At 36.5% G+C, this 72,089-nt stretch overlaps 1 protein-coding gene across 1 annotated transcript; it reads right to left on the bottom strand.

Moving 5' to 3' along the window:
• Positions 1 to 47,536: 47,536 nt before the first annotated feature.
• LOC133775059 (replication protein A 14 kDa subunit-like) lies at positions 47,537 to 47,947 on the bottom strand. The gene has a single exon (XM_062213151.1). It carries the CDS (start codon positions 47,945 to 47,947, stop codon positions 47,537 to 47,539), a length of 411 nt encoding a protein of 136 aa, XP_062069135.1.
• Positions 47,948 to 72,089: the final 24,142 nt, after the last annotated feature.

Below are 72,089 nucleotides of genomic sequence, written 5' to 3'. Positions count from 1 at the left end.
ACATTTATTAAAAAGACTATCAGTTTCAAAAGCATTTTCTTCACACCTTTGTCAAAGATGAGTTGGTTGTAGATGTGTGGATTCACTTTTATGGTATCTATTCTGTTCCATTGGCCAATAATCTGTTTTCATTCAAATACCATAATATTAATGTAAATTTATATTATATTTTCAAATCAGATAGTATGATGCCACCTGCTTTGGTATTAGACACTCAAGTCCCTTTGACTATTCAGGGTCTTCTATGGTTCCATACAAATTCTACTAGTGATTTTTCCAGTGCTATGAAAAATTCCATTGGGATTGTAATATGGATTGTATTAAAGCTATAAAGCACTTGTGTAATATCCACATTTTAATTAATTGGTTATTAAAATCCATGAATATGTTTTGTCTTTCAATTCGTTGTCTTTCATTTAATTGTAGAGATATTTACCTCCCTGGTTAAATTTATTCTCAGTAATTTATTTTCTGTCTCTATTCTAAATGGGGTAAGTTTTTTTTTTTTGACAGGCAGAGTGGACAGTGAGAGAGAGACAGAGAGAAAAGTCTTCCTTTTGCCATTGGTTCACCCTACAATGGCTGCCGCAGTAGGCGCGCTGCAGCCGGCACACCACGCTGATCGGATGGCAGGAGCCAGGTGCTTCCTCCTGGTCTCCCTTGGGGTGCAGGGCCCAAGCACTTGGGCCATCCTCCACTGCACTCCCTGGCCACAGCAGAGAGATGGCCTGGAAGAGGGCAACCGGGACAGGATCGGTGCCCCCACAGGGACTAGAACCGCCGCAAGACGGAGGATTAGCCTAGTGAGCCGCGGTGCCGACTCTGGGGTAAGTTTTTTAAATTTCTTTTTCAGATGATTCACTATCAGTGTATAATGATAGCACTGATTTTTTTTTTACATTGGCTTTTTTTCCCACAAGTTTTCTGAATTTGTTTATGAGTTTTAAGAGTTTTTGGTTGAGTCTTTGGGATTTTCTGTATAGAAGATCATGACATTTGCAAACACAGATGGTTTTACTTCCTCCTTTCCTAATTTTGATGCCCTTTATTTATATCTCTTGCCTAATTGCTCTAGCTAGGACTTCTAGTACCATGTTGAATAAATGGTAAAATTGGGAATCCTTGTGTTGTTCCAGATATTAGAAAGTCTGAAGCTTCCCATTCTACTTGATGTTAGCTGTTGGCTTGTACGTCCTTTATTATGTTGAAATACATTCGTTCCCTATCTAAATTGGTCAGATTTTATCATGAAGGGAGTTGAACTTTATCAAGTGTCTTTTCTGAATCTATTAAGATGATCATGATTTTTGTCCTGCATTCTGTTGATGTAGTAATGAATCACATTTATTGATTTATATGTGTTGAACCATCCCTGCATCCCTGGGTGAAATCCCACTTGATCATGATGAATGGTCTTTTAATGTGCTATTAGATTAGATTTCCTAATAATCTGTTAAGGATTCTTTGTTCTATGTTCTTCAAAGATATTTATCTGCAGCATTCTTTTTGTATTGTGAGCTGGCTTTGATATCAAGGTAATACTAGTCTAATAGAATGAATTTGGAAGGATTCTTCTGTTTTATGAATTAATTTAAGGTTTGGTATTAATGCTTTACATGGTTGTGTAAGCCATCTGGTTCTGTGCTATTCTTATTACTGATCCGATCTCACTACTCATTATTGATCTGTTGTATTATGTACAATTCTTTAATATTGTCTGGCAACTGTAACTTCTCTTCTTCCAATTTTACTACAAAAATAAAGTCAAAAAGGAAAGAAAATATGTGATCCCATCCACTTCTCTCACTCTCCTTGACACTATAGCCATCTGCTTTCACTCCTGTTTTGAGGGATGAATCATCTCTTCTTATCTATGGCCACCCCCTTCCTTGTACACTGTATTCTATTACTTTGTATATAATCAATGCCATGGCTCCAGAAATGTACCCCAACTCTGCCTAATGATGTTTTCTCTATGCAGGATCATTTCCTTCAACATCCAAACATTCCATACTATCCTTTACCTTAAAGAAACAACTCTTCATTGATCATGAATTCAGCTCTTGCTATCTTTTTTGTTTGTTTGTTTCTCTTAAACATATTTTCCAAAAATGTTGTTGGAGTTTGCTATGTCCTTATTGTCTCTTCTCATATTCTCTTGAATACATTTCAATTAAAAATTTATGACTCCCTGTGCCATTAGAACAGCTCTTGTCAGTAATCTCTAAATTATCAAAATCAGTGATCATGGATCTTAATTCACTTAAACCTTAATTCACTTGAAACTTAAGACAATCACACTGTCATTTTTGAAATATTTCTATTAATGGACAGGTTGAGTGAGGATTGGGTAGGAAATGGAGTTTTGTGGAAGTGAGATGGATAATCTTGCTTTAAATATTTTCATCAGATTAAAATTTCAGTTATATCATATTATTCTTAGTATTACATAAAGATCACAAGATGAGTCCTTGATTAATCGGAGTGAAGTTTAACTTGTATTTTTATCCCTTTTGTGGGTAAAGCAAGTTATCATCTCAGTAACCAAGTTATTTTTATTTTGTGCCAAATATAGTATTTACTTTAAAATAATAAGTTGAGAACAGCCCTAGAAGTAGAAAATATTCATTGTGCATTTTCCCATAATTCTTAAAGTGTAGCTCATTGGGTGCCAAATGCCAATTTACAGGACACTGAACTCCAGATTTGTGTCCTACTGTCCAATATCCAAGAATTTCATTTAAGGTCACAATCTCTCAGTCGTCTTCTCCAGAACCAACATGTATCCCCTGGATAAGAGATGGCTATTAGCTTGCTCTTATCATTTGGAGTTCCTTTCTCATCTCAAATCATGATTCAGTACTTTTTAAAAAAATATTAAGACATTCAGAATTAAAAAGAAGAATACAATGAGACTGCACTATCTGTTACCTATGCCTGGAATGCTCTTCTCTCAATATATAGAAGTGCTACCTTTGGATTTGTGTGCTGAAATATTGCATTATAATACAGGACTCCCCTGTCCAGGCTGACTAGATCCATAGCCCCATCATTATATTCAATTGCCCTTTGCAGATCTAAATCTTTCTATAGCACTGGGTCACCATCTGACCTATTTTACATATTCTAAAATGATAGAGTCTTTTTTTCACTACTATATCTTCTGAACTTTCAACAGTGTTTTTATAGAGAAATCATTTAAACATTCTTTGAATGCTTAAATGAGTGGATAACCAATTTACTTAGCTATTTAATAATGAGTTTCTTATGTAGCACAAAGCAGAAGAAGTGCAGCATTTTACTGACCACTTTCTGTAATGGAATAAATGGGAGCAGGGCCAGGATGAGAGAAACATTATGATGAAGAATGGACTGACCTTAGCTTTGTCATCAGTGAGCTGTTACATTGGCTAATTAAATTTAACCTTGAGTATCCATTTTCTTTTCTATAAAATGTTGTATTAAAAGAAGTCCTTATTTAGGGTCACAATAAATTATAAAATAAAGCAGAATTGATATGGGCATGGACACTAGTGGTAGAAAAATGGGCATATTAATTTGGTATAGAGCATTAGGTTCTAAAGTAGGGAGTTTTTTTTGTACACAGTCTCATTGCTAAAGAACTTTTGACCATGTCTGGAGATATTTTTGGTTATCCCAACTCCAGGGGTAATGTGGGTGTCACTGGCATGTACTAAGGAATGTACTAAGTAGAGGCCAGGGATGCTGCTAAATATCCCACAGTGCACAACATGAACATTACTACTTCTAGGTAAGGATGATACAGTTCAAAATGTTCAAAATTCTGTTTGGGAAGTCCAAACATACAACAAAGGATCTGCTCTTATGTCTGGTTGCGGCTAAGAGTGAAAAGTACAGCTACAAAAGAAAAAGCTTGGTCCTACGGCTGTGGTTTAGTGGATAAATCTGCCACCTGCAGTGCCAGCATCCCAACTGGGTTGTGGTTTGAATTCTGGCTTCTCCGCTTCTGATCCTTCTCCCTGCTAATGTGCATGGGAAAGCAGCAGAAGATGGCCCAAGTCCCTGGGCCCCTGCACCCATGTAGGAGACTTGGAAGGAGCTCCTGCATCCTGACTTCTGATCAGCTCAGCTCAGGCCATTGCTTCTATCTGGGGAATGAACCAGCAGATGGACCTCTCTCTCTGTCTCTCTGTAGCTCTGCCTTTCAAATAAATAAATATATCTTTAAAAAAATTGAAGAGCTACCAACATGAAATAGAAAAAAAAGTCACCTTTATACAGTGGAACAAAGATTACTATCATCAGGAACACAAGGATATTAACAGGTGGTGGGTGGCATCATGTGTGAACTTGGAAGACGATGAACACAGATGGACATGAGCTTATCGCCACTTGCCTCATACTGGCGTCCCCAGGGCATTTTGTGATTACGCACATCCCAGCCCATTCGTTGCTAATTTCAGTAAATAATATGCTCTGTTACATCACTGAAATGAAATATCATCAAGTTTTAGAGGAAATAAATCAACAAGATGCTTCGTAAAAGTAATCTCTATTTTTTGGCACCCAAATCTATTAAACATTGATGAGGCAAGCAGGAAACCCAATGAAAATAATAGAAGGAAATCTTTTCATCAACACCCATCCCTAATGTCTCAGCTATCAGATCATTGTTTCTGCTTTTTCTAGGTGGAATCTGCATCTGCAGCCAACATAGGAAGCTCTGATTTTAAACAAGACAAGTAGTTAAGTTTTATCACATGACCCAGATCATCTTGGTAGTGCCAACTCTACCTCAATTAAGATGCAGTGGTTTTTCAAGTATGTTTATATCATACCCAGTCTCTCATGTAGAAACACACACACACACACACATTCACTTGTAGACATTAGAACTTTAGTCTTTGCAATGTAACCATATTTTTTCCAAAGCAATATGTATAGGATTTTTTCCAAAGTAATATGTATAGGAATCATTATAAATCTTTATTTTATTTGAAAGAAGAGTAATGGTATTAACCTGAATTTTTGTTTTTTGTCTTGACTACCTTTTTCTCCTGGCTTGGATAAAAATGATCATTTTACAACATTAAAATTATCTTATTTGTTCTATTAAGAGAGTTAAATATGAGAATATATTTCTACTATGTGCCCTCTAAAATTTCCTGGTTGGTTAATAGGCCCCTGTGATAAAGAATTGATCTAAATAATAAGCCCCACCAGGGTACATTTATTGAGGTAAGCAGATTGCGTGATGGGCGTCTAAGGGCAGAGATGGGGATAGGTCAGGGCAGGGTAGGGCAGGGCAGGGCAGGGCAGGATATCCTCTTCATCAAACATTATACATTGCTTTCCTCATTATTAACGTGGCAGAGTCACACAAATTGTCCTGGCTCAAACATTTAGAGGACCATAAACTGAAGTCACTCTATCATTTAGGTTCAAAGTAGAATGATCATACAAGGAAACTTGTAATGTCCTGTGTAGATATTGTGGCCAGATAATGAAGATTTTAAAATGACCTGGTGGCATTGTAAATAAGGCAAATACTTCTACAAGGTGCAAAGGAAACATTAATGATTTGCAAGGTGCAAAGGAAACATGAATGATCCAAACACTGAAAAGAAATATGGCTTGGTAGCAGAATTGTTTACATTATAACACGTTCTTTCTTTTCTAACTTTTAGGTAGCATTTCCTCTGACTGCTTGAGAAGAAAATTAAGAGTAGACAGAGATAAACTAAAAATGTAAACAGGCATTTTACAGGTATTTTGCTGCTTGGTAGGAGTACTATAACCATTTTAAAACAATCACTTAGTAAGCACTGAAGAAGAGATATAAAAATACAAAGAAAGTAAAGACATGGTTTCTAAACTCCAGGAATTTAAAATGGAAGTTGAGGTAAGAAATAAACTAACAATAGCTAACAATTATTTGCGTACTGTGATCTACGGGCCAAATCTAGCCCACCGCTTGTTCTTGTAAAACAAAGTTTCATTGGAACATAATTGTGACCATTCATTTGTCTATGGCTTCTTTCACACTGGAGCAGCAGACTTATGTTGGAACAGAAGCCATATGGCTCTCATTGTCTTAAATCTTTACCGTTTGGCACTTTGAATAAAAACATTAATGACCTTTAACTTGCAATGATGTCATATACTTGGAAATAAACACTGCATAATATTCTTACAGTTAATCATCAGTAGTGTCCAATGAGGCAACTACCATTTTATCCACATTCTCTAGATAAAAGCATGTAGTTCCATCCTTGTTGCTGATCCCATTCTTTTTCATTGTTTCTTAATGCAATCTTTTGAATAGTACATCACCTAATCTGGGCCCTGGGCATCATCACCCTCCATGCTGGAGTTTAGAAATGTGAGTGGGTAGTCAAATTACACAAATACATTGAAGTGCTGGAAAAGCAGAATGGTAACCATTGAGGAGTGAAGTAATGAGCTAGAACATTAAGTCTACATTGTATCACAAAAATTGTATTAAAAACAAGGATATAAAAAGTAGGAAAAGAGGTTAATAAAAGCTGAAGCACAAAAGTTATATATAATTCTTAGGAAGCCCCCAACAAATGAGAAAAATTTATCCAAGAATTGAAAAGCGAAAGAAATTGTCAATTTAAAAGGACTCACAGAGTGTCAAGAAACATGAATACTTTTAGGAATAATCATACTACACAAATTTTTGAGAAAATGGAATAAAACAGATCATTACTAATTCATTTTGTGAACCAAAAATAACTCTTACATTGAAACTTAACTAAGGTGTTATAAGAAATCTACCAATATTTTTTGGTGGATATGCATTTGCAAACATCCTTAAGAGAAAATAAATTGGATCCTACTTTGATTATGGTTATAAAATAGAAATGAGTTTTTAAAAATATTCATATAGGTATGGACATTATAAAAATCCAAGTGAACTTTTGATCATCAACATTTTTAAAAATGTGATTCCAAATTACAATAAATCCCTGACAAAAAGCAATTATCCACTGGGCATTGTGATGCACAGTCTTACCAGTGAGGCTGTATCTCCAGGACAGGTCCAAATACAGTGTTCTACCCCCACATTTGATTAACTCTTACCTGGTGCTATTACAGGATCTGATTTTGTGATACTTACTCTGTAGATAGTATTGGAGTTTAAATACATCTTCATCTGATGATCAATTATATCTGTATACCACTTTGCTATAGTGATAATGAAGTATCTTCTGTAGAGTGATTTTTAACATTCATGTTAAATGTTTAATATTTACTAAATTGTTGGTTTTGATTTTCAAAAGTGTAAGCTGTTTTAATTGCCTGATCCTTTATTTGTGTTTGATCATAAGATTACAGATTGACTACAAGCAGTGAGAAGAGGTGAAATGGGAGATGTACTTAATCTTGTCTCCTAATACACCATTCATATGCACTCAACCCAGTTCCATAATCAAAAAAAGATATATAAAGAAAATGTGGAATTTGAGGAATGTAACATACTTATCTTCTGAAGTTCTGTGCATGCAGATTAAAATTTTTCTCCAGAAGAAAAGGAGGAAATGACTGCATCTTCCTTGTGATTCCTGAATAACCAGATGGTATTTTACAGGTGCCCACAGGGCTCCAGGAAGTGACTGAAGGACAGAAAGAGATGATGAAGGTCGGGGAGTACATTTATGTCAGAGCTTTCCTATTCCTATGAATTTCCTATCATCTGAAATTGTATCCTGAATTACATACAATTCAGCATTCATTTGTTAAATGAATTCATTACAAAGTAAATAGAACTTCATTTCTGTCATTCGTTTCTGGAGTCATATGAAGTCTATCTTTTCCCAAAAGATTTCTTTGATTAAATATTTCTGTCTCTGTTTTGCTTTCAACACTGCTTATGGAATTGATTCACTATGATGTCAGTATATTTCTAGGGATTATTTGTATCTAAATCTTGTCTTTCAACTAGATTAGAAACTCTCTGAGTTCTTGAATCAATTTACCCCTTTAATTAAATTCTCAAAGAGCATGTATCATTAATTTTACATACAAATTTAAAATACTAGATACAATAAATTTTATCAGTCACTAGCAAATTTCCTTTGCTATTATACATTTTTCTCCCTCTCTCATTGAAACATCATACATTTTCCTTTGGTTTCATTCTATTCTCCTTGTCTGTTTGCCTTTTCTTTTTCAGAAGAGATTACTTGAGGAATTTTGTCTTGCTTCCTGCTTCTTTTCTTATTCTGGTGCCTGTCCAATTGTGAGACCTGATTTGAGACACTGACACATTCCCAGCACTTTTCCTCTGTGGAAGGAAAAGAAAGAAGGGAAAGAAAGACAGAAGGATTGTCTTAGATTCAGAATAGGCAAGGAAAAGAATATAGATTATTTTAGTTTTAGGATAGGTGATAAGAAGGACATGAGCTATAATAAATAAAAGCTGATCTGTCAAAATGAATAGGGGTTGCTGATGAAGCCTTCACATGAGAAACAAAGGAAACTTTTTACTGAAGGGCAGTGGTGAGTGAAATAGAGACTTCCTGTGTATGTATGTGTTTACATTTGTGCATACTACAAATTAGCCTCAAGAAGAGGCCAATGATGATACACAGTTAGTTCCGAGGGTTTCCCTATACATTTCAAAGACAAAGTTTCTCCCCTATGTTCATAGGAGACTGGCTTTGTATCACTAATAAGCCTCTTTCAAGATATATATAAAGGGATAGTACCACAAAATGTATACCACTTTTCCATTTCCTTACCCTGTTGGGCAGGGTAAAGCCTAAAATAGAGTCCTTGCTCTAGTTTGGGGATAAATTCTTCCACTGTAATCTTTGGGAAAAAAAGAAGAAAAGGCCAAAATAAGATATATTTTGCTTGGTTTTCCATATCACATGAAATTTAGTTAAATTGGACTTTATCAACATTAAAGTCACCCCTATATCTGATAGAGGATTTTTATTTAGAGTATATAAAGAACACTTCCTACAGAAGCATAAAACATGACCCAACTAAAAAACTCAAATGCATTCTAAGAATTTGAATGGATATTTTTTCCAAATGAGATATGTAAATGGATAATTAGCATATGCAAAATTACTCAAAATCGTTGCTCTTCAGGGAAAGGAAAATCAAAGTAATGACACACTACTGCTTATCTATTAAGATGGCCACCATAAAAAAATTTAGATAATTTCAAGTTTGGTGAGGATATAGGAAAATCAGAACCCTCATACACTACTGCTGGGAATGTATAAATGGTGCAGCCACATCAGAAAACAATCAGGTAGTTCCTCAAATGTTAGAGCTACCCAAAAAAATTCCACACCTGAATACATATCCAAAAGAATTGAAAACAAATACCCAGATACTTGTATGTCACTGTTCATCAAAGCATTGTTCAAAATGCCGCATAAATCCAAAGGTAAAAACAACCCAAGTGTTCATCAAAAGATGAATGGAGAAGTAAAATGTGTTAAATATACCTACAATAGAATATTATTCAACCACAAAAGAGTGAAGGGCTCATACATGCCAAAATATGGATGAACTTTAAAACATTAAGCTTACTGAATTAAGCCAGTCTTGAAAATATAATGTGAGCTCCCCAATATAGATGAATAAATATACATAGAGAGTGCACTGGTGGTTTCTTAGGGATACAAAAGAATGTTTAAGGCTATTTTTAGTTTTTCTATGACTTTGACTTTTATTGTAGACTATATAATATATCAATCCTGTGAGTTCAACATGAATTCTATACTTTCATATCACAGTTAAACCATGGTTGACAGAAGAATTTCTGTAATGATCTAACAATAGATTTGATGTAAAAACATTTTCTTTTTTCTTTTTTTATTTATTTGACAGAGTTAGACAATGAGAGAGAGAGAGATGGACAGAAATGTCTTCCTTTCTTTGGTTCACACCCCAAATGGCTGCTATGGCCGGACCTACGCCCATCCAAAGCCAGGAGTCAGGTAATTCTTCCTGATCTCCCATGCGGGTGCATGGGCCCAAGCACTTGGGCCATCCTCCACTGCCTTCCTGGGCCACAGCAGAGAGCTGGACTGGAAGAGGAGCAACTGGGACTAGAACCCGGTGCCCATATGGGTTGTAGGCACCGCAGGTGGAGGATTAACCAAGTGAACCATGGTGCCTGCCCTAATGTAAAAACATTTTCAAAAGTGTCATTCCTCCATTTTATGAGCTTATATTAATATTTAGGAAATTTAAATATATTTTAAATTAATATCATTGACCATGATGTATATATATTTATATACATTTATATATATATATATATATATACATTTATATATATATATATATACAGAGAGAGAGAGAGATCTTCCATCCTCTGGTTCACTCCTCAAATGGACACAAGTGGGCCAGCTGAAACCAGAAGCCAGGAACTCCATCCTGGTCTCCCACGTGGGTCACAGGAGCCCAAGCACTTGCACCATCTTGCTCTGCCTTCCCAGGTGCATTAGCAGGAAACTGTAGTAGAAATGGAACAATCAGAACTTGAACCAGTTGTTGGTGTTACAAGAAGCAGCTTAATTTGCTTTGTCACAGTGCTGGCCACTCATTTTTTTTTTTTTTCACAATGCTGGCCACTCATTTTTTTTTTTTAATCATCACAAACCCAAATAGGTCACAAAATAAAATAAAATATTTCAATATTAATCGTTTTATAACTCTAATCAATAATTTCTTAAACATTTTCCAGAAGTTAATTTGTTGCTACCTAGCCATTTATCAAACAATTGTGGAGGCTGGTGTTGTAGCTTAGCAGGTAAAGCCTTTGCTTATGATGCCTGTACCCCTGTATGGGCGAGGGTTCGTGATTCATGACCCAGCCACTTCAGTTCTAATCCAGCTCCCTGCTAATGGCCTGAAAAAGCAGATAAATTTGGCCTAAGTGTTTGTGCCCCTGCCACCCACGTGGGAAACACAGATGGAGCTCTTGGATCCTGGCTTTGGCCTAGTACACTGTTGGCTAATGGGACAATCTTAAGAGTGAACTAACTGATGGAAAAATCTCTCCTTCTCTCTCTGACTGTTCCTCTCTGTAACTCCGACTTTCAAAGTAAGTAAATAAATCTTTTGTTAAAGAAATAAACGTTTGGCGAAAGAATGGACAAACTATGTATATTTTATCTCATTGATCTTTGAATCTAGAAAAGAAAATGACACATAAACTTGATAGTATCACCAGAGCTTTGACACCAACAGGATAAATATCCTAAATGCATTGATATGAAAATACACAATAGAAAATTTTAAGTTAGTCATGGAAGGGAGTATGTAGGGAGATAGCAGGAAAGATATGACCAGAGAATATTTAACTTGGAATTTTTGTTGTTGCTAAGTAATTAGGGCAGTTTTATTTATATTCTCTGTTACCCAAGGTACAGATTTATAATTTGTAGCTAGGAATAGTTTGGGTTATCTTCTTGGTGAAACATATAGAAGATTCTGTAGGATGTTATCTCTCTCTCTAAATACACTGTTTTGTTCTACACAATCTCTTAAGGAAATGTCTAATTTTATCTTTTTTTTTTTAATTTTATCTTTAGACATCTCCATGTGCCTACTGTATTATGAATCAGTGCTGCTTCTATGATGTTATGTTGAAAACTATGAGTTTATAGTTGAGTCCAACAATTTCTGTAGTCATATGGGCCTACGCTTATTAATACCTTAGATATCAAAACAGTTTATTGAGTACTTAGCATGTGCCAAGAACAAATGCTTCAAATGTTAGCTCATTTAATTATAATAGAAATCATGAGATAGCTATTACTATTATTTTTATTTTACAAATTAGGAAACAAATACCAAGATGTTAAGTAATTTGTTAAATACTACTCAAACTAAATTGAATCATCTCCACCTTGTACCCTCAACCACTAATTTACAGAGCCCCAACTCATAGCTTTTCTACTGTACTGATTCATTGAAATTACGGACAGAATGACTCATCTATAAATTGAACTTAATCTCCCTATGCTTTTTTGACAACTCCTCAGCTTGCATGTTCTCTTGGCATTTTAATAAGAGCATATTCTGCAAAAGGACAAGCCTATGACTAACTATAAAGAACACAGGATGATGCAGGGGAGAGAACAATTCATTGGATCTTCTAAAGCTTTTTAAAACATAGCTATTGAATGTCATCAAGTATTTTAAATTCTCTGCCCTTCAATGCAAATAAGTCTAGAGTTGAACTCAAAATTTTATGCTTAACAGAATCATCAACATCATCTAGGTTTGGGTTATTTTATGTCAGTCACTATTTGATATGGCAGTGAACACAAATAAATTATGATGACAAATGGATCTTCTAAAAAATCAGTTTTAAAAATCATCAGAAACTTCTCTACACATATTCTCAGTAGAGTTTGGATTACATAAGAGAAATCAAAGTTTGACTTCCCAATTGTTGCTGGGAGGTGAATAATAAAACAATCATAATGTAATATAGCTTTCCAGCATCTGTGTTGTTGTAATTATTGTTTAATGCTCATTAGCTCTCCAGAGTGTTCAGCCTGCTGTCAATGGCACATCTTTGAGAAAGTTATTATCCTGTTAGGAAAATCATGCGGTGTCTTGGTTACCTTCCTGCACTTAATTCACTTTTTATATTTTTCTCATGCAGGATAGGCCCTTTGAGGCTTGGATCTCGAAAAGTTTCAGCTAGGTAAAGGAGATCATCCAGTTAGTCAAATGAAAACAATCATACAAATAACATGTGAATTATGGCTATTTGAAATAAATAGATTAGAAGTGGCATAAAATTAATAAAAAGGTTTTGTAAAAGTTATTTCTCACAATATTTTTTGTAGCAGCAAACCTAAGAAACAATCTAATTATCCAAATGATGAGATGAGTAGCTTAAACTATGATGCATCCACACAATGCTGTTTTATGCATCTGTAAAATGGAATAAAGAGTATCTATTGCTATTTTTAGTTGCAGGATGCATTATTAAGTGAAAAATTCTGGGGTCATAGTACTGTTGATATAAGCCATTTTTGTGTCTGTGAATGCACATGTTTTTATGTGGATATATGTTTTCTCCTTCATACATTATCAAATATAAACAATGAAAAGATAAGTCAAAGGTAATAAAATTTCATCCATGTGGGGTGAAAGAGAGTTGGAAGAAGGAGGCAGTAATGACAAAGCTTGCTATATATTTTTACTTTTCATCTTGACTTTGGAACAATGCAATGTCTTACAAAATAGCAAAGCCAAAAAAGAAATAAAGTATACAAAAAGCTATTACCCACCTCAAGAAAATCTAAAACTAAAACAAATGTTGGTTGGTTGGAAACAAATCTTAATCATAATATTGTGATAAAGTGCTAAATAATGCAGACAGATGAATCAATTTATTTTCATTGAAAAGAATTATCACAAAGACAAACTTAGCCTTTTCTCCATATGTCATTAGATTCTCAATCAATTATCAAGGTTTTGATATTTGCCACGAACAGGATTTAATATTGTGAAATGTCTTCTTGTCCTTTGGGCATAGAAAGAAATTAAACAGCCTATGAAAATTAGATCAGAATATTTGCAGGATGATTAAAGTGGAAGAGAGCATGATCCTTACTCTTATTTGCTTTCCTTCCAATGACTTGTCAAGTTCCTGGATTGTCAGTGCTATAAAACCTCTTGTTATCAGATTTCATGGGTTTGTAGCAAGGATGACCACAGCAAGTTTCTCCTTGGTCTGATGGCCTATACAGTCATTCATGGCTGTCAAGCACTCATAGGTAGAAGTTCCTGTTAACTTCCAGATGTGCTAATAAATATTCCTTTGTGTGTTGATTTTCTTGGGATTTGGAGTTGCTTCTGTTGGCTCCAAATTTTCATCCAGACTTTGCTGCCTTGTAGAAATAATTATTAGTACTAATATTTTTGATTCTGCTTCTGTTTTGAATACTGTAAATAATTCAATTGGGTAGGAAAATAAAAATGGTACAAGGTGAAAATACTATAAATGAAACAAAAGGCAATTATTATTAAAATTATGTAGATTATGGCTGACAAACAGCAGATGAACTGCTGATAATTTAGAGAAGACCAGCTATAATAAAGAATTCTGTCAAAAACAATGGTGTGTAATTTGATCTAACACAAGGTTAGAACTTGGAGAATCAATCAATCACCTTGGTATATAAATCTATCTTCCTTATATTTGTTTCACCATAGTGGAATAAGATACAAAATGTTTTCTTGGAAGATTTTTGAATAAATTAACTAGAATTTGGACTGTTCATTTTGAAAATGGATCTGCTGCCATATTTCCAGAATTTTACTTGATGCTTTTTCCTGGATGTTTTCTACAAATTATCTTTCATATAATGAAAAAGAACTTTGATTCCTATTCAGACCTAGGAAATGGTCACAAAGGTAACATACTGCATTGCTATTCTTTTCTGAATTATGGAAACTTAAAAACTTTCTCATTTTATTAAAACATCAGAGAATTGGTGATTTCATTATGTTCTTTGGTCTAAAAGAGAGAATAAGTTTAAAAAACTGACTGAAGAAAACATACTTTCAAAAAGTACTGACTTGAAAACCGCTGGCACTCTCATGATGTTTACACATTTCATTATCAGAATGAAGAAATAGATTACGGATCATGGATTTCTCAAATATTAAACCTTTTCATCAGTATACTGCAAGTACTGTGATCAAGGAAGAAAATTTGTAAATTTCATTAGTTTTAATGTATATCTGATTACTGGAGAATAACTTTATGTATGCTACTGGTTACAGACCATTTATATATGCAAAAGTTCAACAACTTTTTACATCATGCTAATTCTTATTGTATTGTGTCAATTATTTTCCTCTGTGGGGAACATAACATTCATCATTTCTCATGAATCCTCGAAATCACTTCTAATCCTGGGGATTTATCCATGAGAACTAAATAGCAACTTGGTAAATATTCTACCCTCTTATTATCTCAATGAAATGGGCAATATCAGCACTATGCATTCCAAGAGCACTTAAAATAGTGGAAGAGGACTCTCATTCTTTCATTAATTTTTCTTATCAAAGAACAGACAGATCTAGTATGTAATTTTTTTAAAAAAAGTCAACTGAAAGTGATTGTATGTTGACAACCTTGACAAATATAAAGAGAATGTAGATCAAAAGGACCAAGAGAGAGGGCAATTGCTGTGCACCAAGCTGCACAGACGTAATCCGTGACAAGGCTAACTTTGAGCAGCACAAACACAGGTACAGGTCTCTGTAGAAAGGCTAAATTCCAGCACTGCAGTGTAACACGAACAAGAAGAACAGTAATAAGAAAGAATAAGAATCCCACAAGAATACTTGATATGAAGAAGAGAGCTCAAAATTTATAGTGTTGTGTATACTGCTGTTGCTAATATAGTCCAGAGGTTATGATTATGGCTCTGACACCAATCTGTCCAGGTGGATGTAAGACCAGGTACAAGTGAATAAGCCCCTCAGTTCCCGGTTTTCCTCATCTGTGAACTAGGCTTAATATTAATGCATATTTGACAGAATCATTGTGGTGATTGAGTGATTTAAATAATTTATGCACTTAATATAATGCCTGGAACATAATTATCTTTAAATAAATATTATCTATAATATTCATTTATCAGGAAAGGAGATATATTTTAAATATATTACCAAAAGTTATAAAAACAAATGCAGTTATATGATTTTAAATGTGTTTCACTAAAGAATGAGGACAGGTTTTATAACAATCTGCAAGTATAGTATATAAAGAAATGTGTATACTTCTATTGATAAAGATTAAAAATTAAGCTTTTATAGTTTTTCAAAAATACAAAAAATATAAAATATATCATTGAGTGAGGCAGCAGATGATGACTCAAGTAATGGAGCCCCTGCCACTGGTGTTGGAGATCTAAATGGAGTCCTAGTCTCCTGGCTTCAGCCTAGTCCAGCTCTGGCTGTTGTGGGAATTTAGGAAGTGAACTAGTAGTTGGAAGATATCTCTCTATATGGCCTCCCTCTCCAATATTTTTTCCAAAAAGGACTTAAGTGACATTTTTAGAGAGATATTCTCCTGGTAAAGATTGCCAGTCAAATATAATAACTTTTTTAAAAAGATTTTTTTTATTTATTTGAAAGACAGAGTTACGTAGAGAGGTAAAGCCAGAGAGAGAGAAAGAGAGAGAGATCGATCTTATATCCACTGGTTCATTCCCCAAATGGCTGCAATGGCTAGAACGGAGCTGATCCAAAACCAGGAGCCAGGAGCTACTTCTGGGTCTCCCATGTGGGTGCAGGGGCCCATGCACTTAGTCCATCTTCTGCTTTCCCAGGCCATAGCAGAGAGCTAAACATAACTTTTAAGAAAAGGTGTTTTGTATGTTTCTTCCTCTCCTGTGGGGTGAATCAGTTCTATGCATTTTTAGACTGTTTTTGAGAAACCCAAAAAATAATCTGCTCACATACATTCTTTGTATTTGTGTTTTCCCTTTTTCTGTCTCACTTTTCCATGATCTACCATTACTTCTTGGATTTCTCTATCCAAATCAACAATTTGCTTTTTATTACATTTTCAGCATCTGTTTCCAGCAGAGTCCAAATCTAAACTGTTCTCCTCTTCTGAACAACTCTAAAGAAACTTAGAGTTCGGGCCTGGAGCTGCAGCTCACTAGGCTAATCCTCTGCCTCCAGCGTCGGCACTCAGGGTTCTAGTCCCAGTTGGGGCACTGGATTCTGTCCCGGTTGCTCCTCTTCCAGTCCAGCTCTCTGCTGTGGCCCGGGAGTGCAGTGGAGGATGGCCCAGGTCCTTGGGCCCTGCACCCACATGGGAGACCAGGAGGAAGCACCTGGCTCTTGGCTTCAGATTGGCGCAGCACACCGGCTGTAGTGGCCATTTCGGGAGTGAACCAATGGAAAGAAGACCTTTCTCTCTCTCTCTCTCTCTCTCTCCCCATCTAACTCTGCCTGTCCGGAGGGAAAAAAAAAAGAAAGAAAGAAACTTAGAGTTCTAATGTATAGGGGCTGCCAGGGCTGGCCAAGACAGGAATCATGGAGTTTGCATATTCTTGAAGGCCTCATAGCAACAGGGACCCCATATAAGATCAATTTTTTGATGTGACCCTCATCTGTATAAATGACAGTGTGTGGGGATCTAGACTAAAAGTAGGTTTTGCTGATTCCTTTTTCATCTACGGCTGCATCTAAATTTTAGGCCACTCATATCATAAAAGGCAAATGAAAATAAACTGAATGGAATTACAATAAGGAAAAGAGAGTATTTTATATTCCAAAATTCAAGAATAACAGATATTCACTAAGGCGATAGATCCCTACACATTTCTGTGTGCAACACGAATAGAATTTCCAAGTAATAATTTTTGTCAGAAACTCCATGCTTATTTGTTGATACTATTGAACACTAGGAATACCACAGTGAAAAAATGATAAAGTCAGTGCCCACCTAACCTAACTGGATGAAGTAGCAAAATAGCAAAAATAAAGAACCAAAATAATAACAGAATAAAGAATCCACATAAAAAAAAGAGACAGCAATTTTTTTGCAGAGTGTTGTTTCAAATACAAAACATTATGTTTATACAGCATCCACAATTGTAAGCACACATTTAAGGATTTAATTTATTTACATGGCAAAAAGACAGGAGGAAAGTCAGCTGGGGGTAGGCACTGTGGCTTAGAGGGTGAGGCTGCCACCTGCAGTGCTGGCTTCCCATATGGGTGCCAGTTCCAGTCCTGGCTGCTCCACTTCTAATTCAGCTCTCTGGTATGGCCTGGGAAAGCAGTGGAAGATGGCCCAAGTCCTTGAGCCCCTGCACCTGCATGGGAGACCCAGAAGAATCTCCTGGCTCCTGCCTTCAGATCGGCATAGCTCTAGCCATAGTGGCCATTTGGGGAATGAACCAGCGGGTAGAAGACCTCTTTCTCTCTGCCTCTTTGTGTAGCTCCGACTTTTAAATAACTAAATAAATCTTTTTAAAAAAAAGTCTGCTGGAGGCTTCTGCTCAAGTTTTCCCCAGCTCTTAACCAACAATTTGAGTTGCATTTACTGCTACTCATGTCCTTTTTAAAGCCTCAAGAAAAAGCAGCTTTAGGATGAACCCAACACTGTCTAAAACAGAGAAGGAACAGAAATAATCTGAGACTTGGTTTGCATTCCTGCTTTGTGGAAAAAAAAATGAATCTGAACCCTATATTCTTTAAGGATTTAGTTTTATATCTGAACTAGTGTGTAGGGGTTTCTGTTTTTTCCAGGCACACATATTTTAACAGACTATAAATCAATATTAGTAGTTGCAATCCAAAGACTCCAGGGAAGCAGGAGTTACTCTAGATCGATTATTAGGACATCTGGCATTGAAGACAATGGCAAACAGATAGGATCAAAGAGTATGAATGTTGCTGTCCATGGAATGCAAGAGTAAACAGCTAAATCAAATATCACCTGAGGCATCCATCAAACTGAAGTTTCAAGAGACTGAGTTGCTACTGCCAAGGAGGAACACAAAGGTCATGAACTACTTCCATTTAGATAAAATAGATTAAATGAAGAAAGTAATAAGCTCATTATTTTTAAAATTCTTAACTGTAAGTAAAACTAAATTTCTGAAGTTTCCTAGGACTTCTAAATAGATCTCTGATTTTCTTCAGTTGCAAGACTGAAATAGCTGAAAAGCAAATGTAATTTATGCTTCTGCAGGTGGTGGATTTCCATATCAGTTGACTTTATAATCTTAACAGAAATCTTATGGGTAATTTAGGGTAGTGGTGCTTACATATAGGACTCCTAGAATTGAAATGGAGTTATCTAGGATAACTAAAAATAACCCAGAAATCCAAATCCAATGAACTTTCTGTAACAGCTGAAGGAACCTCTTTTCACTAAAAGAATCTTTAGGCTTTCCTTAAAAATTGAAAATTTCACTGGCTGGAGGGAATTAGCCAGTTAATCCCATAACATTGTGCTACATCCAAACCTACAACAATATTAGATCCCATCACACTCTGGGTGTAGAAATGAGAATGGAAGAGGGACATTAGAAATCAAGACTAATTGAGTATGACTTACCCACCAAAAGAATTAGGCAATTTTCTAATTCATATTAGTAAAAGTCTGGGGAATATATAAAATTTCAAGAGCAAATAGAGAAAACATAATTTCAGATTGGGTTGAATTTATCTATCTGATTGGCAGATTTCTGGATTTGATGTGACTTCAACAGCTGGAAGTAATGATAATTATTTGCTTGAATAACCAAAATGTGGTCTCAGGTAGCTCTTGCTAAATCAAATTAAGAAGAAAATTTGTGGAATTGTATCAGTCAAGGAGTCTAAAGATATTGATAGATACAACATGTTGGAGTAAATTCAACACTTGTGATTGACTTCTCCCTGCTTCATTTGAATCCAAAGAGGCCTATGAAGATAAAACATTCATCAATGCCTGGGTAGCCATTCTACTAAGAGCAGTGCCATCATATCAGAGATCTTTCCTGACGTTTTGTTGCTAGAAAAGATGTTTCAGTTTAAATGTCTGTCTAATTTCAATGGATAAGGGAAGTTCTTGGAGTCACAAAAGCCAAGTAATCACACTCAATCACCAAAACCAAGATGGATGTGATTACTATAATTGGTCCCAGGAACCGTGTGGTAACCAGAGTATTTTGGACTGCAAGATCATTGGTGGTATCTAGATAACATGGGATTTCTAGGAAGAAAACAGATGGTTAGCTCTTTAAGATCCGACTGATTTGTATATCTGGGTGAGGATAGGTCAGGTGAACAAAGGTTTCTCTTGGACACAATATTAGTAGCAACTCTTTATTCAATTCCCAGAGGCTTACGGTGAAGGAGAGTTCATGCATAAGAAAAACCATTGCAATAACAAACCCAATAACATTTTTTGAATCTTCCTGTTAGAATTCCTCAATGGAATATATGGTTATTTTTAAGAATAACCAAAAGTAATGGGAGACATGCCTAAGACTGATTCCCTGTAGGCTAGCCTACTGTAAATAACAATATAAATTACTATAATCAAATGTTTGTAGTAATCAACGTTGGTAGAGTATCGAGGTTGTGGACTCAGTCTACAGGTACTAGGTTCCAGGTCTGTCATCATATTACAGGAGGATATCCTTGAGGATAAGGTGGATGGTAATACTATCTCTTAGGGTTGTTATAAGTTAGGGGAAGAATTTGGGGGACAATGGTCCACCTTGTGACACTGCAAGATGAAATGAACCACAGCATTTGGTCAAGTCAGGAGAGGTGTTGCTACTTCTCTAATCATGCAGCTTTAGGAGTTCTAAAGTCTTAAAAGTGTGCTAATGCAGATTCGGATGTTGAGTTCTGTAAGGTATATCTGTGCTGTTCCAGAACTCAACGGGGCACAGAATGTGTTGTGCACTCGCTTTCATTTAGTAGTTGTGTGTTTTCCAATAAATTATGTCTCAGAAAACCCAGTGTGTACACTATTAGGTATTGTACTTGTTTGACAATGCTATTATTCAATACTTAACTAACTCCTGAGGTACAGGATTCCAGTGACTGTAAGTCTACTAAAAGTGGGATAACGAGCATCATATGATAATGGATTGACAGGTGAGCCCATGGTTATTTCCCCAGGTATTGAATGAAAAATAAAAACGCAATGCTCTTTGTTATCCACAGATTCATATTTGTGATTTTTTTCTGTTTGAAAGAATTTATTTGTAACTTGAAAATCAATACTGGTAATGTTTTTGCAGTCATTCATGGGCTTTTCAGAGTAGCAAATTCTTTTGGTTTCTATCACACATGTTCTTAGGTCCAACAAGGTGATGCTATGCCTCATTGTTTAAACTATCATATAAAGCAGACCAGATGATATAGCCAATCAGAGACAGTGTAGTATATTACAGTGTAAGAAGCTGTGGCTCTGGGGTGAGTTGGACAGACTTTGAATCCAAACTCTATAACTGATTAGTAGGTGTCTTTAGACAAGTCACTGAAAAATGTTTGAATCTTATTTTAGTTTTGAAAAATTAAAAAAATAGAATTTACTAATATGACTAGTTTTTAGGATTTAAGATTATAATCTATGTGAAATACATACGTATATGTGTGTATATTCCCTATGTAACAGTGGTTTTGTATTCACTAGTTCAGTGCTGGGGAAATGTTATAGAACATAGCTACCATAAATAGAATCAACTGTAGCTGTTTCCATCAACAGAAAGAAACCTGTATTGACTCCTTGATGATAAGGTGGATGATAATACTATCTCTCAAGGTTGTTATAAGTTAGGGGAGTCAATGCTGTACATTGTAAAGTGCATATAATATTGTCTGGGCAGTAGTCAAATCCATATAAATTTTTGCTGTCATTATCATTGTTAGGAATGGATCAAAAGCGATACCATATACCTGAGAAAAATAGAAAACAATATAATATTATTAAAGACTTGAACGATGTAAGCAAGGAGAATTCTATCAATTCCATTGTTAATTGTCTAATATTGCAATTGAAAAAGACAGGTTGATTGAGAAGAATGAAAATAGATTATCAGCAGTATAATCAAGTGGAAATTAAATATTTTAATTTTGTACAAGATGTAGTCTCTTCATTGAAAAAGATCAATATAGCCCTTGGTAAGTGTCCATTGATTTGACAAATACTTTTTTCTCTGCTCACCAAAGCTAGAAAGAGCAGAGATTTGTTTTTCATGACAGAGATAATAGTGCATGTTCACTTTCTTACCAGAGGGTTACATAAGCTCTCCAGTACTTTGTCTCTTGTTATTTTGCAGAAACAACTAATTAGTTTATGAATGCATAGTGGTACCTACTCTAATAATATCATGTACTATAACAAAGACTTGGCTACTTTGATGAGACACGTAAGTGCCACAGCATAGAAGATAGCTGTGCAGGGACCTAATGCTTCCATGAAGCTAACTAGAGTGCTAGAGTTTAAGGAACCTCCACTTCAATGAAAAAAGTAAGGAGCTGTTGGTTTTTGAAAAGTCAGAAAGCCCCGTAGATCTGTGATCTACACTGAACCATAAACAGGATTCCCTAAACAATTTTCAGTTTGACGAAAAGAAAAAAGGATGATTTCCAATTGTGCAAATTTCGATGCAAGTCATGCTTACATTGGACTCTCGTGGCTCACAGGACCCTATGGATGCTGTATAGATGTTGTTCTGAGAAAAATACAGGAGCCTTGATGATTTTGTAGGAAATTCATGCCTTCTATCAAGAAATAGCTCTTTGCTTGTCACTAGATCATTGTAAATGGTGAAAGTCTTACAGAAAGATGTCAAATGACCATGAAATCTTAACTGTCCAGTATTAGTTGTGTATTATCTGACCCAATATGTTATAAATATTGGAATTCATAGTGTTGAGTCTTACATGTAGTAAATATGTATACTTGGATAAATTCCCTTTCTGTGTTTTGGTTTTTACATCAACCAGAACTTAATGACAGTAAAAACTCCACTATGTTTTCAAGGGGTTAAGTGGAGTATAAAAATAGAGTACTTTGGTATCTGACTCATAGTTGGGCTCATCAAATGTTAGTTGTTAGGTTTATTTTCTCTTATGGGGAACAGCACCTACAATCATAGAGAGTCCAGAGTCACAGAGACAGGAATCAAAACTCCCCTCATGGATCATTAAGAATGATGAATATTAACCTCTTCGTCTACCTCACTGAACTGATGCATTCTTCATACTGAGGCCCATAATGCCATATAATGTTTTCTAATTCAGTGCATATAATGAATTCTGGGAGATAGATCCCATCTTCATAAAGTGTGATTCTTGAGCTGGTGCCTCATTTTTTATTTCAGTTGTTAATTCTAGTGCCTACACAGAAAGTTTCCAATGGAGACCTCAATTTAATTCTTTGCATAGGAGGTATTTTGGATGGGTCTGAGCAGTATTCATAGAGTGGAATATGCTGCCTCCAGAAATTTAAGAGAAATACCAAGAGTCATACTTTCCTCTTTGTGGTAGGGAAAACAAGATGCAAATATTTGCCTTTGGAAATGTTTCAGAATATCCTTCACTAGTGCTCCCTAGACAGGACTTTACTGAAGTGATACTTCTCTGAGTCTTCACGTAATTTCTCTCTTATCTTCTGGAGCACAAAGGTCTTCAGAGACTTTCTTGTTAATTTTACCAAATTAACATGATGCTACTGATAAAGTGGGCCTATATAGTTTGTGGAGTGCAAAGGCAATCCAGATATCTTCAGACTATATTATATACAGAATGAGAAAACTCTTGGGCAAAACTGGGACCATGTATTCATTTCCTTCCCAAGTAAAGGCTAATAGTTTCTGATAATCTTTGTTGAAGCTAATGATTTACCTAATGTATACTTCTCGTTCCCAATCAACAAAAATGATCATTAACTCTTAGCCTTACTTGGGAAGATATCATTATATATTACATTTTGAAAAAGTTTTAATCATGGTTTATAAATGGACTTTTATAAATGAATCCATTGGTAAATAGGCATTGGGAATATACTACGTGAAAATATTTTTTTCTTAGTAATTCAAATGTCTTTTCTTTCTTCTTCTACCTCTTCTGCTTTTTTAAGAGACCAAAGATATGGGATTAAATTCTATTATAATGTAGTCCTTCTCTGTAAGACTTTGGCATTCTTTTTGACCTTTCAGCCTCAACACAAAAATAGAAGACTTTATCATAGCTTTAGCCTGTAGAACTATTTTTAGAAATAGAACGTCATGACCTAAACTTAATAAAAATCAAACACAAAGAGATGAAAGTGGGAACTTCTTTGCTAAAATTCCTTTAGGGCTATATCCTGCCTTCATTTTACATGAAGAATTCCCACAGAAATCAATAGGAGATTAAAATAAATATCAATGGCAGGATGCTGTTCAAATTATGAATGAAAGCCTTAAATTCAACAGGTTAATTGTTTTTCAGATCACTGGAATTTGGGATAGTATTTCCAAGGGGGAAAGCCAAAATTTTGTCTGTAAATAAATTAGTATACAGCCTTTTGTGTATCAGAGCCTTATCTCTGGGTATTATGTGCACGCTTTGTTTTAACACATTGGTTTCTACTATTTTGAAGGAAATATTACAGAACAAGCATCAGGATTTGCTATTAGTGGTCAGATTTCCACTTTGCTCTTATGTTAAATACATTATAAAATATATTTATATATATATAGTGGATGAAATTCATTTATAAGACTCTTTACTTAGCCATATTCTTAAAAAATAGTGAGAAATAAAATATAACAGGATTGCAAATTAAAGAATCAAAGGTGTGAATGACATAGAAACCAGTATGAGGTTCATTGCCCACAAAATGCTACAAATGGTGGAAATGTATATGTTGTATTGATAGCCAAAATCATCTATAATTCTTGAATTCAGTTTTGAATTTATAATAAAGTTTTGCCACTATACCAATATAACAAATGTGTGGTCTTGGCCCCATTAGCCTCTTAGTCACATTTTCTTTTACAGAAAATAAATGTAATAGGGGCCGGCACTGTGGCAAAGTGGGTAAACTGCCACCTTTGGCACTGGCATCCCATATGAACTTTGGTTTGAGTCCAGCTTTTCTACATCCAATCAAGCTCTCTGATATGGCCTGGGGAAGCAGTAGAAGATGGCCCAAGTCCTTGGGACCCTGCACCCATGTGGGAGACCAGAGGAAGCTACTGGCTCTTGGCTTCATATTGGCCCAGTTCTGGCAGTTGTGGCCATTGAGGAGAATGAACCAGCGGATGCAAGATCTCTCTCTCTCTCTCTCTCTCTCTCTCTCTCTCTCTCTCCTGCCCTGCCCTTGTAACTCTGTCTTACAAATAAATAAAAAATAAAATCTTCCTGTGAAATAGGAGTGGGATTGAAGAAAGAGTAGCATAAACTTAAAATGGTTTTGTTTTTTTTTCAATTTTATTTAAGTTATACAAGTTTCATGTATTTCATGTACATAGATTTAGGACCATAGTGATACTTCCAAGCCTACCCTCCCTCCCACCCATATTCCAATGGTTTGGTTTCTAACATAACTGGAAGTTATGGAATTGCACAGCCATGGGCAATGGTTCAACACTCCAGTGATGGCAGGGGCAGCTGCCTTTGGAATTTTGTCCCCTTTCCCCACCGATATAAAACACCCATCACAACTCACTCAAAGCAAGCAATGGAGTATAGTAATGGTGCCATTGAGGTATGTACTTTTTATTTAAAAAAATTACAGACAATTCCTTACACTTTTCAACTTATGTTTTTTTGCCTAGAATGATACCATATTATTAATTCTAGCCACAATGGAGGCTGTGAAATAGAATGGAATGCTTTTGCAGAAGGAAAATTGAATTATATAGCCTCTGATCTAATTTCTTGGAATAATTTCATGGTACTTATCAAAGTTGCAATATTTTGGGTAAAGACAGATGCCGAGGAGAAACTCACTATGAGGCCTATAACCTGCTTCTTTATTACTGTAACCCCACTCTTAGATATAAAGCACCATTTCTATCTGGCAGAGTGGTTAGCACATAAGAAATGTAAGTGGATGAATTACTAATACATCAAATATATTATTCAACTGCATTAATATTATATAAATATCAGTGTGATCTAACTTGGTGCTAGAGCTTCGAGAAATATAACAGTGATTTTAACCATGCTCAGACTCTTAAGAATAGTATAGTCTGATGCACAAGCAAACTGGAACCCATCCATCTATAATTCCAGGTCATTTGTATTAAAAGCATGGTTAATAGGCCATTGTAGTCATATGGGGAGTGAACCAGTGGTTGAAATATCTCTTCCTTTCTCTCTCTCTCTCTCTCTCTCTCTCTCTCTCTCCTCTAACTCTGACTTTCAAATAAATGAATCAGTCTTCAAAAAGGATAAAAAATAGATAGTGATAATCCTTCACAAAGTCATTTCTAGTTAGTTAGAAGTGTGAGGAAAGGTAAGTGAATGAATCTTCTGGAAGTGATGACAATAATGGTAGATTTTGAGTATTTAACAATTAGGGGAAAGTATGAAAGTAAAGGATTCCTATATGAAGATAAGAGAGAGACTGAAATTAAAAGGAGATGTTTAGTCCACAGAAAATAAATCATAGGTTATAATGAAACTTGAAAGGTTTTCCCCTACCATGGCACCTAAGATCTTAAGCAGTAACTATAGTAGAAAAAATTAATAATAATACTAATAATTTTTAAAGTACTAGTAAAGAATTAAATTTGTATATTTCCAAATTTATATTAGTTCAAAAACAGTCTGATCAAAAAATCTATCTCATACTTTGTGGAATGAAAACCTTAATGTCTAATATAGGTTAATGTTACTACTTTAGGTTCATTTAATACTAGTTTCAGCTAATAATTTGAGGTGACTGAGACATGAAAAAAATCTGCCTGAGGTTTTGAATTGGCTGTGTAGCTCAAGAAATATAATAATAAATGAAATGTCAAGAAGAATTCAAAGTACATGTTTGAGCTTGTAGAATAAACTGTTCAATGAAAATTAAACTGAGAAAAAAATCTGTTTTAATATAGACAATACATGACTAAATTAGACAGTTCTGTAAAATCTCTTGTGCACTGTGTACATCAGATACTTGCTAAATAAGCTAAGTAAGTTTTTCATTCGTTTTCTGATGATAAAAGTGATGATTCACTGAGAATTTACTAGATCGTATGATAATTACACAATTTTTAACTTAATTTTTACAATAAACCAGATGAGGTCAAAACAATTTAAATTTTATTTAGCAAAGAGAAAACACAGATTTTTTTTTTTTGTCACACTGCAGGTAGGAGGTAAGATTTGGCCCTGGAGTCTTTGTCAATCTTAATCACACTCTATAAACAACCTACTGTTCCTGCTGCTTGGATTATCAGGCATGCCTAAAGAAACAGCACTTAACATCCACGACTATACCTTATTCTAGCTATTAAATGAAATTTAAAGTGCAAATATTCTCAGTTCTGCTAAGGAAAGCCTCCTATAAACATTAGACAGAGCCTTGTTCCTGAATATCCAGTTGCCACCATGACTATGTTTATCTCTTGCAAAAGGTTGTCCTCAGTGTTTGAAAAATATATTGCCTACTTTGCTAAGGAAATATGAAATTTGTTCTATGTAATAGTGAATCAAAGAGTTTAAAAAGTTGTTTCTAATTAATATATTCTGTTTAATGTTTAATAAGGAAATCTCATGTGTGATTTTTATTTTTCAAATGAATAATGTTCATTTCCAGAGCGATAATTTTCACTTTTATTATGTTTCCTGTCACAATGGTTTAAGAATTTTTTTAAAAAATAAGTCACAAACTGTTTTCATTAAAACAGAGTCTATGCTTGAATACTATTATTTGTCATTTTCATGGTATTATACTGAAGCTATCTTTTTAGAAACACAATCTTCTTTCACTGAATAACTGCTTGCAGGGTTTCTACAAGCAATTCTTTGTCTACATTGAGCATGATCCTGGGAACCATATCAAAGGGCCTAGACTTGGCAGTTATCTGTATTTCCTGAGGATTTGGAGCCCATAACAAAAGGAAATGGAGATCTGAAGGAAGAAGAAATACAGGTTGCAAGCTAGGAAATTTCTGAAAATTTGAGTGTACACAGACCGCAAACACAGGAGGTCAGTGAAGTTTCTCACAGAGTGTCTGTGAGCCAGTTGGGAAATTCGAGCCTAAAGGAATCCTCCTAGGCACATGATACGGGGTCAAGATTAATTTATAGCTTGGTAGTCATTGATCAAAATGTTGGAAGAGAGATCAATTTTAGACACTTAAAGTTTAATTTTCAAGCTGGGTCTCTCTATTTTGGACAGTTTAGTTAAAGGAATCATTTAACCAAGAAAAAATATCCGGAAAATTTCCTTAAGTTCAGCTGTAAGGAAATATTTTCTAAGGCAACAAACTACAAAGTGTTGAATTGTACCATGGACATTCTACAAGCAAATCTAATATTAAAAGTATTAAAAGTTTTTTACAGCAATATCCACAGGGACTTTTATTTCTTGACCTCATCTTGCCCTAGATGTAAAACTTAGACAAATTAAATTTTGAAAGCTGACAAAATGTTTGGAGATCGAGAGAGAGAGCTGAATTACCTTTAAATGGCACATTATGAATTTAAAATAGAGAAGATGACAAGACACTGGCCTGAAGTAACATCATTAATTGTAAACAATAAAAATTGTTCATAAGAATAAAAATATCTTAAAGAAATTATAGTTTCAGGAAACTTATGAGTTAAAACTCCTCTGAGTAAAAGGTGCGAGATTTTGCACCTAGTGAGTTAGGTGGTAAAACAACATGGAACTTAGGATCTGATAATAACAGTGCCTGTTTGTTGGGTGACTACTGATATCAGACACTCTGCTGGACTTTGTAAATATTTTCCTATTTGTTCCCCACTCCTCATTACTCAGACATAGACGAAAAAACAAATGAGGAAGCAGGTCTCAATGAGGTTAAGTCTTTTGCTAGACCTAGGATTAGAAGCCACATCTCCCCAAATTTAAAACACAATTTCTGAACCCAGAATAGATATTTTTATTATTTATACTTTTCCCCATGTTATATGCTATTTTATAAACAAGGAAAATACATATTACAAAGTCATATCCTACCAATGTTCGAATCACGTATCAAATTGATCATGATAAAAAGCATACAATAAAAGGAAATTTTGTATTATCACTTCTGACCATTTCAGACTAAAATACTTAAGTTATTTAAATTTTTATGGAAGTGCCAGTTTTCCAAGAAGATGGGAAATCCTCTTCCTTTTCTAGGAAATAAACAAACAGAATAAGATGAACAGTAAGTTATATGGGATTTCAAAATATTGCTTTTTAAAAGACTGATAAAAGCTAAACTTTAAGGGCCAAATAGCTTTGGTAAATGAACCATAGAATGAGTCTGTTACCAACCTACTCAAGGCATATGGGTCAATCTTACTGGGGGAGAGCCTGCCCCAGGAGCAATAGTGAAATTCTATAACAAGTGTCAAGAACTCTCAGGAGGGTAAATAGTACAAATTCTTTTGAAAATTTTCCATCAGATAAATCCCCTCACCCCAGAGGGCAGAGTAAAGATGAGAAAGTGTTGGTTTTATAGTAATGGTTTGCCTTCAGAGGAAGAAAATTTCAGTCCTTCCTTCTTACTTTCTCTGTTGCCTCACTGGGCATGGCTTCTAAGCCCTGTGGTCTCCCTGTCTGAGATGTGAGAGTCTAGCACAGCTGGCTATATTCACAAGGTGATCTTTAGACCTGTTTCAAAGTCATATCGATGCTCCTTTATGATCTCATAGGACCACTCATGGGAGAAGCATGTTTTGCCTTGAGAACATTCTAAAATGAATCTTTCGTTTCATCAGTTAAATCCACTCCAGAGTAACAGTATTTAAGGTTGAAAGTTTACTCTCTGTTCTCTTTCTCATTCCAAATTGTGGCTAACCTTGCTTTCCCAATGTAACATTTCACTGGTTCTGCAATGAGATTTAATAACACGATTAAGAAATGTAATAAAACATATCAGTGCTACAATAATAAAGTACCAGGAATTTCAATTGAATCTGTCTTCTTTCATATTCACAGGAGAAATTAAAGGATATATCTACTAAGTGATTTAATGGTTAAAATTTAATTTTTTTGATTATATGAGCTAAAAACTAGAAATGAAATCAATCCTTATTTTCTTTATTCGGCTCAATCTATAATAAAGGTTTTTTCCATTATCTAGATACATGAGAATAGGTTTTATTCATTAGAATCTCTTACATTTTATTATTTTAACACAAGTATCTATTATCTCTTTTTAAAAAGAAATCCAAGAGATAATAGAGCTCAAAAATTATATCTATACTGCCCCAAGTACACAAATTTTTTAAGAAAGAAAATTCTCAGATAGACAATTTCCAAAATAAGAATCTGTGAATCTAATTCCACATTAGCTAAAACTGTGGTATAAAACTTGGTCTTTTTTAAGTGAAGGGGGGAATATTCATTCTCTATTGCTGTCTGACTTAGCATCTTCCATCAATAAGCATATGTTATGTCACAGTCTCTGTGTTTCAGAATTCTAAGAGCCCATTTTTTTGATTGGTTCTGGCTCAGGATCTCTCATGATGTTGCTGAAGGTATATGAATAGTGGGAGACTCATTTCCAAATTTATTTACATAGTAAGCAGGCTACAGTTTTTGATCACTGTCCAAAATGTCAATTTTTCACCTCATAAACTAGCTGTAGGCAACTTAATTGTCCTAATGACATGGCAGTTGGCCTTTCAGGAGAACAGTGATTTGAGATATGTTGAGTGATGTTAGTGTCATGGATGTTGCAGTTTCTGAGTCACTCACTGTTTCTCCTTTTTCTATTTGTGAAGAACGCATCACTAAGCCCAGTAGCACTTTCAATGGAGAGTATTACATGAGGATTTCAAAACCAAGAGGTAGGGACCATTTGGAACTATCTTGGGACCTTGCTTCCAAAAAAAGTGAGGGTATAAAGAATTCTTAATTTTTATTTTCACCAGAATGCCTCTGAGTAGTCTACACAAGTAAGTAGAATCTGTGATATTTAAAATTTCAATTTAATAGAGAGAATTCACCAACAGAATGTTTATTACAATTCACTATATCTAGGTGAGAAGTGTGCTTCTTAATTTCCATGCAGTCTGTGAGTTCTGCATTCATGGCACATCAATAATGTATAGGCAACAAGGTCTGGTTGATCCTGTAGCTATCATGTATCTTGTAAAAAGACATTTTTTGCCTAATGCCTCTTCTTATTATTATAGAATTAATGAGGTATAAGAAATGTGATTTTTATTGATGATTTTCATCTTGTTCCCATACTTATTTCAACAAGGAAAACATTTGCAACATATTCCTGTGATAAAAATCATCCGTATGATTCTGAATCCTTTGATCCGTGGGCTGTAGTGAGGCCCCAGATTTCTTCCATGTGCTCCTCAAGACATCGTCTCTCCTCTGCTTGTGGATTCTACAGGTTTCAGTCATGTTGTCTCATAACATAAGACACTATTGAAAGTCCTCTTACATACAGGCTCCTGGCTTTCTCCTGGCCCAGTGCTGGCCATTTTGGCTTTCTGGGGAGTGAACCAGTGGATGGAAGATCTCTGTCTCTCCTTCTATCTCTCTGTAACTCTGCCTTTCAAATAAAAATAAAATAAGTTGTAAAAAAAGTCCCCCTACAATAACAGTATCATTTTTAATTTATCCACTATTTCTTTGAGGCTGCATTCAAGTCTCATAAACCTCCAACCTTTTTCTTTGCTCTAATAGAGAAAACAATTTGGGACAATTGATTATTGATCCATTGCTGCCTGGTGCTAGCAATTTCAACTTAGAATGCCATAAGGGCTACACAGCACACATGAAACCCAGCTGCCTTGTAGTCTATATCAAGATCTACAAATGTGCAGAAAAAATTCCATTTCTCATTATAACAATTCTTGCCTCAGCTCCACAGCTGCTGGCATTGGATTTGGTTTTCACTGTCCATGTATCATAGACATGTGCATTATAGGCCAAGAAGGAACCAGTTCTGAACTATTTTTGCCTACTGAAGGTCTTAACTATTTCAAGCATTTTTATGAAGGCCCATCTAAACTTACCTCCACAGAAAGCACCTTTCCTATAGATAGTTACACCATATTCTGCATTCAGAGACCTCAGTTAAAACACCATGAACCCTAGCTAAGTCTTAGGGTAGCCTGCTCATACTAGGACAATTACAAGCTGGTCCAATGTAAGCCTTCACAAACCTCAAAGTATTCTGCCATTAAATTTATGCTGAAGCCTCCAAATTACAGCTCTTAGCCCCAAATGAAGTCTTTCTAAGTGTTATTTCTTTTTATCTGCAGCATTGCTCTTTTACATTTAATTTAGCAATCCAACATAAAAAAGTTGGTGTCTTTAAAATTGTTCCTCAAAATCGCAGGTCACTCATAATAGTGGGAAGAGAAAAGAAGTTGTCATTGTGCTCTTCCTGTCCAGAGGCTGGTTCCTAAACAGATAAATGGAAAAAGTCAACCTGAGCACACCCAATATATCTCCCCTAAGGTACCAACTGGATAAGACACTCCATGTGGGTTGTATTTGGGTTAAAGAAAGAAACAAGCTAGGAGTACTTACACTGATTGCATGTCCCCCCCCTCCCCCATCATCAGGGGTGCATCAAAAGCTATCTCTGAACTGCCTGAATGAGAGGCCCTCTTAGTCTTCTAACACAGGAGAAAAACAGCTTTTATCTCAGAAGAATGTTGAGCATTCTTCTGAACTGGAGCTGTTCATTTGTAATATTACAAAATTTTCACTACGAGATTTGGAAATGAACACATTCACCAGAAAGAATCAATTTTATCAAAGAAATCTGTTCTTCTCCCTGACCTGCCCTTTATGGTATATATCATAGTGATCTGGTTGTTCAAATTTCTTGTTTTTTTCTGAACCGTCTTTCTTAAATGTCAACAATAATCTCTTGAAGGCCAAACTCAACAAACATTTCTGTGTTCTCTTCCAACGTGACCTGCCCTTGTTATCAGAAACTATGCTTTCTGAAAAGGTCTTTCTTTCCACTTTTGACACTGCCTTTTAAAAATTTTTCTCCCTTGGTTTCCTTAACTCTGCATCCCTCAGATTCTTTGTTGTGACCTCTGAAAACTTTTCTTTCTCCTTCTCAGAGACATCATGCTCTGTGCATTGGTTGAACAAACTAATTCCTTAGGAAGCTGTTCCCAGCTCTATTGATTTTTCCCTGCCTTCCTGTCTTTCAGGGCATGCAGACAAAAAGAAACAGACAAAAATCTCCCAACTGCTGATTGACTCCCTAAATGCCTACAATGACCAGTAGTGGGCCAGTGCTAGGAACTGGACACTCAAACTGAGATTGCCAAATGGGTAACAGGGATTCAAGCAGCTGAGCCAGTACCTCTGTCTCCCAGGGTGCTCCACGCTGGAACTGGGAGTGGACCTAAGACTCCAATCCAGGCACATCAACATGAGATGCAGGCATCCCAACTGAAAACCTATTCACTATGTCAAGTGACCATCCCATGTCTACTGTTGTCTAAACATACATTCTCCGCCTTGACGATGCCTTCTATCATGGTTTCTGTGACAATCTGTATGTTAGTAACTCAATGCCCTATATTGTTAGCCATAAACTAAACCTCCAAACTTCCTTCTGAATATACTTGAATTTTCAATATTCAAAGTAAATGTATGTCACACTCACATCTTTATTATTTAACCAGGAGATATTTTCTTTCATATTTTCCTCACCTCAGTCAAATCTCCAGTCTTCAAGTTATTCAGACCAGAAAAAACATGGACATCTTATTTTCCACATTTTTGCTATTTCCCATGATCTAGGAAGGTTAGAGGCCACTTATCTTGTGGATTTGTCATGCTCTGCCCAGATCTACAAATGCTAGCTATGAGATCATCAACAAGATGTTTAGCCTCTGTAATCTCCAATTCCCTCATCTATAAAGTAGGCATCATAAACAAAACGTATCTCATAAGGCTGTTACAGAGATTTACCAAGATAAATGTGTGTGCAGTTCTTAATACAGCGATGGACACACTGAAAGCAGGCCACTTATATTTAGCCAATGTTACTGTGTTTGTTCTAACTTTAGATTGTCTTTTGATTATGTGTCCCTCTTATATATCTGCTGCCACTGCCTTAGTTTATTTCCTTTTCTTTTCTCACTTGGATTATAGCATCTGACTGGTCTGCTTGTTTATAGTTTCTCACCCTTTAAATCCATCATTCATACTGTCACAAGCTTTATCTTAGGAAAGCCCAAACCTATTTGTGTCACACTCTGTGACTTTAATGCTCCAGTGGCACCCCTTAGTCTACAAAATAATGTTCAGTCCTTTGTGTGACAAGCAGGTCTCTCAGTAATCTGCTTACAACTTGCTTTTCTTCTCTCACACTTAGGATGCAGGCGCATATGAACCCTTCCCTATTCATGAGTGCACTTTGATAAATTCTTGGCTATTTTTGCAAAACAAATACAAAAAAGAAAAAGAAAAAATCCCTTAAACTGAAACTCTCCAAGTTGTTCATGCCCCAAACATGAGATAAAATTCCATTTTTTCTCCCTGGCTAGCAAATTTTCCTTGTATTGCTCTTCTAATTTTTCTTTTTCTTCAAATGGAAGTTTATTTATTTCTGCACAACACTGTAAACTCCTTAAAAGCAGGCATGTGATATATTTCTTTGAACTCACTCGTCCTATCTAGCATGGACATTGCAGGTAATTAGGAAAAACTCACACAACCATATTTATAACTCTAATAAACATTCTACTGTTTTACCAAATGAGTTTACGTTTTGATAATTATTTGCCTCCTCAATACTTTGATGGCACTGTATAAGGTAACACATGGCCAGTTACTGACAACATGGCACGCTAGCTTGCCTATGAAGAACAGAGGAAAAGCCTAGACAATATGTTCACAGTGGTGTAATTAAGATGATAAAAATGAAATCTGAGATATAATTGCTAGTTATAAATAAACAAAATCAACATAAAATTTTTAATTAAAATAGCAAGAACAATTAAAGCAAGATTCCAGATGGACAGAGTTTTCTGAAAATTTTATAGCTCTCTCACAGCTCGAGAATCATCAGTTCTAACCTCACTTAGACACAGGTTCAGTTAAAGGAAACTTTATTTAGTACCACATAATCAACAGGTATATTTCCTGTGTTCATGCGGTTTTATTTCAGTCTCATTTATTTCTTGGTTTTATTGAAGTTCTAGGCCAAATGTGAGACTTGTTCAGTTAATGAACAAAAGCACCCTCTCCTGGCTCTACTAAAACTTGACTGTAGGCTATTTCACAGTGAATGTATCTCAAATTCTTAAAGTAAGTACCAAAATGCCCTGCATTACTTATCTAGAAAGAGATTTCAGTGTCATGTATTGGGACTGTTCCAAGTCGTTGAATGCCTGCTGATACAGTGTTTTCATAGTCACGAAAATTAAAACTTCATTCACCTTCTGTAGAAGCACGGTTTGTCCATTAATGTCTCTTGCTCCTATAGGCATTTCTCTTATGTTTCTGGTATCCTAATTATAATACCCACCTACAAATATAAATGTTAGTAAGCATAAGACTTTTTTTGGTCTATTTTTCTATAAAATTTTAGTTATTTTATATTTTATATTTCTATAAATATATTTATATTTCTATAAAATTTTAGTTATTTTCAAAATATAAAGTCTACTTATTATAGAAAAATAGAAAAAATGAAAAAAGGGAAGAAAATTTTATTTTGCCATGCAAATATATCTACTCCCTATACTGTATATTTTTAGACATTTTTCTATGTGTTTTATGACCTTTTTATAGTTATGAACAAATATTCTTAAAATTTTATGCCTTTATTTTCTTATTTAACATTATTGCAATTTTTCACATTAGTAAAACTATGTGTAAATTAAATAAATAATTAATATACCTATATCATCATTTATTAACCATTATCTTATTATTGGATATTTTGGGAAGTATTTTAAGGTTTTATCCATTATCAATAATGGTGCCCTAAGTAGTTTTCTGTCATAAAATTTTTCTTCATGGTTAAGAGAGAAAAATCTACTTTTGCTGTTTATAGGTCTTCCCACGCCAAAGAAACAGAAGCCATTTCTTGGGGGATGTCCATTCCATTCCATTGTTGGAAACAGTCGTGCAGCTGAGCATGGATTTGGTCTTCAAATTACTACCTCATTCCCCTGGAAACTGCCCTTCATTCATAGAAAGGCATATGACCCAGCCCAGAACAGCTTTTTTCCAGGATTTTTTTGACTGCACTTTTCTTTTGGGCTGCTAACCTGGTAAATAATTGCTAGAAGAAATCTAACTGAATGATGGAAAAAAAGAGCTTTGACTAGCATCCTTCCAACATTGCCTTGCTTGAAACATGTGCTATGTCACTACTTTTAAGTATTGCATTTGTTTTTGCAGTTATCTTAGCTTGTGCTAGCTTTGCTTTGAATACTCTTGCAAATTTGAAACAGTGCTGATTAATAAAGATGAAATCTCCACAGGATGTTAGCAGAGTAGTTGAACTGGAAGCCCTAAACCTATCTTGTTCCTATGGAGACATTGGTTCAAAAATAATACACAGAACAATTCTCTTTGTAAAAAATTCCAAAACCAATTAAGGGGCTCTTACATCCCAAGCAAACATGAAACCAGCTCATCAAATCTAATAGGAAAACTTGTTGCATTCTTTTGCTGTTGTCCCTCTTCCTCCTGCCACATGACCAGCACATGTGTAAAATGGATGGATACCAACAAGAGATTACAAGGAACACAAAGAAGCCAAATCATGATCCTTTCAAAGAAACAAAATCTTCAATAATTGATCCTAAAAAAATGGAGGCATATGAGTTATCTGGCAGAAAGCATAAAGTAATGTTCGGAAAGAAGTGGTGGAATTAAACTATATGCCAATATTCTTGGTGAATATTAATTTAAAAAAATCCTCAACAAAATACTGACAAAATAAATCCTATGACACATTAAAGGGATCATGTTCTTTGACAAAGTGGGATATATCCCTGAAATAAAAAGATGTCTTAATAGAAGGAACCAAAGAATATGATACACAACATTAACAGAATGAAGGAAAAAAATCAATCATATGATCATCTTACTAGATGTAGAAAAAGAATTTTATAAAATTAAAAACACTCATGGTAAAGGCACACAGTGATTTGTGTTTCAATCTCAGAGACATTGTGGTTCAGTTCCAAACTTCTGAAATAAAATGAGTATCACAATAAGATGAGCCATATGCTCATCCATTATTTTTCATTTCTTTCTCTCGCATGACAATTCTCTCTTGAACTGACAGTATATGTTGAATAAAAGTGTTTTGAATAGCAAGTCTTGTCTTATTCCAGATTTTAGAGAGAAATACTCAGCTTCACCACTTCAGTAATATGATAAACTCTGGCTTGTTGCATTTGGCAATTATTATGTTGAGCTTAAGGATAGATTCAAGGAGCCAGTGCTGTGGCATAGTAGGCTAAGCCTATGTCTGTGGCACTGGCATCCCATATGGGCATGGGTTCATGTCATGGCTGCTCCTCTTCAAATCCAACTCTCTGCTATGGCCTGGGAAAGTAATGGAAGATGGCCCAAGTGCTTGGGCCCCTACACTCATGTGCAAGACACAGAAGACATTCCTGGCTCCTGGCTTCGGATTAGCCCAGCTCTGGCCATTGTAGCCATTTGGGGAGTGAACTAGTGGATGGAAGAAAAAAAAGAGTGAAGAGGTATGATATTAACTGTCAACAACTGAAAACATGAAAAACTTTAGATGTAGACCAAGAAACAGAATGATGCATACTGTTAATCCAGGAGTAACAACTAAAAAATCATAATAAATGTATCAAAAAAGCCATCATAGAAAATAATAGACATTAAAATATTTGATTAACTGAAATGTCATAAAAGGGTGTTGGGGTTGGTTCCTGACCCAGAATTTAAAATGCTAGGTAGGATCTCAGGTGCCACATCAGAGTGCCTGAGCTCAACTCCCAGCTCTGGATTCTAGCTCCAGGTTCCTGTTTCAGAACATGAGAGGCAATGGTTATTATTCAAGCAGTTGGGTTCCTGCTACCTGTTACCCATATGGGAGACCTGGATTGAGTTTGTAGCTCCTGTCCCCAGTCTTTGGTGATTGCAAGTATTTGTAGAGTGAATCAGAAGGTGGGAGCTCTTTTTCTACGTCTCTTTTTCTGCTTTCTAAGTAAAGGTAAAAAAAAATTCAGGTTGTTGAGATCCAAGATGGCGGAATAGGAAGGGAGCACATTGATATTCTTCGGCAAGACACAGGTTAATAAAAGTGGAGATACTGCAGGGTCAAGGAAGAGTAGGGGAAGAAACAACAGAGGAAACTCTTCCGGAACTAGTGATTCACAGCGGACCTGCGTGGAGAGCGTGGGAGCCCAAGTTCGGGACACCAGCAGCAGACTCAACGCACCAGCGCTGGAACGCAAGGTGAGCCGAACCTCCATAGCCCGAGACACCAGCGGGCAAGCGGAAAGAGGAGGCTAGAGGGAACGAGGCTTGAAACTCCGTGGGGAAAAGTTCACCAGGCTAACTAGAAGAGAGAGAGGGAAAAAAAAAAAGTGACCGAAACGGACACGAGGAGTTTCTCTCTCTCCGCTCACCCCTCAAGGGCGAGCAAGACAAAGAGCAGGCGCCATTTTGGACATACGTCATAAGCAGAGCGACCTCAGGTCTGCACCGGCCCTGAGCCTAGCAGAAAAACCTGACTCTGGGGGGAGGGGTGAAATAACTGGAGATTAGCATCTAACTTGGCAACCCAGTGGGAGACTGCAGGAGAATTGGAGCCCACACAAGGGCAGCAGAGATTCCCTGTGTGGTCCTTGGGAAAGAGCTTCCAATCTCTGGCTCCTGTGGGTATATCATTTGCCTGCTAACTACCTCCAATTACATTCAGCTGTGTGGAATTACTTCCCTTTTGAATCAACAAAAGAAAGAGACATTTACCACACCTAACCTGGGAGTGTCATCTTGACACACCCTCAACCCTGAGGAACCAAACACAGCTCTCAGTCCACACCCATCTCAAGCCTCTAAGGCTCCACTAAAAGCAGACAGTCCACTTAATCTAGAGTCATAGTATAACAAGAAAAAAAAAACACCACAGTGAAGAAACCAAATATCTCCAACATGCCATACAACAAACGCAAAAACCGAGGTAACAAGAACAAGGAAGACACTATGACACCCCCAAATGAAAAAGACACCCCAACTCAAGATTATGAAGATGATGAGATAGAAGAAATACAAGAAGCGGATCTCAAAAAATTGATAAGAATATTAAGAAGTTCTCAAAAACAAATTCTTGAACTACAGAAATCCTTAAAGGACAAGATAGAAAATCTCTCTCGTGAAAGTGAAATATTAAGGAGGAATCAAAATGAAATGAAACAACTAGTGGAACAAGAAATGGTGATTGTGACGAGAAATCATAATGAAATGAAGAATTCAATAGATCAAATGACAAACACATTAGAGAGCCTTAAAAACAGAATGGGCGAAGCAGAAGAGAGAATATCAGACTTAGAAGACAGAGAACAGGAAAGGAAACAGGCAAACCAAAGAAAAGAAGAAGAAATTAGAAATCTAAAAAATATTGTCGGGAATCTACAGGATACTATTAAAAAATCTAACATTCGGGTTCTAGGAGTTCCTGAAGGCATGGAGAGGGAGAAAGGATTAGAAGGCATTTTCAGTGAGATACTAGCAGAAAATTTCCCAGGTTTGGAGAAGGACAGAGGCATCTTAGTACAGGAAGCTTATAGAACCCCTAAGAAACATGACCAAAAGAGATCCTCACCACGACACGTCATAATCAAACTCACCACAGTGAAACATAAAGAAAAGATTCTAAAAGGTGCAAGAGAGAAACGTCAGATTACTCTCAGAGGATCTCCAATTAGACTCACAGCAGACTTCTCATCAGAAACCCTACAAGCTAGAAGGGAATGGCGAGACATAGCCCAGGTACTAAGAGAGAAAAACTGCCAGCCCAGAATATTATATCCTGCAAAGCTCTCATTTGTGAATGAAGGTGAAATTAAGACTTTTCATAGCAAACAGAAACTGAAAGAATTTGTTGCCACTCATCCTGCCCTGCAAAAGATGCTTAAAGATGTGTTACACACAGAAACACAGAAACATGGTCATCAATATGAAAGAAGGGAAAGGAAGGAAACCTCACAGCAAAAGATCACAGGAAGCTCAATTTCTCTTTGACATAGAATTAAACTCTGATGCACTGTTAGAGCAATGTGCTAAAGTAATCTATTATGTTCTCTTGATGTCTGTTAAATTCTAATTGTTCAAAAACAGCTGAATTTTTATTAAGAGCTATGGGTTATTTAACTATGTGCTTATTTTCAAAGACTTGAATAATCACCTTGTAACAATGATCAAATTTGGACTATGTTATGTCATGATTTTAAGGAATCTTAGTTCAACCAGATATTTTGGACTTTGATATTGGTCTATTACGCTATGTTATATGTGCGTACATATTGTATGTCCACATGGGGAAATTTTATTAAGAGTTTTATTTTAAATGGCTTTTAGATAAGATTGTCCATAAATTTAAGCTGCTAAAATCAATCAAAGATACATTTTAATTTGTGTGACCTGAATCTGTGTATCATATGTTTTAAACTTTTTGGTAGAAAGAAACTAAAAACATTTTATATGGTTGTGCTTAAGTTTACTGGTTAAACAAACTACACCATCTTAGATATTTAAGAGGTGTTTTCAAATACATGATTCTTAAAATTTATAGAAGGCATTGGACCTTCTGGTAAATGTTTTATTAAGTGCTTATCTAAGGGTTGAAACGGTTTGCTAAGTATTCATGTAATATTGCTATTTTCAGCAAGTGATCTAGGACTTGCTCCCTCATTTCTCTATTCTAAGCCCAACTTGTTCTTTCATTTCTCTATTCTCTTCAAGGTAGGGAACTAATTCTATTATGAAGGAATCTGTAGGACGCACAATTTAATCTTTAGACCTTATAAGAGATGGCTAACATTTTGCTGTAATAGCATAGCCAAAATAAGAGCTTAAATAATAATCTCATAGCTAGAGTCACATCGCCATCAGCGAAGTATACAGTAAGTAGAAAAAAAAAAACCTCCCTTTCAGACCAAAGGGAAAGAAAGTTTTAAAGTGAGAATATAATTTTCCTCATGGGCATTGTCTACCTTAGAAAAACTACTACAGAACATGCCTGTGACTATAGACTTGTAGTTCAGGCCACCGAAGATTAGAGATGGGACACGGGCACTCCCTTGACTTGCATCCTCTGGTCTGCTTGAACACAAACCAGGAGGAAAAGAAAGCTAGGCATCAGAAGCAATGGGTGGCAGGCCTATTAATGGCTGATCTGTACAGTGATCTGCCCTCAAGGAGACCCAACAGGCCAGTCCACTGCAGTGGCTTTCAATGTGGTAAGTATGGGCTTCAGCAGAAGTCAGCTTGTGAAGAGCCCTGGCAGCTCTGCCAAGAGTTGGATCACTGGAAATGGACCTGCCCTGGAGTCGAAGGATGTCCAGGTCAGAGCCACAGATCTTATTGGCTCCAAGCTGAAATGCCCTTCACTCAGCCCAACTTCCAAAGTGACCACTGCAGCTGAGGGTATGGACAAGTAGGGTCAGCAACATTGCAGGCAGAACAGTAAATTTCTTGTTAGAGATGCAACCTGCCTTTACCTGGCCAGCTCTCCTCCCAGGCCAGCCAAGTAATGAAAGTCAACAGAGTGCCTTCCCCTAGGAGGTTCACACCTCCCTTAGGATATACTCCATGTGAAGAGATAGATAGGTCTGGGCCTCTTAACTTACAAGGCCTAAAGCCCACCAGATTATTATCAAGCCCCTTCTATCAGGTTCTATTTGCCTCTCCATCAGAAAACTTAATTGTAGCTTAGACAGCACCTTTCTTAGCTCCTCTAATAATGACTCTGTCCTTTGTTCTAGACCCTGTCTAGTGCACTTGGGCCTCATTCCTTTGTAATCATAACCTCTACTCTACCACCAATGGCTCTACTCCCAACCTGTGTGTACTGATGGTCCTCTTCCCCACTTAATGCTGTATAATTGTTCAGACCCGGTAAATGCCACTCTTAGGATCATTGGTTACTATCCTCACCCTGTCTTTTATGACCTTGTCTAAATATGATCAGAGTCGGGGAACTTGGAAGGCTTCCATAGCCTTGGCAACTCATGACGACAGCCTAGGGTGGTTACTGGTGCCATAAATTAGAGTGTCAATTTGTTGGGTCAACAACAGGAGCCACTGTGCGCTTGCTCCTGATGTGGGATCTCTGTCCTTAATGTACTGTACATTTTGATTTAATGCTATAACTAGTACTCAAACAGTATGTTTCACTTTGTGTTTCTATGTGGGTGCAAACTGTTGAAATCTTTACTTAATGTATACTAAATTGATCTTCTTTATATAAAGAGAATTGAAAATTAATTTTAATGTGAATGGAAGGGGAGAGGGAGCGGGAGAGGGGAGGGTTGCGGGTGGGAGGGAAATTATGGGAAGGGGAAGCCATTGTAATCCATAAGCTGTATACTGGAAATTTATATTCATTAAATAAAAGTTAAAAAAAAAAATAAAAAAAAAATTCAGCGATGGAAAGGAATATAAAAATATCCATCATAAAGAAAACAAAACTAATAAGATTGTGACCTTAAACCCAATCTATTTTTTTTAAGGGAAAGAGTTTATTGGGGGGAAACCCAATAGATTGGAGGGAAGGGGTGAAGAAGGAAAAGAGGGAGAAGGAGAGCATAAGAGGAGAGACAGAGACAGAGATAGAGGTCAGGAGACAGAAAGAATGAGACACATGTTCAAGAACAGGTCCTTTTAAAACTTTGCTGGGGGCGGGCTGTTGCTGTGGATTCATTCTGAGAGGAGGAGTGCAGTGGGTGCAAGAGGCACAGAGTCACCACACAGCTGCAAGGAGTCAGGTGAAAGCGAGCCAGAGGCAAGCAGCCCACAGACTCATTTATTTCAGTTGGTACAGCAGCTTATATAGCCGAGGCAGCCAATCCAGTCAAGGGGTGGTTTATGTCCTAACCAATCACAGCACATTGCCAGGCAGGCTCCATTGCCAGGTGGTTTCCCAGTGGGTTTCCAAAGCCATTTCTGAGTAACTGATGCTCACTTGCCAGTGGCCATCTTGGCATGGCCTTCTCATTCCACCACAGCGGCCAGGGAAGTAGGAGCAGAGAATCCCATTAGGATGGGATGGAGCTTGACACTAGTGATTGGGCCATGTGGCCACCTGGCTTCCAGCAATGGCGGTGGGGGCTAGAGCCTAGGATGGTGTAAGGGTGAAAATCATTCCATAGATAAGACTGCGCCATTTTACTTACACTCCCCCCCTTTTGTTTTTTATAAAAGAGGAGTTGTATGGGATTACATTAGTCCCAAAAGTCCAGGAGGGGTAGAGGGATGATGATCTGTCCTTAGAGCTACTTCCTGCTGACATAGGGTGATGAGGTACTCCTTGCTGGCATGGGGCAGCTGAGTATATTCCTGTAGCAACATTTGGTTGACCACCGGGTTGCTGAAGGCCATTGTTCATTCCATTATCACCTCTAGTAAACACTTACACAGCCACTGTAGTATAAAAGACAGGGTGAGAATAGCAACGAATGATCCTAAGAGTGGCATTAACCAGGTAATGAGAGGATTTCATAAAGGAGAGGAAATGAGGGGGGTCTCTGGACCCTTGTGAGGACTGTTTGATGGACGTGGTTTAAAGCTGATCCCAACCAAGACTGGGAGAAAGACAACTCAACTTTTGCAGGTAGAGGGGTCTGTCTGTAGAGAAATCCTGAACAATCATACAACACTGAGTAGGGGAGAGGACCATCAACATACACAGGTTGGGAGTAGACCATTGATGTTAGAGTAGAGGCTATGATTACAAAGGAATGAGGCCCCAAGTGGGCTACACAGGGTCTAGAATAAAGAACAGGGTCATTATTAGAGGACCTAAGAAAGGTGCTATCTAAGCCACAACTAATCAATCAGAAGATTGAGAGGCAAACAGAAACTGACAAAAGGGACTTGATAATAATCTGGTGGGCTTTAAGGCCTTGTGAGTTATGAGACTCAGACTTACCTATCTCTTCACATGGGTTAAACCCAACCTTAACAACAATTTAAAAGACTTGTTAGGGACATTTGTAACAGCTTTATTCATAGTCCCTATTTGGAAAGAACTCAACTGCCCACCAACTCAATGGATAAACTAATTGTGGTATATCCATATAATGAATAGTACTTCACAATGAAAAGGAAGAACCACATCATGATTGTCTTCAAAAAGATTATATTGCTCAAAACAGTCATTATAAAAATTCTCATTCCATTTATATGGTATTTTAGAACAGAAAACAATGATACATACATACATATCAGATCAGTGGTTTCCTGGGGCAGGAGGTGGAGTAGATTGATTGCAAAGGAGTATCAGAGAACTTCTGAAGATAGAATTACTATACATTTTGGGTGGAATAGTGGTTATACAGTTATTTGTCAAATGTCATCAAACTGTGCCATCATATATGAATTTTATTGTATATATTTTACACCTCAAAAAAGTTATTTTAAAAATTAGAAAATTCTAAAATGATGTCTGTGTTATTTTTACGTTAAACAAACAGAATGCTTTGTTCTGAAAATTTTAATTACTTCAAACAAAATGTGAACTTCTATATTGTTGAAGTGATTATAATAAAAAGATAGAAAACAATGTTATAGATGAAAGAAATGTCAAAGGAACTTTGCTTTGCTTATTTTAATATACTCCTAATCCTAGCATAGTGGCCAATTTGAAAGTTATTGCTCCATATATTTGAATTGAATTTAATTCATGTTAATTTTCAGAAAGTCAACTGCTCTGAAATATCAACTATCTTTTATGTTAAATATGTTCTTACACATTTCTAAATTAAACACCAACTTTACTAAATGACAAATCTTAGTTTTTAATGAAAAATGAATCTTTGTTCTCTTCAGATACTGGCCAGTATCTTAAATAGATATGTGTTTCCAATACTTTAAGGTTTTGGCATTTTTCTGCCTTTTACTCTCTTTCTCTCTTTGAAGTGTTTTTTTTTTTCCCAAGAGAGAAAGAGAGACAGACAGAAAGACAGACAGACTGACAGACAGAAAGAGCTCTCATTTGCTTGTTTATTCTTCAAGCGCCCAGAACAACCAGAGCCGAACCAGACCAGAACCAGGAGCCAGGAAACTGCCCAGAATATTCTTACCTATATTTTTAGCTGGTTTCCTAATAGGACTTGGTTTAAAGAAAGGGATTGGGCAGGCATTTAAGCCTAGTGTTGAGACAACACTTGGGATGCCTACATATTCTATCAGAGTGCCTAGATTCGAGTTCTGGCTCTATTATCAATTCCAGCCTCCTGGTAATCCACACCTTGAGGACGAGATGATAGTTGAAGTGGTTGGGTTCCTGCCACCATGTGAAACCCAGATTGAGTTTCCAGCTGCCAGTTTTGATGCCCATTGTGGGCGTCAGTAGAGTGAACCAGCAGTAGGGATCTCTCTCTCTCTCTTTTTCTATTTTTAAATTTAACTTAAGTTACACAAGTTTCATGTATTTCATATATACAGATTTAGGAATATAGTAATACTTTCCACCCTATCCTCCCTCCTGCCGACTCTAACCCTTCTTCCTCCTCTCTCTCCCATTCCAACTCTTAATTTTTACAAAGACCTATTTTCAGTTTACTTAATGATCATAAAATTAACCCAACACTAAGTAAAAGAGTTCAACACATTAAAGACAGAGATCCTACATAATATTTTTTTAAAAAATAATAATTTTCTATGCCATTTCCAATTTAACACCATGTTTTTTTTTTCATTTCCAATTATCTTTATATACAGAAGATTGATTCAGTATATAATTAGTAAAGATTTCATCAGTTTGTACCCACACAGAGACACAAAGTGTAAAAATACTGTTTCAGTACTAGTTATAGCATCACTGCACATTAGACAACACATTAAGGACAGATCCCACATGGGATGTAAGTACACAGTGACTCCTGTTGCTGACTTAACAATTTGACTCCAACAGTATTTTTTTCATTTTGTGTTGCTATATGGGGGCAAACTGTTGAAATCTTTACCTAATATATACTAAACTGATCTTCTGTATATAAAGAGAATTGAAAATGAATCTTGATGTGAATGGAAGGGGAGAGGGAGCGGGAAAGGGGAGGGTTGCGGGTGGGAGGGAAGTTATGGGAGGGGGGAAGCCATTGTAACCCATAAGCTGTACTTTGGAAGTTTGTATTCATTAAATAAAAGTTTAATAAATGAAAAAAAAGATCAATATGCAAAAATCAGTTATATTTATATACTGTCAATAAACAAGCTAAAAATTAAAAAAAAAGAGTTCAACAACTAGTATGAAGTGGTTATAAAATACAAGTGGTTATAAAAGATAAAAACACTGTTCCTTAACAGCAGAAATGAGAGCTGTAAAAGATCCCTGAATTTCAAATGTCCATTTTCACTCCAATACATTACATTTTAGGTACTCTGTTAGTTACTTTGGATCAGGGAACACATATGATATCTGTCTTTTTTGGGACTGGCTTATTTCACTAAGTATAATGGTTTCCAGTTGCATCCATTTTGTTACAAAAGACAGGATTTTATCTTTTTTTTAACTTTTATTTAATGAATTTAAATGTCCAAAGTACAGTTTTTGGATTATAGTGGCTTTCCCCCCCATAACCTCCCTTCCACCCACAACCATCCCATCTCCCGCTTCCTCTCCCAACCCATTCACATCAAGATTCATTTTCAATTATCTTTATATACAGAAGATCAATTTAGTATATACTAAGTAAAGATTTCAACAGTTTGCACCAACACAGAAACACAAAGTGTAAAGTACTATTTGAGTACTAGTTATACCGTTAATTCACATAGTACAACACATTAAGGACCAAAATCCTACATGGGGAGTAAGTGCACAGTGACTCCTGTTGTTGATTTAACAATTGACACTCTCGTTTATGGCATCAGTAATCACCATGGGCTCTTGTCATGAGTTGCCAAGGCTATGGAAACCTCTTGAGTTCGCCAGCTCTGATCTTATTTAGACAAGGCCATAGTCAAAGTGGAAGTTCTCTCCTCCCTTCAGAGGAAGGTACCTCCTTCTTCGATGGCCTGTTCCTTCTGCTTGGGATCTCACTTGCAGAGATCTTTCATTTAGGTCTTTTTTTTTCCCACAGTGTCTTGGCTTTCCATGCCTGAGATACTCTCACGGGCTTTTTAGCCAGATCTGAATGCCTTAAGGGCTGATAATTTTTACAGCTGAGTAGTACTCCATAATGCATATATACCATACTTTATCCAGTCAACAGTTGATGAGCATCTGGGTTGATTCCATCTGTTAGCCCTTGTGAATTGTGCTGCAGTGAACATGGAGGTACAGATAACTCTTTCATATGCTGATTTGTTTTAGTTTGGATAAATTCCCAAGAGTGGGATGGCTGGATCATATGGGAGGCCTATATTCAGATTGCCAAAGAATCTCCATTCTATCTTCCACAGTGTCTGCATCAGTTTACAATAGATGGGATTTCTCTCTCTCTTTGACTCTCAAATAAATAAATTAGAAAAAATATATTTTTTAAAGAACAATTCTCTTTCAAAGTGATATGTTAAATAAGAATTGCAATTGATTTCCAAAGACGGTTACATGTTATCATGGGTGAATGTCTTTTTTTTTCTTTTTTTCTCTTCCTCATACATATGAGGATTCCTTTAATATTCTTTACTATAGCTCACTTGCAATCCTAAGAAAGTCAGTCCAGATCATTCCCCTGAAGGAAAAAACTGAGGGAACTCGTGGGTAATTTTCACAGCTTCATTGTAAAGTCCAAGATCTTTATCTTCTTTGAACTGGACATAAGATGCACACATGATGGTTGTCTTTGATGTTACTCTTCCAATGACTTCCACAGCTCTAGAGACTTCTTCGAGAGGTTTCATCAACCCAACAGTTCCAGTTTTTCCTTCTCCATCTGAAAGAATAAACATTTTTCCACCGGGATGAATCTTTCTCAGCTTCCCTACAAAGTATACTGGCCATTCGATGAACTGAGAGAGCATGCTGGCATTGATGTGCAACTTGGGCAGCTCTATGACGTCTACCACGGTGGCGGGACAAGAACCACTGCCGGCAGGAACACAATGGATGATCCAAACTGTGCATCCCGCAGGCATCTATTGTGAATGCAATTTATAAGTATACACATTGGGGCACCATTGTAGGACAGAGGACTAAGTCACCCTTGCATCCCCTTTCAGAGTGTGGGTTTGAGCCTGACTGCTTTGCTTCCTATCCAGCTTCTTGATACTATGCCCGGGAAGGCAGCAAAAGATAGCCCAAGTAGTTGGGCCCCTGGACTCTGGTTTCCGCCTGGTACAGGCCTCACTGTTGTGGCCATTTGGGGAAAGAATGACAAGATAAAAGACTTCTCTCCCCATCTCTCTCTCTCTCTCTCTCTCTCTCTCTCTCCTCCCTTACTCTCCCTCTATGTTGTTGTGCTTTTAAATAAATAAATAAATCTTAATAAATCATTCTTTAAAAGGTAAACATTTTCTTACTCAAACAAGGGGTCAGACAAAACAGAAATTGAGGTTTACATGGTAAATTTTTGGTTAGTATTAAGTTGAAACATACCATTACAATACAGTGCAATTGGAAAATTGTTAAATTTGAGGAATGTCAAGTAATTTTTGGGAGCAGAAGCTGCAGACAGGTTTTTTTTTAAAAAAGATTTATTTATTATTTATTTGAAAGAGTTACACAGATACGAGAGGCAGAGAGAAAGAGAGATCTTCCATCCGCTGGTTCACTCCCTAGTTGCCCGCAATGGCCAGAGCTTCAGCGATCTGAAGCCAGGAGTCAGGAGTCAGGAGTCAGGAGCTTCCTCCAGGTCTCTCACGCAGGTACAGGGGCCCAAGGATTTAGGCCATCTTCTACTGCTACCCCAGGCCATACAGAGAGCTGGATCAGAAGTGGAGCTGCCGGGACTTGAACCAGTGCCCATATGGGATGCTAACATGGTAGGTGGGGGCTTCACCTGCTATGCTATAGCGCTGTCCACCAGACAGATTTTTAATCTGAATCTAAATTTATTCTTATAATAGTAAAGTCCGTTTTCTTAAAGGCTATGCGTTTTTTTTTAATCCTGGGTTATCTCAAAATCATTGATAATTTTATATGTTATTTTGTACTAAATGCCTATTTAAAGTTTAGCTCTTTCTTTCTTTCTTTCTTTTTTTCTTCATTTCCTTTCTTCTTTTTTTGAATGCATTCTTGCATCTCATTATGGGTCTGTATGTAACTTATCCTGTATTGAAAAAAAAGTGGAATCACATTCAGTTTTTATTATAAAAAGATTTAAGACTAGTTTGTTTCAATCTAATTTGATTGATTTGCTTCTTTTCTTTCTAAAGGACAAGTATTTATAATTTTAAAGTAGATGAATAATCATAATTATACTAATTTGAGGGAGTAGTTTAATGATAGGGCTACTTCACAGAAAAGCCAGCATACTTAGAAATACTTCAAAATATTTTATTAGTTATTAAATCATCCTACATAAATAATACTACCCAGAGCTCAAATTACTTGCCAGGTAGTTTAGTGAAACCTATACTACACTGCTAACATATTAGAAATTCACATATAACTATTAGATATAAAATAACAGAAAGGAAGCAATCAATCATTATTTAATTAAGGTTCTTCATACATCAAATGAAAACTCAAAAGCCCAATAATTTAACATCACCATTTCCCTGTCCTGTATTATTCTTCCTTGATCTTCCTCCTTCTGCTGATCTCCTTTCTGCTTAATGTTTAAAACAAAACAGAGCAACAGTGAAAACCTACAAGAAGCAGCCTTTGTCTGAACATCAGACTGAATTTGCAACACTGAGGAACCCCACAGCAAGACTTGTGGATGTGTTCAAACAAGTGCTATGCTTTTAAACTTATTTAGAGGGGCCAGTGCTGTGGTGTAGCAGGTAAAGCTATGGCATCCTATACGAGTGCCGGTTTGAGTCCTGGCAGCTCCTCTTCCAATCCAGCTCTCTGCTACAGCCTGGGAAAGCAGTAGAAGATGGCCCAACTCCTTGGGCCCCTGCACCTGCATGAGAGACCTAGAGGAAGCTTCTGGCTCCTGGCTTCAGATCTACACAGCTCAGGCCATTGCAGCCTCTCTCTCTCTCTCAATCTCTCTCCCTCCCCCTGCCTCTCTGTAACTCTGCCTTTCAATTAAATAAATAAATAAATAAATTTTTAAAAGTAAAGTTATTTGGAGTGACTAAAATAACACAAATATTGGAATCCAACTGATTGTCAAGATAGTGCTCATAAAATGGAAATGGGACATTTACTGACTTCCAAGCCCATGTAGACGTACATGCTGCACATTTTCACTTCATTCTACCTTGGACACTTAGCTGTATAACATTTATACACCATGTACAAGAAAGTTCCAGGCCACTAAAATAAATAACTTCTATGCAACAAGGCATATAAGTAGAACTTCAGAAGGTATATTTCATGCAAAGCAAGTGAAAAAGTCATGGGGATACTGAATTCTGGTGGGCAGTGAGGCCAAAAGAAGCACATGCCCTTCCGGGCAGTGTAAAAGGTAAATTGGTACCCACTGGGAGCTGGTTCCAGGATGTCCCTCAGATACCCAAATCCACAGACTCTCAACTCCTTCATGTAAAGTGGCATCTATTCCTGTAATTAAAATCATTTCTGGGTTACTTAATGTACCTATTGCAATGTACATGCTACCTAAATTGAAGTAGTTCACTGCTTAGAGATTAATAAGAAAAATTCAGTACAGATGCAAGTGGGTGGGCATTTTTGATATGTGTTTGGTTGAATCTATGCATGTGAACCCTTGGATACAGGGGGATGACTACATATGCCCTTTAATCACTGAGCAACTTTAAGCTGTTGAATTGTGGTTCTCATTTCCCAATGTAAATATCATTGATGTACCTTGTATTCAATGAACTAATCTTTTCAAATCTTTCTTTCACATGTAGAACATTTTTCTAGTGTGCTCATATCAAGAAGCACTAAAAATAGATTAAATATCTTTTATTCTGAATGTTTTTGTGAAATACACATTAAAAAGGTGAACATTTTTCCCCATGAGTTCTCTGTAACGACATCAGAACAACATTAAAATGTCTAAGGACTAAACGTATTCATCATGAAATTACTAACTTTAGCTTTCCTTGTTTCAAGTTAATTAGTATTGATGAAATTAAATTCCACAGCAATTATTCAGCACAGATACTTGTGAATTCCACTGGTGATTATGGCATATGCTTTCTGTACTATGAAAACATTATATGGAAGCATATCATTATTTTAAATCTATGTTTTTATTTTGCAGTTACAGTGTGTGAATTTATCTTAAAGAAAACAACAACAAATTATCAAGTCCGTATGTTCTTCCTATAGTAACGCAAACTCTGAAATTAAGAAGGTAGATAATAATTTTATCCTCAACAAAATAAAACTACAAAATAAACAAAATAAAAACTATTTTTTCTTTTCAGCTGACGTGAATATTTTATGTTTAAAGATGAAGTGGAGGGGCCAGTGCTGTGGCGTAGCCACCGCCCGAAGTGCCAGCACCCCATATGGGCACCAGTTCCAGTCCCAGTTGCTCCTCTTCTAATCCAGCTCTCTGCTATTGCCTAGGAAAGCAGTAAAAGATGTCCAAGTCCTTGGGCTCCTGCACCTGCGAGGGAGACCCAAAAGAAGCTCCTGGCACCTGGCTTCGGATTGGTGCAGCTCCAGTAGTTGCAGTCAGTTGGGGTGTGAACCAGAGATTGAAAGACATCTCTTTCTCTGCCTTTCCTTCTCTCTGTGTGTATCTTAAATCTTAAAAAAAAAAAGTTGAAGTGGACAGGCCGGCACTGTGGCATAGCAGGTAAAGCCACTGCCTGCACAGCTGGAATCCCATATAGGTGCCGGTTCAGGACCCAGCTGCTCCTCTTCGGATCCAGCTCTCTGTTGTGGCCTGGGAAAGCAGTGGAAGATGGCCCAAGACTTTGGGCCCCTACGTGGGACACCTGGAAGAAGTTCCTGGTTCCTGGCTTCAGATTGGCATAGCTCTGGCCATTGTGGCTAATTGGGGAGTGCACCAGAGGATGGAAGACTTCTCTCTTTCCCTCTCTCTCTGCCTCTGCTTCTCTGTAATTGCCTTTCAAATAAATAAATAAATCTTTTAAAAAAAGATGAAGTGGAATGTATATGTTTTTAAAAAAATCTTTCAGTTAATATTATTATCACTATATAAAACAAAAAATTTGTATCATATCTGGTAAATGTAAATATATATTGAATCATGCAATTACCTTATATCACTTGATTATTATTTATTAGTGGTTAGTGTTCATCAGTGATTATATTTTCTTTTTTTCTAAAGATTTATCTATTTATTTGAAAGTGAGATCTGTAAAAATGATATTCAAAGTGTAAAACTTATATGAGCAGAAAGCAATTTTACTCATTAAAACATACCTTGCATAAGACATTATTTAAACAGCAACCACAAAAAAAGCCATATGAAAGAAAAGGAATATTTAAGCTTTTTTTGATGGTAACTAGACATGGGTTTTAACTGGCATTCAAAATCTTTATTTGAAGATAATTATAAAATAAAAATAATTGATATTGTAAAGCTCCTATATAAAAAGGACATTGACTCTTTTTTTTTTTTAAAAAAAGAGATGTATTTATTTATTTGAAAATCAGAGTTACACACAGAGAGAAGAAGAGGCAGAGAGAGAGAGGTCTTCCATCTGCTGTTTCACTCCTCTGTTGGTTGCAATGGCCTGAGCTGTGTAGATCTGAAGCCAGGAGCCAGAAGCTTCCTCTAGGTCTCCCACGCAGATGCAGGGGCCCAAGGAGTTGGGCCATTTTCTACTGCTTTCCTAGGCCGTAGCAGGGAGCTGGATCAGAAGAGGAGCAGCTGAGTCTTGAAGTGGCACCCAAATGGGATGCCGGTGCTTCAGGCCAGGGCGTTAACCCACCGCACCATGGCGCTGGCCCCCAGTGATTATATTTTGTACTTAGACTTCTCATGGTGTTTTGTATTAAAGAATTATATAGAACAGTTTATTTGTACAATCTATAAAAAAAGGATGTCTTCACTTTTGCAAACATTTTAGGTTTACTCACCTATAAGAGCCTATGCTGTTGAGACAGAATACAAGTAGGACTTAGGAGAGCAGGCCCTTTCTGTCCTGGCATGTGTTTATCTCTGGTTTCAAACCACTAAAGAGTGTTCAGACCATAAGCCCAAAAGACTGCCTACCACTCTGTTATAGACTTCCCAAACCTGCACACATGTCCAGAATAGCCCAGAACAACCATTAAATGATCTTCCTGGAAGGGTGGTAATGAGCAACAACACCAAAAGGGAACCAAACCATAGAGAACAAAGTCAGGTGCAAATCAAAGTACATGTAAGAGGGGGAACCACCATGCCTCCCCACCCAAGGCAAAGCTCTGCCCAGCTCCCCTCATTGAGTCAGTTGGTGGAACCTCTTCCTGGTGTGCTGTCTCCCTGTGCAAGCCCATGGTACAACTTTTCTGGGTTGCATATTGGCTGGCTGCTTGTCAATTTCTACTTTCTTTCTTTCTTTTTTTTTGACAGGCAGAGTTAGCGAGAGAGAGAGAGAGAAAGGTCTTCCTTCCATTGGTTTACCCCTCAAATTTCTACTTTCAAGTGAGCCAAAGAACCTCTAGTTGGTATCAATATGAAGGGAAATTTTTTGTCACTTTGGGATCTATTCATGCTCTTGAGAAATCACTTCTTTTATTGCAGAATCAGTTCCTGTTCTAAAAAACATGTAAGAATTCTGAAAGTTCCTGTCGCTGACTGGAAAATGAGTAGTGTTTGACAGATATTACTAAATAACAACAGCTCTGTACATCGAAATAATGCATCTCGAAGAATCTCATATTAGTATTTGGACTAACCTAAGGAAATTTAAAGCTGCTACTTCTGCACGCTCTATCATTCCACACCCATTTTTATTTATCTCAAATATATCTTTTAAAATTAGGATTAGATGAAGAAACAAATTTTCCTTCAATAAAAGAAGGTCAGATGAAGCCTTTGGTGTTTTCCTGCTGAAGATATCAAATATTTCAAACTCTTTTTTTCTTCAAGCTATTTACTTTAGAATGATTTCAGTCACACCGGATTTCCAGATGACCAGGTGCTTAAAATTGGTTTCACACTCAATCTATGAAAACTTACTGGCTGCCCTTCTACTCTGGTCTTCTTTCAGACTACAAAGAGAGTATGAAACCAACCTCCGTCAAAGGGCTTACTTCTTGGTAGTTAGGACGCAGGAACAAATAAGCACTACTCTGTTATGTGTGGTGTGCTGTGTGCAAAACACATTAGAAGGGCAGGAGTGGCAGTGGTCGATTCTTTCTGTGGGGCTCAAGAAAGGCTTCACAACAGGTGATATTTGATCTGTGTTTTGAAAAAATGCACTGAGTTTCCCAGGTGATTAGATGTGAGGAGAAGTAACATTCCATTGGAAGCAGAAATAGGGACACACACAGAAGAATGGAGTAAGCTGTTGAATCCAGTGACTTGTTATTTCAGCGTGACTGAAGTATAGCAAGAAGATAAGAAAGAATGTAGACAAATGCACTAGATGCTTGTAGTAAAGAAAGGAAAAGAAAGGGAGGAAAATTAAAGGACATGTCTTATAGGAGTATACAGTGGATGGTGGATATACTTTTTATACTTCTTTTTAATCTTTGTTAAAACCTTATTTAGCCTTTAGTGTGCAAAATATACCTTTAGAATTTTTGCTTTTTTCTTGTGATGTTTTATTCTGTGAACATTGTAAGAACATTAATCTAACACTCCATGTCAGCTATCATGTTTGTATCTGTTAATTTAGTGCTGAGTAACACAAGTAAGTACTTGATAGATTTTATCAAATATGTTGAACTTCACCTATATAGTAATGTAGCCCTCTGTTATCATAGTGTTACAATGATTTCTCAACACATTCATTTGCCATTTCTTTTTTTCAATTTTTAAAATTTATATAAGGTGAACAAACTTCATGTATTTCATATATACAGATTTAGGAACATAGTTATACTTCCCATTCTGCCCTCCTCCATATGCTCCCACTCTCACTCCTATCCTTTCTAATTCCTTTTTTTAATTTTTAAAATGACATACTTTTAATTTTTTCATAATTATAAACTTAACCCTCCATTAAGTAAAGAATTCAACAAGTAGTAAGAAGAAGAAAAAAAAAAAAACTGGTCCTCAACAGTAGAGACAAGAGTTGTAAAGAATCAGCAAACCTCCCAAATGTCAATTTTTCTCATATTACTTTTTTTTTTACTCTGTTAGTTACCACAGATCAGGGAAAACATATAATATTTATCTTTTTAAGACAGGATTATTTCACTAAGTATATTGATTTCCAGTAGCATCCATTTTATTGTGAAGGACAGAATTTCATTTTTTATGGCTTAGTGATATTCCCTAATATATATTATATATAATATATATAAATATATATACCTTATACAAATTATAAAAATTTAAAAACATGAAATACCTAATGAATTTGTTTGGAAATCAGTGTAAATTTATAATAACTGAAGGCTACATTGCTTTGTAGGTGAAGTTCAATGTATATGATTAAGTACATCAATATATTCCATTATACACACACACACACAAACACACACACAGACATGCCATACTTTCTTTATCCAGTCATCAGTTGATGGGCAAGTTGATTGATTCAGTATCTTAACAATTGTGAATGGAGCTGCAATAAACATGGGGGTATAGATAACTCTTTCATATGTTGATTTCATTTGGTTTGGGTAAATTCCCATAGGTGGGATGGCTGCAACATAGATTAGATCTATTTTCAGATTTCTGAGGAATTTACACACTGTTTTCCACAATGGATGTATTAGTTTACATTCTCACCAATAGTGTATTAGGGTATCTTTTCCCCCAAATCCTCACCAGCATTTAGTGCTTTTTGATTTTTGGATGGTAGGTATTCTAAATAGGGTGAGGTGAAACCTCACTGTGGTTTTTATTTGCATTTCCCTGAGCATTTTTCATGTGTCTGTTGGACATTTAAATTTCATCTTTTGAAAGATGTCTATTCGGGTCCTTTGCCCTTTTCTTTTTATTTTTTTCAACTTTTATTTAATAAATATGAATTTTGAAAGTACAACTTTTGGATTATAGCGGCTTTTCCCCCCATAACTTCCCTCCCACCCTCAACCGTTCCATCTCCCACTCCCTCTTCCATCCCATTCTTCATCAAGATTCATTTTCAATTATCTTTATATACAGAAGATCAATTTAGTATATACTAAGTAAAGATTTCAACAGTTTGCACCCACACAGAAACACAAAGTATAAAGTACTGTCTGAGTACTAGTTATATGGTTAATTCACATAGTTTTCAACACATTAGGGACAGAGATCCTATATGGGGAGTAAGTGCACAGTGACTCCTGTTGTTGATTTAACAATTGACACTCTTATTTATGACGTCATTAATCACTCAAGGCTCTTGTCATGAGGTGCCAAGGCTATGGAAGCCTCTTGTGTTCACCAACTCCAATCTTATTTAGACAAGGCCAAAGTCAAAGTGGAAGTTCTCTCCTCCCTTCAGAGAAAAGTATCTCATTCTTTGGTGGCCTGTTTTTACTGCTGGGATCTCACTCACAGAGATCTTTCATTTAGGCCATTTGTTTTGCCACAGTGTCTTGGCTTTTCATGCTTGCGAACTCTCATGGGCTTTTTAGCCAGATCTGAATGCCTTAAGGACTGATTCTGTGGCCAGAGTGCTGTTTAGGACATCTGCCATTCTATGAGTCTGCTAACTGGATTGTTCGCTTTTCTGTTGTTGAATTTCTTATCCTCTTTGTAAATTCTGGATATCAATCCTTTATCAGTTGCATAGTTTGCAAATGCCTCCACTTTGTTGAGTGTTTCCTTTGCAGTGCAGATGCTTCTTAGCTTGATGTATTCCCATTTGTCTATTTTTACTTTTACTACTTCTGCTTTTGGGGTCTTTTCCAATAAAAGTTGCCTATGCCAATAAGAGCAGATCCTCTGCACCCTGTGACTGTGGAGCCTTGTATGATGTCATTTTGGGGAATTCTTATATTGCACAATAGGTTATGGAGTGCAGCCGGGTCTCTGGGTAGTCACTGTCTCTGTTGTTAGAGGCTTTTAGAATATTGAGTGGAAGATCTCTGAGCTTGAAACTTTGCATTCTCAATTAGGGTAAATATTTCTAAAAACTATGAAGTATAAATCCCTCAATAAATGTGATCTTAGACCAAATTGTTAACTACAAAAAGAATGAGAAGTAGGCCAGTGCTGTAGCTCATTAGGCTAATCCTCCGCTTGTGGCACTGGCACTCCAGGGGTTCTAGTCCTGTTTGGGGTGCCAGATTCTGTCCCGGTTGCTCCTCTTCCAGTCCAGCTCTCTGCTGTGGCCTGGGAGTGCAGTGGAGGATGGCCCCAGCGCTTGGGCCCTGCACCCCATGGGAGACCAGGAGGAAACACCTGCCTCCTGGCTTCGGATTGGTGCAACACGCTGGCCGTAGTGGCCATTTTGGGAGTGAACCAACGGAAAAGGAAACCTTTCTCTCTGTCTCTCTCTCTCTCTGTCTAACTCTGCCTGTCAAAAAATAAAAATAAAAAAAAGAATGAGAAGTATATAAGGGAAATTTTCTCTTGGTTAAGAAAAACATGTAATGATTCACACTGTTTTCATAACAACACATTTTTAATGATTAACCAAAAATGCCTAGTGTGCTTTTGAAAAATACTAAATGACCTTACCCAAAGAGATGATAATTTAGTGAATATAAGATGCTTTAAAATTCACAAAACTAGTATTGAATATATTTGTAATATAGGGGACAAAGAGCTCCAGCTTCTGTGGACATACCCATCATGTACTTGAGAACTAGAACCTTTATAATGAAAATGTGGACTCAGCTTTTGTTAACTTTAAAGCGTATCTATGTACTTCAGGCACATTAGATTAAGAAAACACATTTTTTCCAGTTAATTCAGCCTATATCAAGAAACAGACATATGAGGCCAATCAAGCCAATCCATTGTCAATGGGGTACTAGATTATTCTCACTGAAGGGAAAAATTTGTTTTCATGGAAATGGTTCTGAAACATAGACCTTTGGAGCAATGAGAAACACAGTCTCAATTTGCTTTGTTCTTTAATATTCTATTTACATATTCTATATGCCCATATTAGCTCTTTTCAGTTGTATCACTGGATACTAAGTTAAACAGGAGAATGGCTTAATTGCTGTGGCACCAAGGAACAAGTTACAGTTCTCTTAAATATTGTCTGGGTATATTGCAGAGTCCTTGACATTGTCACAGTCGAACATCATCAGTTTAGACATAGTCTTTTGGATGTTTTTGTTATATATTTTTAAAGACGATAAAGAAGGAAGTGACTAGCTTAATTCCAAAGCATTTGGAGATTGCACACCTGATGTTGACATTTACAATTCTAAGGATCGAAATTGGAGAGGCTAAGCATGTGACTTTTACTCTTTTCTGCCAGAATCATTGCCCTTCTCTGGTTCCCCTTCTGCACTTTCTCTTCAGACTGTGATTTGGTAACTCATAATTTTCACCATTCTCTTTGCTGCTTCTTTTTAATGCTGATTATTTATTTTTATCAAGTTGATTGACAGAGCAATATATAGAGAGAAACAGATACACACACACACAAACACATACACATACATGCTGGGGTAGGGGAAGTGAAAGAGAAATTGTCCATCTATTAGTTCACTCTCCAAATGCCAAGCACAGCCAGTCATATACCTGGCTGATCTAGGAGCAAGCAATTCAATCCAGATCTCCCATGTGGTTGACAAGGGCTAAAGCCCTTGTGTTATCATCTGATGCTTTCCAAGTACATTATCAAGAACCTAAATCAGAAGCATAAAAGCTAACACTCGAATAGGCACTCAAATATGAGATGTAGGCATCGCATGTGGAGGCTTAACCCTCTGCATCACAGCACTCTCCTTTGCCTCCTCTTAATCCTAGCAACAGTGGACAAATGAGACTGTGTTACTTTTGTGTGTCAATTTTTTTGTTTCATGATCTGATTATTTTCCAGTGTTTGTTTATTTGATTGTTTTCCAATGTTGGTTTATTACAATAGCTGGAAATTTCACCCTCATATTCCAAGAACTATTTAGTAAGTCTTTATAACCTTTATGTTATTTTATGTTATATAATTAGTGTCTATTAATGTCTAATGTTTAAGAATGTGAATTTTTTAATTTATACATTAAACAGTACACTTGGAGATAAAAGTGCCATTTATCTTCTACAGAATTTTTTTTACATTTCAATTGCCAAATTTGGCAAACTGGAAGAATTACCAGAAACCACATTTTATGTTTTTCTCATCTCAGTTACTGGTGAGAAAGAGCAATTTTCTCAGGAGAATCTTAGGAAATGCCATGAACCTCAACAAATTTTATTCTATTAAATTGCAGGTTTCAGAGCTAAAAATAGATAAGATTTTGTTTTGTTTTGTACCTTTGTAATTATTCTGTCTAATAATAATAGAATTAGATCTGAAATCCTTGAAAATAACATAAGACTGGAACACACTAGATGGTGCTGTTATCCTAACAGCAATCATGCGTTGGAGGCAGTGCATGTGTAGAATGAAGCCAGAGTCAAGGAAATAATACCCGCTGTGCATATTGGATTTTGTCTTCCACTAGAGACATTAATATCAGAGATTATATAATTAACTTTAGTATCTTTTTATTTTCCTTAGAGGTTATATGTCTAAATTCTGCACTAGGGCAGCAGTGCTTTAGTAAATGTGCGCATGGAAGCACACGAATGCACATGTGTGTATGGGGTAGAACGGGCACTGTGGCTTTCTCTGACTCATTTCTGTCTTTAAATCCAATTGTTTCATTAAATGAACACTATATTCCCAAGAGTCTCCTATGCTGTTTTTCTCCAAGTGGATGTCTTTATGTATCTATCAATACTTTATCTATCTAAAAGGCCAATTTCAAATAATATGTCATTTATGAAGTCCTTCCTGACTGCCTTAATCATTCTTTTTTTTTTTTTTTTGACAGGCAGAGTGGACAGTGAGAGAGACAGAGAGAAAAGTCTTCCTTTGCCGTTGGTTCACCCTCCAATGGCCGCTGCGGCCGGCACACTGCAGCTAGCGCACTGCGCTGATCTGAAGGCAGGAGCCAGGTGCTTTTCCTGGTCTCCCATGGGGTGCAGAGCCCAAGCACTTGGGCCATCCTCCACTGCACTCCCTGGCCCCAGCAGAGAGCTGGCCTGGAAGAGGGGCAACCGGGACAGAATCCGGCGCCCTGACCGGGACTAGAACCCAGTGTGCTGGCGCTGCAAGGCAGAGGATTAGCCTATTGAGCTGCGGCACCGCCCCTTAATCATTCTTTTATATACTCGTTGTACTTATGCATCTTCTGGTCTGCCTTATGTTATATGTATACTTACTATTACTATCAGCTACTTGAAACTGTACACAATTTTTGATATAATTTTCTCTTCTTTATATATAAATATTTATTTTAAGTATCTTAATGTACTTGTTGCTGATATATATGCATGCAATGAAGTAATGAAAGAAGGAATAAATGGACTGCTGTTAGAAAAGCATTTATTACAGATATATCTGTTTATTCTCTGCCTTTTCACCACATTGCTGTAAGCCCAGAGAAGTGGACTTCTATGGATTTCATCCACCATTCTTGCCTTCTGCTCTCCAGTTTTGTTAGTCAATGGCATGGATCCTAAGAATAAGAGAAAAGAAGAGTAGAGGTATTTACTCTTCCATTTCTCTCTGAGTCAAGCCATAGATTTTGCCATAGCTGCATTCCTTGTCTTAAGGCAAGAATATCGTGTTCCGGTCCTTTGTCTCTTTAAACCAAAGGGTGATAGCTCCACATGCCTCACTCTCTTGCTGTTTGCCTTAACTCTGTCCCTTTTTTATTAATTTTTTTTTATTTGAAAGGGTGACACAGAGAGAGAGAGAGAAACGTGAGAGAGATTTTCTGTCCACTGTCTCACTCCCCAAATGACTTCAATGGCAGGAGATGGGCCAGGAGCCCAGAACCCCATTGACTCTCCCATTTGGGTGGCAGGGGCCCAGGTAGATGGGCCATCTTCTGCTACCTTCCCAGGTACATTATCAGAGAGCTGAATTGGAAGAGCAGCTGGGACTCAATGTTAACATTGAAATTAGCAGCTTAATCCACTGTGCCACAATACTGACCCCAATTTTGTCCTTTCATTAAACTCTCCAATATCATTTCCTCTAAGTATGCAAACTATGACCCATAAGGAGCCTTCCTGCTGAAAAATGAGTTGGTTCATAGAAGTTATTATTTTTAAACTATTATTGATATAGAGAATGGATTTCATGTATTTCATAGGTATAGTTTTAAGATGATAACCATACTTCCCTCCTTCTCTTCTCAATCCCCCTTCTTTCTTCTTTTCTTTTATTCTTTAATTTTTGAAAAGATACAATGTCAATCCATTCTATAATCAGAAGCTTAATTCACCACCAAACATATATTCAACAAGTAAAAAATAGGAGGACCACAGTTTCACAAAAATATAAAGAAGCGCTAAGAACAGCAATCATATCACAACATGGTAGTATGACCAGGATACAACACTTTAAGGAATTACTTATATAACTGAGATTTGATTTTATCTTTACCCTGAAGTCAAAATACATACAAATCTGACACAAATGCTTACTCTGATATACATAGGCATTTAAAATAAGCGATTTACTTATTGGAGAATATTTGCCAATTGTTTGGAAAATGAATTATCTACAATACTATTAATGATAGCTTTCCTTGTGTATAGTCCAAGTGTCATCTACATAGAATCTCAGTTTTTAAAGATTTATTTATTTATTTGAAGATCAGAGTTAGAGAGAGAGAAATATCTTCCATTAGCTGATTGACTTCCAAGTGGTCAAAATTGGTCATGTCTCCCACGTGGATGCAGGGGACCTACTTCTTGGGCCATCCTCTGCTGCTTTCCCAGATGCTTTAGCAGGGAACTAGATTGGAGGCGGATTAGTCAAGACCCAAACTAGCACCCATATGGAATGCTGGCATCATAAGCTGTGGCTGTACTTGCTATGTCACAACACCAGCCCCTATAATCTCACTTTAAAACATTCGGTCCATTATTTTTCTGCAACAATACAGAATCCTTGCTTCAAAGAACTGAAACAATGACATACAAATCATTCTCCAAAGGACCTGTGTTTCCCAACTTAAATTTTAAGTTCAACATGAAAAACAAAATATATTTAACTCTTTTAGCTTTTAGTGGATATCTGATCAAAATGATTATCAGAGTACTGGAACTCATCTTAATTTGATAGTATTAAATATTTTATTATTTTATAATACTCATAAAATATATTATTTTCACTGAAAAAAATTATGTCAAGAATTCAACTCATTGATTGTCTTCAAAACAAATAATAGCTCTGTGAACTTTTATTAAAGATTTATTTCATTTATTTGAAGCACAGAGTTACACAGAGAGAGGAGAGGCAGAGAGAGAGAGAGAGAGAGAGAGAGGTCTTCCATCCACTGGTTCACTCCCCAATTGGCCGCAACCACCAGAGCTGGGCTGATCTGAAGCCCGGAGTCAGGAGCTTCTTTTAGGTCTCCCAGGTGGGTGCAGGGGTCCAAAGACTTGGGCCATCTTCTACTGCTTTCCCAGGCCACAGCAGAGAGCTAGTCCAGAAAAGGAACAGCCAGGACTAGAACCGGCGCCCATATGGGATGCTGATGCTTCAGGCCAGGGCTTTAACCCACTGTGCCATGGCACTGGCCCCTCTGTGAACTTTTAAGTCTCACTTTTTTCAGCCATAAAATGGTAGTAAATTATATCTGACAGTGAGGTTTGATGATGATTAATTGGCATAGCATGTATAAAACATACTGCTCACTAGCCGGCACTGCGGCTCAATAGGCTAATCCTCCGGCTTGCGGCACCAGCACACCAGGTTCTAGTCCCGGTTGGGGCGCTGGATTCTGTCCCGGTTGCCCCTCTTCCAGGCCAGCTCTCTGCTATGGCCCGGGAGTGCAGTGGAGGATGGCCCAAGTGCTTGAGCCCTGCACCCCATGGGAGACCAGGAGAAGCACCTGGCTCCTGGCTTCGGGTCAGCGCGGTGCGCTGGCCACAGTGAGCCGGCCGCGGCGGCCATTGGAGGGTGAACCAACGGCAAAGGAAGACCTTTCTCTCTGTCTTTCTCTCTCACTGTCCACTCTGCCTGTCAAAAAAAAAAAAAAAAAAAAAAAGAACATACTGCTCAGGGCTGGCAAGATGTGCTCCACATCTACTGATTTTCTTATTTACCTCAGTCATACAGTTACTTACTCAAAAGTAATATCTAAAACCCAAGTCTGTTGACTTCAAGTTCAACTTTAACTCTACCTTAGTAATGCTGCCACTGTTAGCATCCATGTGCATTGATTTTTTTTTAGTATGACTTTTTGTTTGCCAGATATGCAGAGTATAGCATATCAGAAAAACAGGCTGCATATAAAGGAGTATAATCACTATTAGAATTCTTATATTTTTGTGCATAAACATTTGCAATCATAATTTTAGATAGTTTATTTCTTGTCTGATAGTTAAAATCAAGTAAGAAAGTTGAAACCCATGTGATTAGAGCATTTTATCTTTCACAAATGATTTGCTCTTTTTTTAAGTTTGTGAATTAAATAATTCCTTTGACTACCTTTATATTTCTGGCGTAACTAAAAAGTATATTCCAATTCTCGGTTGTCATTATCATGCCTTTGACTTCTATAACTTCTCTGTCAAGAACCACAGCAAGAATCTCAGGGTCTACTCTCAACCCAAGCTTCAAAGGTTAACAAATATCACAACTTCTATCTCAGTTCTGTGTCAGCCTTGTGTTCTTAAGAGAAATACAAATAATTTCATTATATTATTTTTAATAACTTGTTCATGGTTTGTTCTTCTCTGTCAGAGTTCCTGTAATGATGACCAACTTTTATGTAAGTTCTTTTAGCGTGGAGTTTCTTGAAATTATCACTCAATCTTACATTTAACTATTGGAGTCAGAACCTCACACCTTACTGGCACTTCTCTGAATTCTAGCCCTATGTCTGCTTGGATTGGCATTGGTTGCACAGTAACTTCTCCCTTTTACCTGTTTTCCATTGTAGGGAGTGAAAATTATTCTCTCTTCCTAACCTATCACAAAATTCATGGTTGATGTTCCTACAACAAGGACAGATTAACTAGATGAATTAATTTAATATAAGATTTATATGATGTGGTTACATTCAAAAATGAAGACTCAAAGACCCAGAGAAAAATATGAATTTTTTTGCTTAACTTTGAAGAAGAAAGGACAGTCTTATAGTGGTATGGTTGGAAAAATGGATATGATCTAAAGGCAATAAAGCAGCAAGAACTTAGTAAGGTCAGTTTGTTCAGGCTCTTGATCTCTGGTTATACAGCAGGATTCCTTTGAAATGAAGGTCTTAGGGGTCACTTTCAGGGAGGGGGGGTCCTAGAATTTTATTTATATCCTCATAGGATGAAGTTGGGAGAAGGTAAAAAAAATACAGAAAAGATCAAGGAATAATTTTTACTTCTGCACTTCTCTTGATACTCAATGTGCCAAGGCGCCATATTTGAGGATAGCCTTTCCCGCACAACCTTCACCATGCTATTTAATTCTTCAGATGCCTTGTAGACATTGCTGACTAACTTCCTAACACTGAGTGTCTGAATCCTGAAAGGATAGCACGTGGCCAAGCTGTCTGTGTCTCACTATCACACGTGTTGGCTTTCAAGACTCCAATTCACACCCATCTGATCCATTCTTTGCCTAAGACATAAGTCTGATGCTGGAAAGGCAAAATAATTCCGAGGGAGATGAGTTTTTGAATTTATTTCAAACGTAAGCAATTGTGTCAAGCTTAATTACTGATGAGAGTAAATTGGTAGTTATTATTCAAATATTCAGTGTGCTTTATGTGAAAGTAGTTGATGTTTTCAATCTCCTCTCAGGAAAAGAAGAGATTATCTACACAGAATTAATGGATAAAGTTGAAAATACAACATACAGTACACAAAGAAAATTTCAGTCCATGAGAGATAGAATATAGCCTTTAATTTTCTTTGAAAAATTTTCATACTTTCTCCTGAATTTTGTTTCTCTGTATAAACTGGAAATAAAATACATACATATACATATATAGACAAAGTATACAAACATATATCCACTTATGTTTGTGATTATGTTTGTTTTGTATGTGTGAATATAGAAAGAAGTATAGATGCATAGATGATAAATACTCACACATATTCATTTTAAGATCATTTTTCTTATATTGATTTCTAGGCCTGCAACTTTCATCTAGTAAATCATTTGTCTTCCTGATAAGGTTGCCTCCATTGACTTTAACACATGCAATGAGTAAAGGACAATGGCTATTTTCAACATAGAGTATGCAAGAGGACATTCCATCTGAGGTGTAGTTTATCTCCTTAAGATACAAGATGAGCCATGAAGCATATTCCTTCTGCTAACAGCAGAGCAAATATTACAAACTATAATATGTACTTGAACATGGAAGGGTCAGGAGTTACACCCTACAGTACTGTAGATCCTTAGTTTCCTGCTTAGGACTCCACAGTTAATTCAAATGAGGGATGGATAGGAAAAATGTGTTGATCCTCTTCTATTTAAAAAAAAAAGATTTATTTATTTATTTTTAAATTTACAGAGGGAGAGAGAGAGAGTGGGAATGACAGAGAAAGAGAAAGAGAGAAGAGAGAGAGACAGAGAGGGATTTTTCCATCCACTGGTTCACTTTCTAGATGGCCAATATGGTCAGCATTGGACCAGGCCAAAACCAAGTATTAGGAGCTTCATCTGAGTCTCCCACGTGGTTGGCAGGGACCCAAATATTTGGGCCATCTTCCACTTATTTCCCAGGCTCATCATTGGGGTCTGGATTGGAATTGGAGCATCCAATTGGACAGGAACCAATGCCCAGATGGAGTGCAGGTGTCACAGTCAGCTATGCCAAGGTAACTGGAGGAGAGGGAGAATTACCCTATTCAACACAAAGAAAATAAATCCACAGTATGGGACACCAGGAAGAAGTGTAGGAAAAAAACTGAGAAAAAAGATGATGCCATTGTATTCACAATGAAAATATGATTTTTAGTTTTATGTGAAGCATGAAGAATTAACACCCACACTAAAAGATCATGGATGAGAGTTTTTGTTTGCTTGCTTGCTTGTTTCTGAAAAGAATTTTTTTCCCCCCTTGGGGATAAATCCCCTGCAATTTAATAAATGTTTTGCTCAGACTATGCAAATTTATTTTTAAAATCATAATTGATGATACATTAGACAATTTATTTGAGCTCAATGTTTGATGTTTTTATTTAATATTGATTCACTCTGTGTCATACTCTTATTTCCTCTTTTTGACAGAGATGGACTAGGGAAATTGGTACGCTGATGAGGTCAAGCATATTATTAATGTGGATCAAGAATATGAATGCCTATCTAGTAACTCTTTAAACTCCTAAACTAAAAGAATGAGGAGGATATCATTTATAAATATCCTTTCCTTCTTATAACTGTAGATACTAAAAAGACACTAATTCTTGAAGAAACTAGGGATATCTATAAAAGTGATCTTTCCACACCTATTGGGAACAGGATAAAATAAAAAGTCACTGGAGGATTATATTATTTATTTGATTTTTGTTAATTAGCATGTTTGAGCTTACTGAAAAGAAAAGTAGTTTTCACATAGGTCCACAAAGGAAAACGTAAGCTTTTGCTGACCCTTGCCAAATGATGTTACTCATATGATTTTGTACATTTGGGGGCTAATATTTTGATTGTGATAATCACTGTTAATTGACTGATCTTAGTCTCTTCAACTGAAGTGTCAAATGTAGATCCTAAAGATATGCTAAAAAAACCTGAATGCCAGTTAAACATCAAAATAACAGTTGAGACACAACCAGATAGGATGAATCTTAAAAAGAATTAGAAATAGAATCAAGAAGTAGATGGTCTGAATCCAATCTAATTGTAAAGTGACTTATGTGAGACAATTGAAGATACAAATCAGACTAGAAAGTTGGGGAATGAGTTCCTCAGAATTAGAAGATTCAAGAACACTCATTTAGAAGTCATGAACTTTCGGGTCCGGTGCCATGGTGTAGTAGGTTAAGCCTCTGCCTGCGGAGCCAGCATCCCATATGGGTGCCAGTTCTATTCCCAGCTGCTCCTCTTCCAATCCAGCTCTCTGCAGTGGCCTGGGAAAGCAGTAGAAGATGGCCCAAGTCTTTGGGCCCCTGCACCCATATGGGAGATGGGGAGGAAGCACCTGGCTCCTGGCTTCGGATCTGTGTAGCTTCGGCCGTTGCGGCCATTTGTGGAGTGAACCAATGGGCGGAAGACATTTCTCTCTGTTTCTCCCTCTCACTGTCTGTAACTCTACTTCTCAAATAAATTAATAAAATCTTAAAAAAAGGAAGGCATGAACTTTGAATCCTTATTGTTACTATAGCAGACAATAATAGGTTAAATTCATTGTATAAGACCATAGGAAGAAATCATCATGGATATTTGTACACTTCTTAACACGGAAAAATATTACTTTTAAATATGGAGTCTCATTACCTAAGATAATCCAAATTTGGGATGACAGTTATTCTAAATTATCTTTAGAATATAAAACTATTAATTAGTATTTCAGATTTACCTGGTGAATGCAATATTCATTTTCTCCTCATTTTTCATAACTGGACCTACTGAAATTTTTAGCAAGGTGCATGCCAATCCTCCTACAGAATATTCTTAGATTTCCTCATAGTCGTACCTATATGAGTAAATTGTGAATGGAAGGTAGTTGTGCTCCTTTCTGGACTTTCTATTAAAGTAATTCAGATGTATCCTGCCTTTTTTTTTTTTAACCTCATTCCTGCTGGATGGGAAATGATAAATGTCAGAGAAACTGCATTGGTTTTAAAAATAGGAACTAGATTTTAGAGATGGAAAATTTAGTCTATTTAACCCACAGAAGAGGAACCAATCCACTGCTCACCTATCTCTAAACTCTTAAATGAGAAATAAATACAACTATCTCCTGCTCAAGCAAATAGATATTTAAACTACTCTATTGCAATACAATTTACATTCAGTTCACCTTGCTTAATTGGACAATTTAATGGTTTCTTAGTATATTTACAGAGTTGTGCAAATAATCCATATTTTAATGTTAGACTATTTTGCCACCAAAAAAAAAAAAACCCTTATGTTCATCAGCAGTTAATCTCTTGTCCAGAAAACCCCAGCCATATCCCTCTAGCATTATACAACAGCAACCTACTTTCTGTATATATGTATTTGCGTGCTCTGGACATTTACATAAATGATATTTTAAAATATGTGGCATTTGGTGGCTTCTTTCATTCATCATTGAGGTCCACACATTCTGTAGCATATGTTCATATTCATTCATTTTAATAACAAATAATATCCCATTGAATAGATATGACATTTTATTCATAAGTAGATGGATATTTGGGTTGCTTCCACCTTTTGATTGTTATGAAATATGTGCTTAGTATTCAAATTGTTATATGGGCATGTGTTTTCATTCCTGTGTATAAACCTAGGAGTAAAATTGCTGGTTCACCTGGTAACTCTATGTTTAACATTTTAGTCATTGTCAAACTATTTTCCAAAGTGGCTATGGCATTTTGTATTACCATTAACAATGTCTGTATAGTAAATGTGTTTTCATGTCTCTGCGTTATTGTAATTGAGTCTCTAACCAGAAGTCATATTCAAATTATTTAACAAGTGGTGCAGTATGGGGGTGGGTAGCAACCAGTGATGTGCCGAACGAAGCCTGATTAAACTGGCTCATGAGAAGTGATTGGTAAACCTTCAGGAATCTTACAAACCTTTTACTAAATCTGAAGCAGTTTAAAATAACTCAAGGATGAGTATCTGTACCACAGGAGTGGTTAAATGATACAGATGAGGACTTTCGTTTTGGAAAGCTGGTTTTCCATGTCATTACTGAAACCAATCATTCAGAATAGATAGTAACACAGATGAGATAGAAGTCAATTGTGAACAATAATTTCTCTTGCACCAGTTAATTTCAATTGATTATCAAATTTATGAATACATTATTTAATATATCAGGCATTCAATTTTGCTCAAAGCAATATAGAAATGATAAATTTTTGTCTGGAAACTATCTTATATATGTAATATTTAAGTGCTTATAATAAATTTGGCACATTTGAAAATATGAAATTTATACTTCAATTCATAATATAATTGAATGTTGAGTTAGATTCAAGATTTTAAGTTAGAAGTGTGAGAAAATTATATTGTTAGTAAACTGTGTTAGAAGTTTAAAATAACTCATGGATCACTGTATGGAAAATAAAATGTATTAGATTTATAAAATTGCTTAAGTATTTAGACAACATTTGAAATATTTCAAATGAAAATCAAATACAGTAAATTCAACATGTTTTCTAAAACTGTCTATTGATGCTTGTCAACATTTACCTGGTTACTAAAAAAAATATTAGTTGAATTTCCAGGATTTAGGATAATTTAGGTTTTTAAATTTTATTTCAACAAACTAAATGTTAGTTTTAGAAATAAAATTGAACTAAAATATATCCATTTTCTAATGATATTCTCAAGGACTTGAAGGATATACAATGGCATGCAGAATCTATCTGGGTAAGTATTTCTCCCATCCTGATTCAAAGGGTTGAAACATAGAATTCCAGAAAAATATTTAAGTGAATTTATTGAGAATGACTATCTGTGTTATACTCTAGAAAGAGAACCAAATGGATACACTGTGTAATTCTGATAGATATTTCAATCTTACTTCCTCTTTACTGAGATCTTCTGGAAGCACTTTTTTATAGAAATTGAGAGAAGGAACTTGCCCAATTCTGGTTGCCTCTTCTTTTTTAAAAAACAATTCGAGGGTGGAGGAGAGGGAGAGAGAGTAAGAAAAAGGTTTCCCGTGACAATTCACTACCCAGATGCCCACAACAGCTGATATTGAGCCAGGGCCAAAGCCAGGGACCAAAAATGCACCCCAGGCTTCCCTTGTTAGTGGCAGGAACCCAATACTTGAACTATCATTAATGCCTCCCTGGGTCTGTATTAGCAGGAAGGTGGAGTCAGATGCTGGAGCTGGGTAGCAAATCTAGGAATCCTGACATGGGATATGGGAATCTTAACTGCTAGTCCAGATTCATCTACTTTGTTACCTCTTATTTCATGTTCCGTTGATTCCTCTCTGTATTCCACAGCTCACATTTTAGTCTCCAACCATCCAGTATCTTTATAACTATTTTAATATTGCCCATTTCTGTTGAAGAAATTGCTCAGATACAAATTTAAAGAGCTCTGGAGAGTGCTGGTTGCCAAATTGGGAATGTTATCATGGGAATGGCTGTATTCCAAAACCTGCCTCCATGAGCTTTATTCTCAGCTTTTTCTGAAGTGTCTGCTGCTGAAACACAGGGGAAGGCTGTATCATGCATTTTCTCATGGGAAAAGTCCTCTCCTGGCTCAGATTATAATTTGTACAAAATACATCCAACCATACTAACATGCTTTTTATTTTACATAATTTAGCATCTTTCCTGGATTCAGAGAAATCTCTGTATGTTTACATTTTTTCCTGAAATTTGTTTTTGCTATGTTGAGAGTTGCCATTATAACTTAAGCTGAATCTTGATATCATATGAGCTGTAAAATAATATTTGATCAAAAAACTAATTAATTCAACACACTTTGTATATGCTTCAAAATCTCAAATGTGCAGGGTTGTTTATTTGTTTGTTTTATATACACAAATAAGTTCCAACCAATGTCTAGCAGGATATCATCTGTGAGAACTATCACTATCTGTTCTTCACATATCTACACTCATTGCTGCTTTTTTTTTTTTTTGACAGGCAGAGTGGACAGTGAGAGAGAGAGAGAGAGACAGAGAGAAAGGTCTTCCTTTTTGCTGTTGGTTCACCCTCCAATGGCAGCCGCCACTGTGATCCGAAGCCAGGAGCCAGGTGTCTCTCCTGGTCTCCCATGGGGTGCAGGGCCCAAGCACTTGGGCCATCCTCCACTGCACTCCTGGGCCACAGCAGAGAGCTGGCCTGGAAGAGGGGAAACTGGGACAGAATCCGGCGCCCTGACCGGGACTAGAACCCAGTGTGCCGATGCTGCAGGCGGAGGATTAGCCTATTGAGCAGCAGTGCTGGCCTATCTACACTCATTGTATAATGCATTTACATTCCTCTGGGGAAACAAAATGCTTGATATTCAATAAACTACAGTACGATGATTACTGAAATTCCTTGACAGACTTTCCAAATCTCTCATATATTGATTAAAAATTCAAGCCCAGAAAATAATACATTTTTAAAAGGTTTACTTATTTATTTGGAAGGTAAAGTTTCAGAGAGACATCTGGAGAAAGACAGAGAGAACTTCCACCCACTTGTTCACTCCCCAGATGGCCACAACAGCCAGGGCTGGTCCAGGCCAAAGCCAGGAGCCTGGAACTCCATTTCAGCCTGCTACATGGGTGGCAGAGCATAAACACTTGGACCATCTTCTGCTGTTTTCTCAGGCACATTGACGGGGAGCTGAATCTGAAGTAGAGCAACTAAGACTTGAACCAGCACCCATATGGGATGCCAGTGTTATGGGCAGTATCTTAACCTGCTATCCACAAAGCCAGAACCAAGACAATAAATTCAAACATTTTTTCAACTGTCACAAAAGGATCTAGCCCCAAATCATCAATAATGACGTATAATACCTTTTCCAAATAAACCAGAAGGAAAAAGATGCAACATTGATTTCAAATGCTTTATCAGATGCTTGAGATATTGGCATCTATGTCCCAGACAACTGAATGTCTATTATTATTAAATATTCCTAAGCTATCAAGTGACTACCTTTTTTTCTTTTGTGTATAATTGAAGACACCATTATCTCTCCTATTGAAACCATACACTTACACAGTGACATATTTGAATAAGATTTATTGCAAGATATTAAAGATTTTAATAACTATTTGGTTGAAAAAGCAATATTTTAATGAAACTGTTAAGTTTCTAAAATAAAT

The sequence above is a fragment of the Lepus europaeus genome, chromosome 16 (genome assembly GCF_033115175.1).
Source record: "Lepus europaeus isolate LE1 chromosome 16, mLepTim1.pri, whole genome shotgun sequence".
Lineage (NCBI taxonomy): Eukaryota > Metazoa > Chordata > Mammalia > Lagomorpha > Leporidae > Lepus > Lepus europaeus.
The sequence above is the reverse complement of the archived record's forward strand: the minus strand, read 5'-3'. Positions and strand labels throughout refer to the sequence as shown.

Bases quoted from the DNA above. Each gene is read 5' to 3' on its own strand.
- LOC133775059 (XM_062213151.1), bottom strand. From the start codon at position 47,947: ATGCCTGCGGGATGCACAGTTTGGATCATCCATTGTGTTCCTGCCGGC.